This window comes from Moschus berezovskii, chromosome 27 (genome assembly GCF_049115385.1).
Source record: "Moschus berezovskii isolate FMDL1 chromosome 27, NW_MosBer_1.0, whole genome shotgun sequence".
Classification (NCBI taxonomy): domain Eukaryota; kingdom Metazoa; phylum Chordata; class Mammalia; order Artiodactyla; family Moschidae; genus Moschus; species Moschus berezovskii.
The window spans coordinates 5,624,007-5,679,933 of record NC_142486.1 but is presented as its reverse complement, the minus strand read 5'-3'; the positions used below and the strand labels follow the sequence as shown (position 1 = coordinate 5,679,933).

General features: G+C 42.6%; 1 pseudogene across 1 annotated transcript; it reads right to left on the bottom strand.

Moving 5' to 3' along the window:
* Positions 1 to 2,339: 2,339 nt before the first annotated feature.
* On the bottom strand, positions 2,340 to 51,613 carry LOC129545710 (cytochrome P450 3A24-like; annotated as a pseudogene). The gene is made up of 15 exons (XR_016036594.1): positions 51,384 to 51,613; positions 49,169 to 49,322; positions 39,072 to 39,406; positions 35,190 to 35,283; positions 33,294 to 33,346; positions 30,283 to 30,382; positions 26,447 to 26,560; positions 26,108 to 26,196; positions 22,934 to 23,082; positions 14,662 to 14,789; positions 13,527 to 13,593; positions 10,070 to 10,230; positions 7,669 to 7,895; positions 5,254 to 5,416; positions 2,340 to 2,555 (listed from the first exon to the last, which is right to left on the bottom strand). The product of XR_016036594.1 is annotated as a cytochrome P450 3A24-like (transcript).
* Positions 51,614 to 55,927: the final 4,314 nt, after the last annotated feature.

Here is a 55,927-nt window from a genome sequence, read left to right as displayed (position 1 = left end):
TCCACCCCTGATATCCTTCGCACTCTCCTTGGTTCTCCACACCCTATTTAGGCTCTGGATGCCCTGGCCAGGCCACTCTTCTGAGCAGACACTCCTTGCTCCTTGCCTGGATACCCAGCCCGGCTGCTGTTCCTGTGGACACCATCCCCCCTCAATCTCCAACTTGGAGCCACTGAGTCCTCCTTCTTTGCCCATGCCCTGGAGGGTAAGGCTGTCCATCTTTGTGCTCCCCCAGTGGTTTTCAGTTCAGTTCAGTTCAGTCGCTCAGTCGTGTCCGACTCTCCGCGACCCCATGAATCACAGCACGCCAGGCCTCCCTGTCCATCACCAACTCCCGGAGTACACTCAAACTCATGTCCACAGAGTCGGTGATGCCATCCAGCCATCTCATTCTCCGTCGTCCCCTTCTCCTCCCGCCCCCAACCTTTCCCAGCATCAGAGTCTTTTCCAGTGAGTCAACTCGTCGCATGAGGTGGCCAAAGTATTGCAGCTTCAGCTTTAGCATCAGTCCCTCCAATGAACATCTAGGATTGATCTCCTCTAGAATGGACTGGTTGGATCTCTTTGCAGTATAAGGGACTCTCAAGAGTCTTCTCCAACACCACAGTTCAAAAGCATTGATTCTTCGGCGATCAGCTTTCTTCACAGTCCAACTCTCACATCTATACATGACCACGGGAAAAACCATAGCCTTGACTAGACGGACCTTGGTTGGCAAAGTAATGTCTCTGCTTTTTAATATACTATCAAGGTTGGTCATAACTTTCCTTCCAAGGAGCAAGCGTCTTTTAATTTCATGGCTGCAATCAGCATCTGCAGTGATTTTGGAGCCCAAAAAAATAAAGTCTGACACTGTTTCCACTGTTTTTCCATCTATTTCCCATGAAGTGATGGGACCAGATGCCATGATCTTAGTTTTCTGAATGTTGAGCTTCAAGCCAACCTTTTCACTCTCCTCTTTCACTTTCATCAAGAGGCTTTTGAGTTCCTCTTCACTTTCTGCCATAAGGGTAGTGTCATCTGCATATCTGAGGTTATTGATATTTCTCCCAGCAATCTTGATTCCAGCTTGTGCTTCTTCCAGGACTAGACTATTTAGGAAAACCCAGCAAGGGAGGGGTTGTGGATGGAAGGGGCATAAAAAGCAAAGAAAAGGCTGTGTGCAGCTTCTGATATAAACTGAAACTGACCAGTGACTGTAGCCTTTCTCCCCAATCAACTGACCAATCAACCATCTTTTATTCCACATTCACTGTGTTAAGACAGTTGGCAATTGAGGGTGGAAAACAAAGACACTTCAAGAAAACCTGTTTCCTGCCTTCAAGAAATACCAGGATAGATGAGATGAAATTTTTTAACCAAAACTAATAACATAATTTATGTGCATCTGTTGTTATATAAAATATGTGCTCAAAAAAAGTAGATTTAAACCATGAAAGAGAGCTCAGTTAGTAAAGAATCCACCTGCAATGAAGGGAACCCTGGTTTAATTCCTGGGTTGGGAAGATCCTCTCAAGAAGGGATAGGCTACCCATTCCAGTATTCTTGGGCTTCCCTTGTAGCTCAGTTGGTAAAGAATCCGCCTGCAGTGAGGGAGACCTGGGTTATATCCCTAGGTTGGGAAGATCCCCTGGAGAAGGGAAAGGCTACACACTCCAGTATTCTGGCCTGGAGAATTCCATGAACTATATAGTCCATGGGGTCACAAAAAGCTGGACATGACGGAGCAACTTTCATTTTCGTACTTTCTAAGAAATGGACAAAATACTGTGGAATAATTCTTACCTATGTAATATAACAAACAGCAGTTTTGAAAAAGGCCCCACCCACCAGAAATTGTGATGGCCAAGTGTTTAGTCACTGGCTATCTCTGATTCAGCTGTACACATTCCCCCTAAAGTGCAGGATGGTATCCAAACACTTTTGTAAAGAGATGTTTACAGAGTTGCTCAATAGAATATTTGGTTTGAAATATATAAGATAAAACCTGTGATTTATTAAAATATGTCAGAACTTTAGTCACCACAATAATTCTTGTTTTCATTAATTCACTGATAAAACTGTTGAGACATTTTCTTTCTTGATCAGTGCTCTGGAGAAGTAGATGTTACTAACTGGGCGTGGGTGCAGATGGCCCTTTGAGAATCAGATAAGCTGAGTGTATGTATCTGACCCTTATTAGTCACCTCTTTCATGCTCAGTTCAGTTCAGTTCAGTTCAGTCCCTCAGTCGTGTCCGATTCTCCGCGATCCCATGAATCACAGCACGCCAGGCCTCCCTGTCCATCACCACCACACAGACACTGAGAAAGCTAAACAAATGTGCAGATACCCTGGTCATCCAGCAAGTGCAATAGGTGAAGCCCATCTTTATTTCTGAGTTTTATCACAAAATAAATCAAGTCCCCTGAAATTCTGGGACACAGCTCCTTGAAGAACAAAGTCCAGGTCCTTAGGGGAAGTCAAGCTCCACTTATGGTCTCATCTCTGAGCAACCTTCAGAACAATGGGTTTTTCCGGTTTTAAAATTCCTTGACTGGTCAATTTTAAGGGGATCTGCAACGGTTAAGAAAACCAGTGAATGAAGCAACACCAACAGTAGAAGCAAAATAGACAAGATACATTACAGACAATAATGCCTTGTAACAATACACAAGCTACTTTTATCATTGTGTATCTTTGATTTTTTTTTAACCTACCAATTCAATGTGTTTAATTGCCATGTTGGAGAAGACTCTTAAGAGTCCCTTGGCCTGCAAGGAGATCCAACCAGTCCATCTTAAGGGAAATCGGTCCTGGGTGTTCATTGGAAGGACTGATGTTAAAGCGGAAACTCTAGTATTTTGGTCACCTGATGCAAAGAACTGACTCATTTGAAAAGACCCTGATGTTGGGAAAGATTGAAGGCAGGAGGAGAAGGGGACAACGGAGGATGAGATGGTTAGATGGCATCACCAACTCAACAGACATGAGTTTGGGTAAACTCCTGGAGTTGGTGGTGTACAGGGAGGCCTGGCATGCTGCAGTTCATGGGGTCTCAAAGAGTTGGACATGACTGAGCAACTGAACTGACTGAATTCAATGTGTTTAATTGCTATACGGATGGACAGGCTGTCAATGTTTCTTTAATTAGACTTTCAGTTTATGACTAGTTAACTTATGTTATAAAACATATGGGCATAAAGTCAGTTCTAGTACTCACTATTCACTTTTTTAAATTGTTTTATTCTTCTTTTACTGAGATATAAATGATTAGTGGTAAAAACATTTGACTTACATATATGTGAAATTACTACCACAATAAGTTTATTTAACATCCATCAACTCATAAGAGATAGAAAAGGAAAAGATACTGTTTTCTTCTCATGAACACTCTTAGGATCTACTCTCTTCTACTATATAAAAATGTCAACTCTAATCATCATGATTTACATGATAGTCCTAGTACTTATTTATCTATAACCAGAGGTTTGTATCTTTCAATCACTTTCATCCAGTTTCCCCTCTTTATCTTTGATTCCCTGTAATTACTCTATAAGTTCTGTCAAGACTGGATAGTGAAAGCATTCATCCATCATTCTTGCACAAAATATCGACTGAGTACTATGCCTATGAAGCATTGTGCCTGTTTTTTTAAACATCCCCTGGTTCCCAAGTGCAATGAAAATAGTGAACTTCTGATGACCTACAGTGGTTTGTCTGAGATTTTTAGCCCCTTTCTCACCCAGTCACTCCTTCTGGGTTGGGGGAACCAACAGAGTGACCGTCTAACCTCAGTGGACTGAAGGACAAGCAAGGGACTGTGGAAAGAGAAGCCCCAGCCCATAGGGTACTGGGTGGAGCCTGCAGTGGGCATCTGCCCTTCCCAGGTGTTCCCAAGGCCCCCTTTCTCTTGGGCTGAGGCCCCTGTGTGTACACACTTACAGGATGCCCACACAGATGCCTGCAAGTAAAATGGAAATATCTCCATCCTCCTCTTCCCTGAGAAAGCTACTCAAAGGTAGCCACTGCTTATTAAATGTATGACTTCTAGAAATAAGCCTTATTTTAGGGCCATGCTTGACATGAATCAAAGCCAACTGTTTTTTGTGCACCTCAGAGAGACATTCCAGGTCTTGCTATAACTGTAACAAATTGTTATTTTAAGCTTTGAAATGGTGTGCATTTTCCCTGCAGATAGACCCACAGACATGCATTACACAAGCAAGTGCACAAATGACATTTGATAAACTTTTCAAGTTCAAACTCTTCCATATTTGTTTCCAAGAGCACTAATCAACTGCAAGTCACTCCTTAAACATTTGCCCGATGATGTCAAGGCACCACTGGACGTCTATGGAAGGAATAAAATGAGGGGACAGAGTTAAAGACCTTCTTAGGTGCAAAGGAAACAAGAACTAAACTGGCTGGTTCAGGGTCAAAGTATTGTCAGGTGGTAGGACCCATGACGCCAGCCTGCGGTACCTGTAAACACAGCAGAGGGGAGAGTGGGCTCTGGCCTGGATGGGGAGGCTGCATGGAGGGGCTCGGGACTGGACTGGAACTCGAAGCGGGAGAACGGACTGTAGGGTGGACAGGAAGGACACAGTCATTCTGAGAATGCAAAGGGAGCCCAGCTGGATGGCAATAGGATCCCTGGCAGGTGAGGGACTGTGGGAGCCCTTCCCATCTGGCAGAAATGCTTTCACTCAGGGATCACTGTGGCTGCACAGGAAGATCAGTGGGCATGCTTTCAACACCACACTCTGGGGGAATTATTTTAGAGAGCCTGAGATGACCTCGGCATTGGGATATGGCTTCCCAGTAATTTCTTCATACAAATAGTGGCTGAGAGTCACTGTCAGGAGAGCTTCTGTAAGTTCCTGTGGAGAAGGGCATCACTGAAAAGCCATGACATGGTCACCACTGCTCTCACAACTTAGTATGACATTTTCCTTCTTTCCAGTGGACATGAATGCAAATTTTAAAAGTTGCTCAAATTCACTGACTTTGTATAGTCATGTCATGCTAACTGCCTTGACTCTAGATAACCTTTACAGGGTCATAAAGACCTTTTGGCTGTTTATGAAGCCACAGACTTAGCCCTCCAGGGATGAAAGACAGTTAAAGGTCACAGACGGATTCAGACAGATTCTCTTTTCTAGTAAACTAAATTATTATTTGAATAGATTCACAACCTTATAGACACGAGAGATACATCTCAGTTAAAAAATTCTCAATAAAACATTGCTTATGCAGATAGTGAATGGCTAACCTGTGTTTCTTTACAAGGTTTGAAGGAGAAATTCTGCAGGATTCTGACGACAGCAAGTTTCATGTTCATGATGGCAAACCTCATGCCAATGCAACTTCGGGGTCCAATTCCAAAAGGCAGGTAGACGTAAGGATTTATGCTGTCCTTGTTCTTCTTACTGAACCTGGATCCACAACAGCAGATGAAACAAGTGAATGAAACCGAAAAATCACTGGAGCTCCAGGTGTGAGGTTTTAACTTAAACCCTCAACCAGTAGCACAAGGGAGACTCCTGTGGGCGAGTGACTGAATCCTGCTGTCGTGATTTTGCAAGCCCCAGGGCCTTCCCATTCAATGGACCCCACAGGAGCTTTCAGTCCTGGGGAGCTGATGAGATGAAGACTGTTTAAAGAAAATGTATCTTTAAATATGAAATTTACATTCAGGGTGGTGAGATGCTCATGCTCTGAAAGGCAGTTAGGAAATGATACTGATAGAAGGAAGAGTAGGTTCCTGCCTCCGCGAACACTTACATTGGTCATGTGCTCAGAGACGAAGGAAGCAGCAGAAACGTTTCTGAATATTTATTTTGTTTGTTTCTGGATATTTAAATTGTTAGTTTCTATTGTTTTCCCTTTGCTTCCTCTTGTGTGGGTATGTCTCTCTCCCCCACACACAGAGGATGCTGAGGTCAGTAGATTCAAGAGGGCATATGACTCTACTCTGGTTCAATCACTGATTCCTTGTCTATCCGTTCCACAAACCGATCAAGTTCTTGATGGCTAGACCTCTGCTTTATTCAAATTTGACTCCTCAAATTTGGATTTGGAGAAGTGATAATGGCATTGTGGTTGTGTATATTTTAAAGAGTCCCTATTATGCAAAATATTGTGGAAGAATATTCTGGAAGAAGACATTAAACATGATTCATAAAACTTGTGCCTATAGACTATGCTGTGTATATGTCAAAAACTCTTTATAATCAACTTTAACTTTTGGATTTCTCATTCCCTCAACCAGACCCTGACACACACAGGTGAGCACTACCTCACTGCTTGATGGCTGAATGAATCAAAGGGAAGTACAGTGAGTGGTCTCTGGTTTTAGGTTTCCGACACTGCAGGAGGGGAAGTTGCTGAGCTTGAGATGGACACTGAGTTTCCCTGGTCCAGAACCGAGGACTTGGTGGACTCTGACTCTTCTTTCAACAATGCTACGGGTACAGGTTATGCTAGTGCTAGGGACACCAGGGTGAACAGACACAGTCCCTGCCATCAGGGAGCTTATAGTCAGGGGTTCATAAAATGCTAGATCCCAGATAGTGCCTAAAATGTTAAATCCAACTTTTGCTCACCATAAAATAAATGGGAGAGCATCAACCATTTTCAGACCCAATCTGTGCCCAAAGCAGAACCTGACTCTGAATTCCCAGAAGACAATGCTTAACTTCTCCAACGGGGGTGTCTAGATGTCTAGAGAGCAGAGGACTTCTCTTTGGAAGGTCAAAAAACATGGAGGCAAAAGGGAGCTGGCCCAGGTCTACAGCCACAGACAGAACCAGGCCACCTATGTCTCCATCCTCACTGAGGCTGCTGCAACAACCTGGGATGAGACTGCTAGTCCTCAACCTACAGTCCCACATTAACAATAGAGGAAACAGCTACCAGTGTTTAAAGAAATGGAAATGTGGGAACATTCGTGATGAATTCAAAGAGCTAAAGAGAACAGACAGGAAGACTTAAAGGAAATAAAAACTAATACACCTAAAATAATATAGCTGTTAAGTAAAGTATAGCAGGTGTAACAGTCACACATATATATTAAAAACACAGAGTGCCATTTATAGTTTACTGTTAAATGTAGTAAGAAATTGAAAAATAGAACTATATATAATGCCATTCTAAGTTTTAACAATCTGTATATGCATAGAAAAATGTCCATAGGACTTACATTGAACTATTAATGAGGCCTGTCTTAAGCTATTGGACTTCCCTGATGGCTCAGTGGTAAAGAATCCACCTGCCAATGCAGGAGACATGGGTTCGATCTCCCTCGGTCGGGAACATCGCCTGGAGAAGAAAATAGCAACCCACTCCAGTCTTCTTGCCTGGAAAATCCCACGGACAGAGGAGACTGGTGGGCTACAGTTTATGAGGTCACAAAGAGTGGGCAACAACTTAGTGACTAAACAACAACAAAGCTTGAGGTATTAGGAATGTACACAACTAAAATTTTCTGTTTTTATTTTTAAGTTTATGGTTGGTAAAGTTTTTAATCAAATAATATCATTCTTAGTATAAGAAAAGACATTTAACACTAAAAAGATGTAAAATAAAATGACTGTATAGTCACATATTTGTCAACCACAATGAGAGTCATCAGAATACACTCTGAGCAACTGGATCAGAGAGGGTCCCCTTCCCTGGGGTCTTGTACCTTTCAGGACGGAACTCCTCAGGCTCTGGCCAGAACTCTGGGTCTTTGTGAAGCACGGAGATTGGCACTATTGCCGCTGTCCCTTTGGGAATGGACACCCCATGGATTTCGACATCCTTCTTACAGAACCTCTCAAGTCTAATAGCAATTGGAAACATTCTGAGAGTCTCATTCACCACCATGTCAAGATACTCCATCTGTGCCAGGACATCGTAGGTAGGAGGCGCCTAGGGAGAAAAAAATAGATTTTGATAAATTAAGGTATCAGATCAACCTTCAACTCCATCTATGTAGGCCTATTGAAATGTTAGGAGCTCCAGGAATATTTTAAATTGGTAAAGGACCTTAGCATTTATATACATTACTATCGTGTCCTTTTACCTCTCAATGCCCATTGAGATGTACCTCGTGGTGATCAGCAGAGCTGTCCACTCCATCTTCCACTAACAACCCATGTACACGTGGGTTGATGGAAACTTGCTATGAAAGCTCCTGAGAGTCCAGGTTTGTCTGTCACTGAGGCATAAGCTAGCCTCTCCTGACTCATAAAGAATTTTTTGAAAATTAAATGCATTTATAAATAGAAAGTATTTAGAACAGACATATAAAGTAAGAAGAACATATCAGCCAATCAGTTCAGTTCAGTTCAGTCGCTCAGTCATGTCTGACTCTTTGCGACCTCATGAATCACAGCACGCCAGGCCTACCTGTCCATCACCAACTCCCAAAGTTCACTCAAACTCACGTCCATCGAGTCGGTGATGCCATCCAGCCATCTCATTCTCTGTCGTCCCCTTCTCCTCCTGCCCCCAATTCCTCCCAGCATCAGTCTTTTCCAGTGAGTCAACTCGTCGCATGAGGTGGCCAAAGTATTGGAATTTCAGCTTTAGCATCAGTCCTCCCAGTGAACACCCAGGATTGATCTCCTTTAGAATGGACTGGTTGGATCTCCTTGCAGTCCAAGGGACTCTCAAGAGTCTTCTCCAGCACCCCAGTTCAAAAGCATCAGTTCTTCGGCGATCAGCTTTCTTCACAGTCCAACTCTCACATCCATACCTGACCACTGGAAAAACCATAGCCTTGACTAGATGGACCTTTGTTGGCAAAGTAATGTCTCTGCTTTTTAATATGCTCTCTAGGTTGGTCATAACTTTCCTTCCAAGGAGTAAGCGTCTTTTAATTTCATGGCTGCAATCAGCATCTGCAGTGATTTTGGAGCCCCCAAAAATAAAGTCTGACACTGTTTCCACTGTTTCCCCATCTATTTCCCATGAAGTGATAGGACCGGATGCTATGATCTTAGTTTTCTGAATGTTGAGCTTTAAGTCAACTTTTTCACTCTCCTCTTTCACTTTCATTAAGAGGCTTTTTAGTTCCTCTTCACTTTCTGCCATAAGGATGGTGTCATCTGCATATCTGAGGTTGTTGATATTTCTCCCAGCAATCTTGATTCCAGCTTGTAGTACTAGCATTATTAGTATTCTTATAAAAAGGAGAGACTGCAATGCCTTAGCTAGCCTCGATCTATTAGTGACCTTTCCATCTTTTTGTAATCAAAAGAAACCCAATATGGGGTTTACCAGAGAGGAAATGTCATCTCTGATTTATGCAGGCCCTATAAAGTATCTGAAGGACCTAGGATTCTGAAAAGTCCTAAGACTTGTCCAAAACCAGTCAGGTCTCATACTCGTGTCCTCTGTTTCCTACCGTATATCCTTTCTTGTATACAAGGCTTTACCTAGTCTAAAGTTTACACTGGGCAGTAGACTGAATTAATGGTCCTAATTCTCCACCATTTCCTGTGTCCATTCCCTTTGCCATTAACTCTGCAATGCCCTCCCATTCTGACTCAGGTTGGTCAGTTGGCTCACTTTGAACCAGTGGAATATTGGCTATGTGTGATGTTAGCAGAGTTTTGAAAGTCACCCATGGGATTAGGCCTCTTGCTCATGACATCCTCTGTTGAAGTGAGAAGCAGACATGTGGAAACTGAGACACGTGAGGAGCATGTGTGGAGTTGAGTCAGTCTAACCATTTAGCTGAGGCCAGCCTAGATCAGCCAACACCCAGACCATAGCAAGTCCAGCCAACATCAATATATAACTATGCAGACACCATGAACTTGGGCAAACTCTGGGAGATAGTGAGGGACAGGGAGGCCTGGTGTGCTGCAGTCCATGAAGTCATAAAGAGTCCAGAATGACTTAGCGACAGAACAACAACAAATGCAGACACCAGAGAAATAAGTGCTTACTGTTAGTTTGGATTCTTTTCTACTGCGTCACCTGAGAATGGAGGTAAATGATTTGATGCTTATGCTCTGGGCAAAAACCTCCTAAAAAGTGGAGAGAAGACAATCATGCTTCACCTGCCCCCTTTCTCTCTAGGTATTATCACTCACCTTATTGGGGAAGGTTGCATCAATCTCCTCCTGCAGCTTCTGTTGAACATCAGGGTGAGTGGCCAATTCATATATAATGAAGGAAAGAGAAGTGCTAGTGGTCTCATAGCCACCAAAAATAAAGATAATACTTTGGGCCACGAGTTCTTGGTCAGAGAGAGCTAAAAAGAAAGTCAAGACATTTTAGGTAAAGCATGGCAATGTAAAAATCATTTAGATGATGAGACATTCCAGTGTAATTCCCAAACCCCTAGGGGAAATCATGTAAAAGTAATTCAGAATCAAACTGAGAGCGATTTCCACTCTGTGTCTGCCTCACACAGCCAAGAAAAAGCCAAGAATGGTCTTAATTGAGTTTTTCCCAGGTCTATACTATTCTTGGCCCTCTGTTTCTGGCAATTCCACGCCCCCACCAACACAGCTGGGTATTTCAAGAGATAGCACTCCTAACATCCACAGTGTTATCTCCGTGTCCCTTAGAGAACTGTAAAAGAACTTTAGCTCCAAGTAAAATGGAGTAGCATTCCCTTCTAGAATATTTTAAATTATTCCACTTATGGTACAGTTTGATTTTGCTTTTTTGAGATATTTACAGTACTGAGGCTATATGGTAGGGGAAATTAAATTATATTTTATCGAAACTTGTTTCCAGGAATATAAGAGTACAATATTGGGCTACAGTTAAATTCTTGCTACTCAAAGAATAGTCCATGGACCAGCAGCATGAGCAAGATCTAGAAGCCTAAAACAAATTCAGAGTCTCAAATCCCAAAAACCTAGAACTATGGAAACAACCCACGTGAACTTTCATGAGATGTGGCGACGTATGTGCACAATGTAGCCTGAGAAGCATGGATTTTGCCCTTGAGCGGCATCAGGTAATAGGAGACCTGGGGCACAAGTCTTCAAGGGGATGATCGACATATGTATAGAAGCTACAGAAATCAACAAAAAACCTGAAGAGGTGTGATGATCCTAGTCTAAGCATTGGTGTTAAAATAGCAGGAGAAAGAATGTGTGCATATAAGGACATGCTGCTGCTGCTGCTAAGTCACTTCAGTCGTGTCCGACTCTGTGTGACCCCATAGACGGAAGCCCACCAGGCTCCCCCGTCCTGGGATTCTCCAGGCAAGAACACTGGAGTGGGTTGCCATTTCCTTCTCCAATGTGTGAAAGTGAAAAGTGAAAATGAAGTCGCTCAGTCGTGTCCGACCTTTAGCGACCCCACGGACTGCAACCTACCAGGCTCCTCCATCCATGGGATTTTCAAGGCAAGAGTACTGGAGTGACTTGCTATTGCCTTCTCCGATATAAGGACATAGGCCAGTGTAAAATACAGAAAAATTAGGTCCAGGGAGTAGAATTAGCAATGTTGATTCAACTCCGGCCTGAACGTCATCTTCTCAGTATACACCCCCTCTTTCTGCTCTTCTTTATTCTTACCAAACAGCCCTGTGATTATACACTGGTCTCCATTTTTATTTTCTCCCGAGAGACCAAGCATGCTCAGGCTCTCAGCTTACTCGATGTGATACTTACCCCAAACAAGTGACTAGCAATAAAAGCAATATAAAATGAGTGTAATAAATATCTAGAAAGTTCTAATTCCCCAATGATGATATCTGTGATGATATCATGGATAAGTTCAACCACCAAATTCATTTCCCAGTTAGCATAAACTGCATAATACTCAAAGTTTAGAGTTGTGCTAATATATGATTCTTCAAATTTTAACTGACTAAAATTAAATACAACTTATCATTCAGGTTTCAGTAGCATTAGTCACATGTCATGGGACCCCTCTGGTGGCTCAGATCGTAAAGCATCTGCCTACAATGTGGGAAGATCCGGGTTCAATCCCTGGGTTGGGAAGATCTCCCGGAGAAGGAAATGGCAACCCACTCCAGTATTCTTGCTTGGAAAATCCCATGGACAGAGGAGCCTGGTGGGCTACAGTCCATGGGGTTGCAAAGAGTCGGACACGACTGAACGACATCACACTCACTCACTCACTCATGTCAAATCCTCAACAGAAACTTATGTCTAGTGATTACTATATTGAACAGAGCAGATATAGAATATTTCCACCATCACAGAACATTGTATTAAATCATGTACTTAGAAAAATGATAAATAATAATGATAGATAGATATAAGTAGATGTACACACAGGAATAGACATATTGAGAATGGGCTGGAGTCAGTTTATTCCTGCTTTCAAGAACCAATTTTGGAAAATTCATAATTTTGTGAGATGGTTATCAATCCATTGGGAGCTTCAAATTAATCATATAGGAGTATTCATGTAATGGAATAAAAACACACCAGGGTCTTTTTGTTTGAGAGAGAGACAGCCTGTTTATATCAGTGATTTGAGGTAGATATAGAAATCTTTTTAATTTTTACACCTGTGTAAAAATAGTTGATGTTCTGAAAGTTGTCCACTGAGGATCTAGAAGCAAAGAAACACTAGTAGCAATGAGCATTCCTAGAACCCAAATTTTGGGTTCTAAATACCATTTCTCACTAAATGGAACAAGATATTCTTAGAGAAATGGCTTATTTCTGCTAAATTTCTGCTAAAAAATGGTCTATTGATAAAAATTTCTAAGGAGAAAAAAAAGTAAAATATATATAGGAACCAACTTGAAAGGGCGCCAGGGGACAAACCTGAGAGAATTTGAAAATCAAAATGAAGAGTGATATGAGAGAGCAAGTTAGCTATACATGAGATATACTGATATAAATAAATAAATGATTGGGGGAGAATGGAGAGCTCTCCATATGAAATAACATCAGCTCATAAATATAGAAGAATAACGGGTTTAGAAAGGCATCGTGTTGTAATCACCATAGTAACAATGGTTTCAGTCAAAAACCATCCATGAATGATAAAACCAGTGGGTGACAATTCGAAGAGGAACAGAATATTTACAGTCTCAAAGGCTTCTCCCACAAGTTACATGTTAATAACAAAGGGGAAAAAATTACACTTTAACAGTAGAGTAAGCTGGTGAACACAAGTTTAAATGTGTTCCAAGTAAAGGTCAAAGTTCCAAGTTAAGGTCACCAACACTGGGGCAATGTGCCACCTGATGAATGAAGGGATGAAGGCTTGATGCAAATTTCCAGGCAGAGGTTCTAACTTAGTGGGTCTGGAGGAGCCTGAGAACTGATATTGGAACCAAGCTCCCCAGAGGATCATCTGTAAGTAATCCACATCATAACTGACTTCTGGGCATGACATCCTTCTTATACTTGCCCTTCGAACTCTGAACAAAGTTGTGCCTGCAAACTTCTAGGAAGTACCACAGTCTGCTCTTTCTTTCTGCACAAGTGTCTTTCTTCAGTTTGGCCTAAATTCCCGTCTGCCTGGAAAACTTCCTGAACATTTTCAGAACTGCCCCCGACCTCTGTGTCTCCCCACTGTGGGTCCTCTGAAGCTCTCCTTGGTTACCTTTATGATTGTCTGCTTCTTTGGAATTCTGGGAGTTAATCATCAGCTGAAGAAAATCCACACGTGGCTGTAGGCAGAAAGAATTTCTATTAAAAAAAGTTACTTGTGAAGTCATAGACAAATCAGGAGTGTAGTATTTAACCTTTATCCTGAGAGTATGGCCCCTTAAAGAGCAGAAGTCTGACTAGTATTGCCTGAGTCCTCAGTGAACTAACATTCACCTACAGACCTTGGAGAACATGATGTTTCCCAGAGAGAAACCTGCCATCATGTCAATGATTTTTGGTCCTCACTCTTTCTGATCTTTGGTTTCTCTGGCTTTTGAAATAGCTTCCTTGCCCAAGAGTTGCCTGCTGTCTCTCCTGTCACACCTGTTTGTTCAGGAGAAAGTCCATGACTTGGATCCTTTGTTTCCTTCCAAATTTAATTCCTGATGATTACCACACAAATTAATCTCTTCACAGGTGCAAAGTACATTGACAGCTGTTATGGAAGCATCTTCAAGGCCTTGACCCTTTTCAGTGACATCCTGGGTACAAAACCCTCTGTTCCCCTGACCTGCAGACAAGCTTGTGTCTCGGGCCTCATGGAGGCGAAGGTGGGTTAACCAGCTTGCAGCCTCATGGCCCAGAGAAGACCACTGCCCATGCCAGACTAGGAGAGGGCTCCGATTTAACACAGAATTCACTCCATCAGCTGCCTGATGGGGCTTTCCATTACACAATCTATAAAACAGGAGTCTTATAATCAAAGTGGATTCTTTACCAGTAGAACATTGGGGAAATTATAATATCAGTAAAGTCATTGTTAAATAGTAATTGTTATCCTTTAACAGTTTACTGAATGGAAGTGGTAAAGCTTTATCTCAACAATACGTATGCAATGACATACATACATATGTATGTATGCCTACTATGAAATTTAAACATCACTCTCTGGCTCATTTTCTTATTTCTTCCCCAACTTCCACCTTCCTCATCACTCCACAATGATATATTAATAACTACCCAGTTCTAAAAGCTATACTTCTCTACCTATCTTTTAAAAACTGCAGAGAAGTGCACAAATCATATGTGTGGAGGTAAATAAATTTTCAAAAAGTGAGCAGCCTCCTGTAACCACCACCAGATTTTACCTTTTGGTTATCTTTGAGGCGACTTTCTTTTATCCTTTTTATGGATGTTGTCAAAAAATTCAGAGCACTTTTTGAAAACATGCTGATATTTAATGCTTCAAAGACTGGGATGAGGAATGGAAAGAGTGCTGAAAAGATAAAAGAAAAGCACAGTAAAAAATCAAAATTTACACAGCAAGTATAATTTGCTCTATCAGAGAAAGATACCAGGGTTCTCAACCAGAATCACTCCAACTGTGACCTTTGCTCAGACTTCCAAGCCAGTGACTGAGCAAGGCCATGTCCACTTATGGGGCCTTCACTATAGTAGTGAAATCAGTGGTCCCTTCTCCCTTTTGGAATGATCAAAGAAACAGGATAATATTCCTTAACTTCGTAGTTTTTTATCTGTTGGATTAGAGTCTCTTTGGATAAACCACACTACAGTCTGCTACTCTAATTAAACATTTTGTGCAAAAAACAAGATAGAAATAAAATAGTGTATGTCTTCTAACCTTGGGAAACTCACAGATACATGGAAATTAAACAATACACTCCTAAATAACCAGAGTTGTATACTATATCAAAAATGAAACCAGGAATTACTTTGAAATAAAGAAAAATGAAACTAATACTTACCAAAATGAATGGAACATAGGAAAAGCATTGCTCATGGAAAAGTTTAAGGCTATAAATGTCTACTTTTTTTAAAAAATTAATTTATTTTTTATTGGAGGCAAATTATTTTACGATATTATATTGGTTGGTTTTGCCATACATTGACATGAATTCGCCCCGGGTTTACATAAGTTCCCCCTCCTGAACCCCCCTCCCACCTCCCTCCTCCCTTTATCCTCCCTCTGGGTCATCCCCGCATGCCAGCCCCAAGCATCCTATAACATGCATTGACCCTGAGCTAGTGATTCATTTCACATATAAATGTCTACTTTTAAAAAGAACAAAGATCTCAAGTCATGAACCTAACTTTCCACCCTAACTCACTGAAAAAAGAAGAACAAACTCAATCTAAATCTAGACGAAAGAAGAAAGTAATAGACAAGAGCAGAAACTAATGAAATAGAGACAAGAAGAGCAATAGAGAAAATCAATGAAACCGAAAGCTGATTCTTTGAAAAGATCTTTTAAGCTAGTGAAGTGAAAGTTGCTCCGTTTGTCTGACACTTTGAGACCCAATGGACCATATAGTTCATGGAATTCTCTAGGCCAGAGTACTGGAGTGGGTAGCCTTTCCCTTCTCCAAGGGATTTTCCCAACCCAGGGACTGATCCCAAATCTCCCACACTGCAGGCTGATTCTATCAGCTGAGCCACAAGGAAAGCCCAAGAATACTGGACTGGGAAGCCTATCCCTTTCTCCAGTGGACCTTCCTGACTCAGGAATTGAACCTGAGTTCAATTCCTGCATTGCAGGCTGATTCTTTACCAACTGAACTATCAGGGAAGCCCTTTTAAGCTAGATTGACCAAAACAATTAAAAAAGGGAGAGACGAAAAGAACCTCTCAAATATGCAGCATCACAACGAAAGAGGAGAGATTACTGGTGACATTAAAAGTGAGAAGCTCATAAAGGAATACCAGGAACAAGGTGCACCAATAAATTAGAGAACTTAGAGGAAGTGGACAAATTCCTTAAAAGACATGAAGCACAGAAACAAACTCAAAAAGAGACAATCTGAATTTTTCCATTAAAAATTATTAAACAGGAAGGTTGAGTCCTCCACATCCATTCTTCGTTCTCAAGATTGCTTTGGCTATTCAGGGTCTTTTATGTTTCCATAAAAATTGTGAAATTATTTGTTCTAGTTCTGTGAAAAATATTGTTTGTAGTTTGATAGGGATTGCATTGAATCTATATATTGCTTTGGGTAGTATACTCACTTTTACTGCACTGATTCTTCCAATTCAAGACCATGGCATATTTCTCCCTCTATCTGTGTCATCTTGGATTTCTTTCAACAGTGTTTTAGGTTTTCTGTATACAGGTCTTTTGTTTCTTTAGGTAAATTTATTCCTAACTATTTTATTCTTTTTGTTGCAATGAATGGAATTGTTTCCTTAATTTCTCATTGCCAGTATATAGGAATGCAAGTGACTTCTGTGAATTAATTTTATATCCTGAGACTTTACTATATTCATTTCTGGTGGCATCTTTAGGGTTTTGTATGTAGAGGATCATGTCATCTGCAAACAGTGTGAATTTTACTTCTTCTTTTCCAATCTAGATTCCTTTCATTTCTTTTTCTTCTCTGATTGCTGTGGCTAGGACTTCCAAAACTATGTTGAATAGTAGTGGTGAGAGTGGGGACCCTTGTCTTGTTCCTGATTTTAGAGGAAATGTTTTCAAAACTATCTTGAGAAAGAAGAATGGAACTGGAGGAATCAACCTTCCTGACTTCAGACTATACTGAAAGAAGGTGAAAGTGTTAGTTGCTCGGTCCTGTCTGACTTTTTGTGATCCCATGGTGTACAGTTCTGCCGGGCTTCTCTCCATGGGATTCTCCAGGCAAGAATACTGGAGTGGGGTGCCATCTCTTTCTCCAGGGGATTTTCCTGACCCAGGAACTGAACCCAGGTTTCCTGCATTGTATGCAGATTCTTTACTATCTAAGCTACCAGAGAAGACTATACTACAAAGCTACAGCCATCAAGACAGTATGGTACTGGCACAAAGACAGAAATCAATATAGATCAATGGAACAAATTAGAAAGTCCAGAGATAAATCCATGCACCCATGGGTGGCTTATCTTTGACAAGGAGCAAAAATATACAATGGAGAAGAAACAGTCTCTTCAAAAATTGCCTGGTGGGAAAACTGATTCTAATCAGAAACAAACCATAAACAAAAATAAAGTCAAAATGGATGAAAGACCTGAATATAAGACCAGAAACTATATACATAGAGGAAAACAAAGGCAGAACACTCTCTGGCATAAATCAGAGCAAAATCCTCCATGACTGGCCTCCCAGAGTAATGGAAATAAAAACAAAAATAAACAAATAGGACTTAATTAAATTTAAAAAATTTCGCACAATGAAGGAAACTATAAGCAAGGTGAAAAGACAGCCCTCACAATGGGAGAATATAATAGGAACTGAAGCAATTGACAACTAATTAATCTCCAAAATATACAAGCAGCTCATGCAGCTCAATACCAGAAAAATGAACAACCCAATCAAAAACTGGGCAAAAGACCTAAACAGACATTTTCCCAAAGAAGACATACAGATGGCTAATAAAACATGAAAGGATGTTCAACTTCACTCATTATTAGAGAACTGTAAATCAAAAACACAATGAAGCATCATCTCACAATGGTCAGAATGTCCATTATCAAAAAGTCCACAAACAATAAATGCTGGAGAGGGTGTGGAGAGGAAGAAACTCTCTTAAACTATTGGTGGGAATGCAAACTGGTATAGCCACTATGGAGAACAGTGTGGAGATTCCTTTAAAAACTGAAAATAGAATTGCCATCAGTTCAGTTCTGTTCAGTTCAGTCACTCAGTCGTGTCCGACTCTTTGTGACCCCATGAATCACAGCACGCCAGGCCTCCCTGTCCATCACCAACTCCCGGAGTTCACTCAAACTCATGTCCACCGAGCTGGTGATGCCATCCAGCCATCTCATTCTCTGTCGTCCCCATTTCCTCCCACCCCCAATCCCTCCCAGCATCAGAGCCTTTTCCAGTGAGTCAACTCGTCGCATGAGGTGGCCAAAGTATTGGAGTTTCAGCTTTAGCATCAGTCCTTCCAATGAACACCCAGGACTGATCTTCTCTAGAATGCACTGGTTGGATCGCTTTGCAGTCCAAGGGACTCTCAAGAGTCTTCTCCAGCACCACAGTTCAAAAGCATCAATTCTTCGGTGATCAGCTTTCTTCACAGTCCAACTCTCACATCCATACATGACCACTGGAAAAACCATAGCCTTGACTAGATGGACCTTGGTTGGCAAAATAATGTCTCTGCTTTTTAATATGCTCTCTAGGTTGGTCATAACTTTCCTTCCAAGGAGTAAGCGTCTTTTAATTTCATGGCTGCAATCAGCATCCGCAGTGATTTTGGAGCCCCAAAAAATAAAGTCTGACACTGCTTCCACTGTTTCCCCATCTATTTCCCATGAAGTGATGGGACCAGGTGCCATAATCTTTGTTTTCTGAATGTTGAGCTTCAAGCCAACCTTTTCACTCTCCTCTTTCACTTTCATCAAGAGGCTTTTGAGTTCCTCTTCCCTTTCTGCCATAAGGGTGGTGTCATCTGCATATCTGAGGTTGTTGATATTTCTCTCAGCAATCTTGATTCCAGCTTGTGCTTCTTCCAGCCCAGCATTCCTCATGATGTACTCTGCATATAAGTTAAATAAGCAGGGTGACAATATACAACCTTGACGCACTCCTTTTCCTATTTGGAACCAGTCTGTTGTTCCATGTCCAGTTCTAACTGTTGCTTCCTGACCTGCATACAGGTTTCTCAAGAGGCAGGTCAGGTGGTCTGGTATTCCCATCTCTTTCAGAATTTTTCACAGTTTATAGAATTGCCATACCACCCAGCAATCCCACTGCTGGGCATACACCCCAAGCAAACCAGAACTGAAAGAGACACATGCACCCTAATGTTCATGGCAGCACTATTTACAATAGCTCGGACATGGAAGCAACCCTGATGTCGGTTGGCAGATGAATGGATAAGGAAATTATGGTACGTATACACAATGGAATATTACTTACTATCAAAAGGAATGTATTTGAGTCAGTTCTAATGAGGTGGATGAACCTGCAGCCTATTATACAGAGTGAAATAAGTCAGAAAGAGAAAGAAAAATACTGTATATTAACACATATACATGGAATTTAGAAAGAAGGTACTGACAATTCTATATGCAGGGCAGCAAAGGAGACAGATGTAAAGAAGAGACTCTTGGACTCAGTGGGAGAAGGCAAGGGTGGGATGATTTGCGAGAACAGCACTGAAACATGTACATTCAGTTCAGTTCAGTCGCTCAGTCATGACCGAATCTTTGCGACCCCATGAATCACAGCACGCCAGGCCTCCCTGTCCATGACCAACTCCCAGAGTTCACTCAAACTCATGTCCGTCGAGTCGGTGATGCCATCCAGCCATCTCATTCTCTGTCGTCCCCTTCTCCTCCTCCTCAAATACAAGTGCACTTTATCCAAGGAATACAAGGTTGTATAATACGCCATTTCAACAGAGCAATAAACAATGACCATATAATTATCTAATAGATGCATAAGAAGCATGTGACAAAAATCCAATACACACTTGTGATTAAAAAAACTCTCAGCAAACAGGAACAGAAGAGCCTTTCATCAACCTGATCAAAGGAATCTATGAAAAACCCATAGTTAACACTAATACTTAACAGGGAAAAACTGGATGGTTTTCTCTAACATTAAGAATAAGAAAAGGAAGCCTTCTTCACCACTTCTACTCAAAACTGTACCTGACATTCTAACCAGAAGAGGTAGTCAAGAAAATTAAAGTATATCCATATAGGAAATGAAGATTAAACTCTACCATCAGATAATATGATCTTGTACACAGGGAATCCTAAGGAAGCCACTAAAAACCTATTAGAACTAATAAACAAGTTCATTCAGGTTTCAAGATACAAGATCAAAATACAAAATCAATTGTATTTCTATACTTTGAAAAAAATAATCTGAAAGTCACATTGAAAAAACAACTCCATTTATAATAACATCAAAAAGAATAGAATAAGTAGGAATAAAATAAAAGATGTAAACTTTACACTCTGAAGACCACAAAACCTTGTTGAACTAAATTAAAGAAGATGTAAGTAAATGAAAAACATGCCATGTTTGTGAATCAGAACATTTACATTGCCAAGATGGCAAATCGACTGATATAAGGCATTTCCTTTCAGAACTCTAGCTCACCTCTTTGAAGAAACTATCTTAGGTTAAGTTTGTATGAGATTGCAAGGGGCTCATAGAAGATGAAACATTCCTGAAAAAAATAATAAGGTTATAAAGACTCACATTTCCTGATTTTAAGACTTACCATAATGTTACATTAATCAAGGCAAAGCAGTTCTTCCCTAAGGATGGACATATAGATTCATGGAATACAGTTTTGAGTGCAGAAATAAGCCCACATGCCTATGGCCAATTGAACACTGAAAATGTTTCCAAGTCCATTCAACGGAGACAAAACAGTCTTTTCAATAAGTGGTGCTGAGACAACAGGATCAGTCAGCCAGTCAGTTCAGTCACTCAGTCGTGTCCGACTCTTTGTGACCCCATGAATCACAGCACGCCAGGCCTCCCTGTCCATGACCAACTCCCAGAGTTCACTCAAACTCATGTCCGTCGAGTCGGTGATGCCATCCAGCCATCTCATTCTCTGTCGTCCCCTTCTCCTCCTCCTCAAATACAAGTGCACTTTATCCAAGGAATACAAGGTTGTATAATACGCCATTTCAACAGAGCAATAAACAATGACCATATAATTATCTAATAGATGCATAAGAAGCATGTGACAAAAATCCAATACACACTTGTGATTAAAAAAACTCTCAGCAAACAGGAACAGAAGAGCCTTTCATCAACCTGATCAAAGGAATCTATGAAAAACCCATAGTTAACACTAATACTTAACAGGGAAAAACTGGATGGTTTTCTCTAACATTAAGAATAAGAAAAGGAAGCCTTCTTCACCACTTCTACTCAAAACTGTACCTGACATTCTAACCAGAAGAGGTAGTCAAGAAAATTAAAGTATATCCATATAGGAAATGAAGATTAAACTCTACCATCAGATAATATGATCTTGTACACAGGGAATCCTAAGGAAGCCACTAAAAACCTATTAGAACTAATAAACAAGTTCATTCAGGTTTCAAGATACAAGATCAAAATACAAAATCAATTGTATTTCTATACTTTGAAAAAAATAATCTGAAAGTCACATTGAAAAAACAACTCCATTTATAATAACATCAAAAAGAATAGAATAAGTAGGAATAAAATAAAAGATGTAAACTTTACACTCTGAAGACCACAAAACCTTGTTGAACTAAATTAAAGAAGATGTAAGTAAATGAAAAACATGCCATGTTTGTGAATCAGAACATTTACATTGCCAAGATGGCAAATCGACTGATATAAGGCATTTCCTTTCAGAACTCTAGCTCACCTCTTTGAAGAAACTATCTTAGGTTAAGTTTGTATGAGATTGCAAGGGGCTCATAGAAGATGAAACATTCCTGAAAAAAATAATAAGGTTATAAAGACTCACATTTCCTGATTTTAAGACTTACCATAATGTTACATTAATCAAGGCAAAGCAGTTCTTCCCTAAGGATGGACATATAGATTCATGGAATACAGTTTTGAGTGCAGAAATAAGCCCACATGCCTATGGCCAATTGAACACTGAAAATGTTTCCAAGTCCATTCAACGGAGACAAAACAGTCTTTTCAATAAGTGGTGCTGAGACAACAGGATCAGTCAGCCAGTCAGTTCAGTCACTCAGTCGTGTCCGACTCTTTGTGACCCCATGAATCACAGCATGCCAGGCCTCCCTGTCCATCACCAACTCCCGGAGTTCACTCAAACTCATGTCCATTGAGTCGGTGATGCCATCCAGCCATCTCATTCTCTGTCATCCCCTTCTCCTCCCGCCCCCAACCTTTCCCATCATCAGAGTCTTTTCCAGTGAGTCAACTCGTCGCATGAGGAGACAACAGGATAGCTATAAGCAAATTATACCAGGACTATTGATTTAAGGAATAACTGAAATTTGTACCTTTTGACCACCATCATACAATTCTCCTATCTCCCAAACCCTGTCTCTGGAAACCAAAAATCTGACATCATTTTTCTATGAGTTTGGATTTCTTCCTTTGATTCACCATGTACGTATTTGTCTTTCTCTGTCTGACTTATCTCACTGAGCATAATACCCTCCGTTAAGGTCCAGTCACATTGCTGCAAATGGCAGGATTTCCTTCCTTTTCATGGCTGAATCGTATTCTGTTCTCTCTGTGTGTTTATATACACACCACATTTTCCATATCCATTTATCCATCCATGGACACTTAGATTGTAAAAACCATTGAATAGTATATTTTAAATTGGTGAATTGATAGTATGTGAATTATATCTCAAAAAACCTGTGAAAAAGAAGGAAGGAAGGGAGGGAAGGAGGAAAGGGGGAAGAAAGAACAAGAGGGAAGAAGGGATGGAGGGAGAAATACAGAAAAAGAAATGTAGTAGGACACTTACCTACTGAGAGAAGAAGTGGATCAAGGATATTAAATCTTAAGACCTTCTTGGCATTCTCTACAAAGGGATCTTGTGGGTTGCCAATGGAATCAATATTCACTCCAAATGATGTGCTAGTAATCACATCCATGCTGTAGGCCCCAAGGATGCTGAGTAGAGAAAGATAAACACAGACAATTACAGTTGGGATCAGTTGACTGTCCATATCCAACACAGTCCACAAGAAAATCATATATAATCAGATGCCCAGGCAAGACAGGTCAAGAGCCATACTCTCTCAGAACCACCTGCTGGATCGAGGAAGACTGTCTGCTACTATCACTCACTCCTGAGGTGTGTATGAGGTGTGAACGATGCAACTGCCCCTGTGCTGAGGGATGGGGACAGTAAGGCAAGCTAGACCCCCCCCACCGCCAAACTCAAGGAGCTCAGTCACAGAAGGACAGAACCCATAATCAGACAAAGGACAGTAGTGTGCTTGACTGTGGGCAATAAAAGGTGTATAAGGACTGTGTCTGAGCAGAGCAAAGGGAGTAAATTCACTTTTCCTGGGGAGTCAAGAAAGGGGACATTGATCTGGGTCTCACCTCACCACAGAACCTGTACTCAGAGATGATTCCCCTTTAGAGCAAAAGCAGAGTTGATATACAATGTCACATTAGTTCCAGGTGTAGAAGAGCAATTTTAAATACTTCATTTAAAGTTATATTAAATATTAAATACATTCCTTGTTATGTACAGTCTATCCCTGTAGCACAGTTATGTTATACATTGTAATTTGTACCTTTTAATCCTCTATCCTATCTTGCACTTCCCTTCCAACTTCCCACTGGTAACCCCCAGTTTGTTTTCTACATCTGTGAGTCTGTTTCTGTTTTGTTATATTGATATTTATTTGTTTTATTTTTAGATTCTACATATAAATGATAATATGCAACATTTTTCATTCTCTAACTTATTTCACTAAGCACAATACCCTCTAGGTCTATACATGTTGTAAAAGGCACAGTTTCATTCATTTTTACGGTTCAGTAATATTTCTTGTGTGTGTATGTGTGTGTGTGTATACACACGTGGCACATCTTTAAGCATCCATCTACTGACAGATACTTAACGGTGCTTCTGTATCTTGACTACTGTAAATAAAGGTGATATAAACATTGGGGTGCATGCACCTTTTCAAAATTAGTGTATTCAGTTTCACTGGATGTATACCCAGGGTAGAATTGCTGGATCATATGACAGTTCTCAGGCTTCCTGGGTAGCTCAGTGGTAAAGAAACTGCCTGCAAGGCAGGAGATTTGGGTTGGATCCCTGGGTCAGGAAGATCCCCTGCAGAAGGGAATGGCTACCCACTCTGGTATCCTTGCCTGGGAAATCCCATGGACAGAGGAACCTGGAGGACTATAATCTGTGGGGTCACAGAGTTTGGGACATGATGGAACACAGACAATAGTTCGTTTAAGTTTTTGGAGAAACCTTAATACAGTTTCCCACAGTGGTTACATCAATTTACATTCCACCAACCTTGTACCAGGGTTTCCTTTTCTCCACATCCTTGCCCAAACCTACAGGTGTTGGATTATTTTGTGATTTTGATTTGCATTTCTCTGATGATTTGCTATGTTGAACATCTTTTCAACTATATATCTTCCCTTAAAAAATGTCTATTAAGATTTTCTGCCCATTTTTCATTGGGTTGTTTGTTATTTAGATTTTGAGTTGTGTGAGACATTTATATATTTTGGATATTAACCTCTAATCATCATATCATTTGCAAATTATTTCTCCCATCCATTCACCAGGCTGTCTTCATCTTATCAATATTTTACTTCACTGTGTAAAAGATTTTTAAGTTCATTTAGGCAAAAGTAAAAAATTAGGTCATTTGTTTATTTTTGCTCTTGTTTTCTTTGCTTTAAGGGTTAAATCCAAAAACATACTGTTATGATTTATGTCAAAGAGCATTCTGCCTATTGTTTCTTCTATGTTTTTATGGTTTCTAGACTTACATTAAGATCTTTAATCCATTTTGAGTTTGTTTTTGCATAGGGTGTGAGAAAATGTTCTAACTTCATTCTTTTACATGTAGCTGTCCAGTTTCCCCAGCACAGTGACTGAAGAGATTGTCCTTCTCCATTGTATATTCTTGCCTCCTTTACCATAAATTAATTGACTCTAAGTACATGGGTTTATTTTGGGGCTATCAATTTTATTCAATTGATATGTGCCTCTTTTGTGCCAGTACTCTCTAAAATCAGGAACAAGACAAGGATGCCCACTCTTTTCCCTTCTATTCAATATACTATGGGAAGTCCTAGCCATAGGAATCAGACAAGAAAAAGAAATAAAGGTCATCCTAATTGGAAGGAAACATGTAAAACTGCTACTATTTGCAGATGAAACAATACTTTATATAGGCAACCCTGAAGTTCCACCAAAAATCTAGCATAAATGAATTCAGTAAAGTGGCAGGTCCCTGATTAATATGCAGAAATCTGATGCTTTTCAATACAGTAGTAAAGAACTATCGGAAAGAGAAAATAACAAAACAATCCTGTTTAAAATCACATTAAAAAGAATAAGACACCAAGGAATAAACTTAACCAGGGAGGTGAAAGACCTATACTATGAAAACTATAAAAAGATGAAGGAAATTGAAGGTGATACAAACAAATGGAAAGATATTGCATGTACATGGATAGGAACAATTAATATTGCCAAAATGTCCATATTACCCAAAGCAATCTATAGATATAGTGTGATTCCTATCAAAATACCTGTGTTAGTTTTCACATAACTAGAACAAATAATCCTCAAGTTTATATGGAACCATACAAGACCATAAATAGCCACAGCAATCTCGAAAAAACAACAGAGATGGAGGAATCATGCTCCTTGACTTAAGACCAACTGTGCATTTTTGTCTCCCAGAATATCCAAGGTGACAGTTAAGCAGATAAGTTAACCCTGGCTCATGGACACAGAAGATACCTTCTGATATTTTGATGAACCAACATTCATTCTTGGGTGGCCGGCCAGTCGGAATTGTAACACCATACACCTGCTTCTGTTTGGTCACTAGAGTAACTCAACAGTAGGAATTTGGTTCCAAGGCAGGCAACAGAGTGTCTCAGTGGAGCTCAGAGGACCAGCAGCTTCACCCCTACTTACTCTTTCATGTTGACGGACTTGCCTTTCTCTGCTTCCTTCTTCAGGTTCCTTACCAACACATCTCCATACTTCGCAATGATAGGGAACATCTAGACACAAAACACAACAGCACTGTAAGTTAAGTGTGGAGACTTAAGTTTTAGAAGAACCTGGTTTTCAGGGGCATGGAGCCGCCAGTGACATTTTACTCTGAATCTGATGATGTCTCTTTTAGGATGTGAAGATAAAAACCATTTTAAGAAACTCAAATTTGGCATACCACACATTGGACAGGGACTATGAATTTATTTTCTACTTTATTCTTTAAGTTGCTCATGGAAAACCCTCTTCTTTTCTTACCTCCTTGAGCTTCCCACTGGTGAATGTTGGAGATAGCAATGTCCGTATTCTTTTCCATTGTTCATCCTCAGCCACAGTGACGGCATTTTTCATAATTCCCATTGGACCAAAAACCTAGAGTTGAAAGCAAAACACATTTTACCCTACCTAAGTGTTGGAAGTCTCAACGGTTGTGGAAAATTTGTTAATAACTTGGTAACAGTGTATTCAACAAATCTTTAGTGACTACCTACTTAGTACCAGGCCCTATGCTAGATGCACAATAAACATTTATCCTGAATGTCTGCTGCTGCTAAGTCGCTTCAGTCGTGTCCGACTTTGTGCAACCCCGTAGACAGCAGCCCACCAGGCTTCCCCATCCCTGGGATTCTCAAGGCAAGAACACTGGAGTGGGTTGCCATTTCCTTCTCCAATGCATGAAAGTGAAAAGTGAAAGTGAAGTCACTCAGTCGTGTCTGACTCTTAGTGACCCCATGGACTGCAGTCTACCAGGCTCCTCCCTGGGATTTTCCAGGCAAGAGTACTGGAGTGGGGTGCCATTGCCTTCTCCGATCCTGAGTGTCTAGGTTCCTATGAACGTGGAACAGACATTCAGCCACTTGATGTGTTTTCAGCCTTCATATTCCAATCTCCTTTTAAATGCTAATGACCCATGTAGTACAGAAAGCGTTCTTCCAGGGGGATAGAAGGGAATAAGATCTAGTTCATCTTCCTGGGCTATGCGGAGAAGAAAGGGATTGTTGACAGTCAGCCAGATAGCCTTGGCAGACAGCATTTTGCCTCAGATTACTTTGGTCTTTACATATATTTACAGCCTGATCAACTGGAAAAAGGAACGTGCTGACATGGTGGGGATTTTTAAGTAGTACTAACTACGCAAAAGTTTATGAATCTACTTCATATTCTGAAAAAAACTGCACAATGACATGGAAAACATTTTCCCCTACATTTCCCCCCAGGAATAGAAGGGGGAAGAAGACAACCCCATTTATCAGCTTGGGACAGGCGTATGAAGCCAACCTGTTTGAAAATATCCTATCTTTCAAATCTATATTTTGTTTTAAAATATACACCTCCAATGCTCATTCATGATAAAACTCACAAAATAGGAAGACAAAAAATTTCCTCAACTTGATAAAAAGCATCTACAAAAAGACCTATAGCTAATATCACTTTAATGATGAAATAACAAAGTGACATCTCCAAGATAGGAGACTCGTCATCAAAGTAGGAGACTCCAGCCTTTGTTGTCTCACAATTAGAGAGCTCACATTAAATGAAAATAGGTCTAAGAAGCGTCAGCAATAAAACAGAGCACTTGAAAATAGCTCACAAAAAGAGTAAGATGAAGAGTTGCATTTTGTTTGCATCATCCCTTCCACTAGGCCAGCACTGCTCAGCATCAAGAGGAAATTCCCCAGCCTGAGACATTTTCCCTTGCTGGGAAAAAAAACCCAAAAATGTCTAAAAGAGACAACAGGATCAGTAACCAGTTTCTCCAGCCCCTCAGAATGTTGCACAAATGACCTGCTTTGCTTTCACCCCACCCAGAGACGAGCAGAGCCGAGACATCTAGAGACAACTGGGAACAAAGAAGAAGGGCAGGGACTACCAGTGTCAACCATGAAGCAGGAGTTCTCTTCATGGTTCTCTGTATCCTGTTCTGCAGAAAACCCCAGAAACTTTGCTATGATGAAACCAACTGTCAGCATAGTCATTGAAAAACCTCTGAAAATTTTGCTGCTGATCACTCCCCAGGGTTCTACATTAGCAGACTCCAATTGCCTGAGTCCTGTCTTTCCCTCCACCCTCAACAGAGCTGCTGCAGCCAGTCATGCCCTGAAACCCAGGATCTGCACCGGCTGCCAGCCCTGATCTTTTTGGCTGGGCATGTGCAAACCCCATCCCAGACCCCTGCAGCTGCTCAGGTGTCTATACTACATTAGTGGAAAGCAGTAGGTATAATGTGCTTTTGTAGCTACACACATACACACACCCCTATCTGTCTTTATCTGTATCTGTCTGTCATCTGTCTACATCATCTGGCCTGCTATCATCTATCTACATACAAAAGCAAGGATTTACACTGATAATTCAGTTAGTGACTCCACAGGGTTTCGTCTAGTTTCTCAGTCTCTGAACCTGTGACTTCTCCAACGGTGAAAATGTTGGCTTCCATCATCCTTTCTTTATTATTACTTGATCAATCCTCCTTTATGGAGTGAATCCACAATCCACCCATTTCCACTCATGATGCTCTCTCACCCTACAAGCCACCACCACAAGTGAATATTTTGGGTTCCTTTACCAGTGAAAATGAAAGGTGCTTCCCTGATAGTTCAATTGGTAAAGAACCTGCCTGCAATGCAGTAGACCCTGGTTTGATTTCTGGGTCAGGAAGATCCCCTGGAGAAGGGAAAGGCTACCCACTCCAGTATTCTGGCCTGGAGAATTTTATGGACTCTATAGTCCATGGGGTTGCAGAGAGTTGGACACTTTCACTTTCACTTTACCAGTGCCCAGCTGCCATCCCTGAGAATACCCTCCCCTCCCTACTTGGTCTTTGACTTGGAGCCACTGTCCTCCTTTTCTGGCCCCACCCTGATGTGTGAGGTTGCCCACCTTCTGTGGCCCACCTATGGGTTTAGGGATGGAATGTCCAGGAAGAGATGGCAGGCAGGGGAAGGAGAGGGGAGGGAAGGGGCAGGAAAGGGAAAGGAAGAGGCAAGTGCAGCTTCTGACCCCTCTGAAACTGACCAGTGCATGTAGCCTTTCTCCCAATCAACTGATCCATCAGCTACCTTTAATTCAACATTCTTGGTGGTAAGTCAGTTGCATGAGTCCTACCCTACTGCCTCCAACCCCAATAAAGCTGCCCAGCTAGTGCCACTGCTGATGCTTTAAGACCCAGGATCCACACCAGCAGCCAGTCTTTTTGGATGGGCATGTGCAAAACACCATCGAAGGCCCTTGCAGATGCTCAGATGCCTAAAGCCAGTCCTTACTACTGTCACTCGACTGCACTGACACACTGTCTGCAGCTAACCTCTGCAGCCACACACCTGCACACTGCCAGGCTCAAGCCTGAGCACAGCAATGAAGACCCAGGGCAGCAAAAAATAAAATAAATAAATATTAAATAAATAAATTATTTTTAATGGATATTCTTTCCATAAATGTTGCTGGAACAAATCAGACATTTAGATGCAAAAGGAAAAACACTTAACCTCACATGTTACACAGAAACTAACACAAAATGGATTATAGACTTAAAGGTAAAACATAAAATGATTTATTGCTTAGCGACAAAATAGGAGAAAATCAGCAATGCCTAACTCTAGGTCAAGAAGTTTTGGACTTGACAACAAAGTCAAAATCCATAAAAGGGAAAACTGATAAATCACTCATCAAAATTTAAAGAGAAGTGTTTGCTGTGCTAAAGACCCTGATAAGAGGAAAAAACAAGCTACATGCCACAAATATAAAATAGTAAGATGGAGACTTGTAGGGATGGAACAGTTCTATACACTGATTGTCGTGGTAGCTACACAAATCTACATCTAGGACTCATTTTCATAGAGTAAAACATACACAATGAGTGAGCATGAAACTGAAGAAATCACAATAAGCTCTGTGGATAGTATGAATGTCAGTTTTCTGCTTTGAAATTGTATTCTAATTAATCAATGTACTGTCGTTGGAGGAATCAGGACAAAAGGTACATGACATGTAGCTTCTCTGTATTTTTCTCTTTTGACAAGATCCTGTGAATTCATAACATATTTCAAAATGCACATCTAATAAACAAATTTTAAATTAAGAATATGGATGCCTACCCTCCGGTTTGTGAAGACAGAATAACATTCTTTCACTAGTATTGTTTTGATCACGTCTGGATTTGTGATAAGCAACAGAGGCTGTTTACCTTCAAAAATCCTGTGTAGAGAAAACAGAGCTGATTAAACTTAAGGAGCCATTTTCTGCAGCTGGAGCCATACCTGGAAGTCCAGATGTTTATCTTAACATTACATAGTCCATCCTTCTAAAGTTATCATTAAAAATACCATGAAAACACTGCTAATTCTCAGTGGTAGGTATACGGGTATTTGATATATCATTTTCCATAATTTTTACAGGTTAAATATATTTCATTAACAAGAAGGAAGTTAGCTTAATAAATAATTGAAGAAAGCAAATTATCTGACAATTAAAAAATAATTAAGGAGAGTCCATCTACTCAGTCATTTTTGAAGATATACCCAAAGCATGAAAATGCATATAATATTAGATGAAAACTGTAGACACATCTATCATAAATATGTAACAATATATCTGCAAATGGAAGAAGATTTGAAATGCTCTATAAGTGACAGTGGGATTATGAAAGATTTTCTCTTTTGTCCTATTTTCTAAAATTTGCCTATTAGTTTATACTTTTTAAGGATATATTTTAAATAGTGAGATATCCTTGGTCGCATCATGTTTAAGATAATTTGAACAAAAAGAAAAAGAGAATGAAAAAAATCAGAGAAGCATGTATAACTCATCTTTTAAATATTTTCTTTTCATTATGTTAGGTAGTTAGAATAGGGAAAAGGAGTCCAAAATGGCAGTGACTAAAAGACAAGGAAGGGAAAAGATCTCGAAAATAGAACAAAGAAAGGTCAAAGAAAGGTCCGAGGACCAGAGTGAGGACTTCAGGTAGAACAGCACTCCTGGCTGAGCCCAATTTGTGTAGGGCAGATCCAGGAGGAAGAAAACATATAAAAGGAGGAGCCCAGCACTTTCTCTCTCTGTCTCTCCACCCCCCACCTCACCCTGGGCGCACCCTGGCACACTCCTCCACTCTCTTCTCTTCTTCCAGAGTGGATTCTCCTGCTATCTTCTAAATAAATTAGGGCTGTAACACTGATTTGTCTAAGAGCTATGACATGTTTTGTTCAAGACCCGAGAGCTGTGATGCGCTGAGGGCTTTAATGTCCATTGCCCCAAATCATTATCGTGATGAGACAAGAACCGAGAAACATACACTCGCCTGACAATTACATGGGTCCCGTGGGCCTCGGGCTCCATGTAGGTGACATCCATCACCAGCTCGGCAGGCCCACGTTTGACCCACCTATCACATAAAGCTGACTCCTCAGATGTGACACGTCACTGACCTCATCTCCTGACTTGTCAGGATGCCGTTTCATGGGAATGGGCCACTGGCAAGAGGTTTACTCTGAGTTATTTACACTTTGTTCTGATATTTTGCTTTCACTGTCAATCATTTGCAATGGCTAGAACTAACTGGAAGATTTTCTACATGTTCCCTATTCCTACTTTAACTTCACAGAAGAATTTCAAATGGTTTTGTGATTACATGTAAAGATTGTAGAGAAACAATGCACTTACTTCTGCCCATTTTTAAAAGCTGTCCCCAAACTCAGAGGGTGTAAGTGGTTGTCAAGAACATTTAGTGCTGAAGCAGTGACAGGAGGGATTGCTGCTGCTGCTAAGTTGCTTCTGCTAAGTCGACTCTGTGCGACCCCATAGACAGCAGCCCACCAAGCTCCCGAATCCCTGGGGCTGAGGAGGCACTTAATCTGCTCTTCCACCGGACTGACCATATTACTTGGATTCCCTTCTTCCCACCACTGTTTTGCAACAACACTTGGGTGGAGAAGAGATAGTGGTTTGCTTTATATTCATGATGTCACTCCAGCCTTAATAACTTCTCCTCACTAACAGTTACAATTCAGATATTTGAACTCACCACAGATCATAGTGATTCTGTGTACTGAGGAGTGGAGTCAAAGTCTATATTTATATAGACAAGTGGAGTCAAAGTCTATATTTATCTCACAGGTGCTCCTCATACATCCATGCGTGAGAACCACTTTCTAAAGAGAGAACTGGGATCCACCATGAAAAAGGGACTCTAGCAAGAGCTCACAAGTACTAAATGTTGGAGGGGCAGTTGGAGCTGGGCCAGTAGTGTCCCAGAGCTATGTATTCTTTCCACTCAACCAGGTTGACGTTTGGGGCCATGGTAACTCACAAGTTACTATGGTTTCTGAGGGACTCATGAGAGAAGATGAAGAGGCCCAGACAGGTAGAGCCTCTGCCACTTGCTTTTGGCAAAGAAGCACCACATGACACCTTTCCCTCTGTTCTCACCAAACCTCCAACAGCTCCTAAAACTTAACTGACACACTCAGGTTAGAAATATATACCCTATATCTCCTCAAGGTCAGAGAAAAACAGTAGAGGAAACAATCATTAAATACAATTCTATTGGAAAATCTTACCTGAAAATTAAAAAACAAACAAACAACAAACTCCATACATGTAGAGGAATTAAAAAGCTGAGCAGAAATGATTTCCCATTATGTTAACCTATAACCTTCATCTCTTTTTCTAAAAGGACATATTAAATCCAGAATTTAAATAAAGGATATTGGGTTTAAATTAAAAGAGAATCATGTGGGAAGGAATCACAAGATACATTTATGAGCAAATATTAGAATGTTCTGTGATAGCACATTTTATGCAACTAAAGTAACCTAAGGAGAGAAAAATGGAAAAGGGGAGAAGAGTGAGATCCTGGACAGAAAGTGATGCTAGGAGTCCCTGGGCCTCAAAGTCTGGAGAAAAGTGATGACGTGTAACTCTCCAGGCCTGATTCAGACTGCAGACCTGGATATCTGTGGCCTCCAGGATCTGTGGTAGAACAAGCCTGCAAGTTTTACAGCAAATGACTTCATTCCAAGAAGCTCTGGACCGAGACTGCCCTCTACATCACCAAGGGGAGGGCAGGATTATTATAACAAGTGTGTCTGATGGAAGTTTTCAGAATACTCACCCCCACATTTTCCCATACTTCTGAAAACATTCTTCATCAAACCCACAAATACCCTACAAGGAAAAACAGTATTACATTATTAATATACCGTATTGAACCCTACCTCTAATTCACCTAACTACTATTTTTCACTGGCAATTGGAAGGAAGTTCTTATTCACAAATGTCTTAAGGGAAAGGAAAGAAAATAGAGGAGATATTTGTTACTGACAATTTAAAATCACTCTTGAATTTTCTTTGACTATTATAGATACTAAACAGTTACCCCTGTCAGTGAATACTAATTGCTCCTTGTCTTTCTGAAGGCTTTTTGCTTGTGTATGTCTTTTCTAAAATCTCTTAATCTCTAATCCGCCATGGACATGTGAGAAAACTGAAGATGAGGGAAGTAAGAGTTTCCTACACACACTTTCATCCCCTAGTTTAACAACCTTTTCATTTATCTCATGAGCTCTTTCTAGAATTCCAGCAGAATAAGGAAGTTAACGTGCCAGTAATGTCTTCTAATCTCGCAGATTTAAAGTTGTCCAAGGGGTGTGTGTTCAGTGAGAAAGTGAGTGAGTGATTGAACGGATGACAAAGTGGACTCGCCTTCTAGCTTTCCAGCTCAACGTGGAAAAGATGGGGCGATGCCACAAATACATAAAGAACAGTGTGTTTTAAACACCTGGCCTGAGTTTTTACTTCTGTAACTTAAAAAAAAGCCTGTCCCTAAGTCTCTATCATGATATTTAATGCTTTAACAAGTAAATGAAGGTCTCAGAAATGTGGGTGGGGGTGCACCTACTAAGGAGTTCACCTGGGAAAGGTGGAGAGGAAATGACTGCTTCTTCAAATGGAAAATGTTCGGAAGTTCCGAGGCAGTAGTGAGACAGTGAAGAGCTCAGGTGGGAGAATCAGGATCTGAGAAACAAGCCTCATGTCAAGACAGGAAATCTGAGCCAGAGAGCATCCTGCACACAGGGCTCTGCCCCTGCACACTGAGACGCAGCTCACGGCCTTTAGTTCAGGGGCAGGTCCTGGGGGAGGCATCAGAGCTGGGTGAATATCAGAATTCACAGTGCATCTGCCACCTGGTACACTCCTTTCAGTTAAATAAAACTTCTAATAATTTTGTCAAATCATATCCTTTCTAGTGACTTTTGTGTATGTGATTCTGCCTCATTAAAAAAAAACTCCACAACTTATTTAGTGGTTAAATATCTGAAGTAAATAGACAACCTTGCCTCAGTTACACTCATTCCCAGCTCAAACTCACCCATGAATGAGTTTTGCCTGCTTTGAAGGCACAGAAGAAAACCAGAAAGCTTTTGGCCCATTTTTTATGTCCCCAAAATGTCACGCATAGCAAGAGGTAAGGTAGAACATGGAAAAAAACTGCAGGCATTAGCAGTTCTTGAGAGAATCCAAGAATGTGAAAATTACCTGATACATTAGAACTGAACCATCCAAGCAATTCAGGAGAAAGGAGTAAAAACGGTACCCAGAGCTTATGTTACCAACAGGACTCATCTGATTCTAGTGTACACTGCTTATTGAACCACAACGAGGCATCCCTTCATGCTTTTCTCCTGACAATTAGTAGGACTTTGCCTTGCTGGGAATTTGCACCTGGCAGAGAGAAGATCCTCTTCACAAAGCTTACAAGATGGAACTTCAAGTCTTGTGCTGACTCAGCCAAGAGAGCTCGACAGTCTGAGGAGGCAAACCTGAGGCTCCTGACAGCTGACAATAGAGGCCTGGGCTAAAGAGGGCATGTGTGGGTGGGGCCTACAATGCCACTTCTGGGAAATATGAAAACTGACAACTGCCTACTGAGGAGGAGAATTTTTACTATGGAACTCAGCTGGGATTTGCAACCATAAGAAGCAATAAAAGGACATCAAGCAATATGCACCTTTTGGTAGGACAGAATGTTTCCAAAAAGAGGCAGAGGTCTTGGGCCAGGAACCCCCAGCTTCTTAAACAGTCCATGTGAATAAGTTCCATATCTATAAAGTGAAAGAGGAAATCCAGGTCAGGGATTGTGGAATAAGTGCTGGAGCTAGCTACTCACTGACTCAGAACTGGAACCATCAGCTGGAGAGGTAACATGTAGGCAATAAATAATAACAGCAATTCCAAAAGCAATAATTACTTTCATTCATCATCTTCTTTCCCTCCTCCACAGTGAGACCATAAATAGCAGCTGAAATCTTGATGGTTCAAATCCTAGAGTGGATGCACGATACATGTTTACAATTTCAGAGCTCCTGAAAGGTTTAGGCTACAATTCCTCCAAAAAAATGCATTCATATGTATTTAGTAAATTGACTTGTTCATGATTTAGAGGTTCTCATTCTGGATACAAAGGGGAAACTTTCTTTTTCTGTATCAAACATGAGATTTTGGTTAACTGCATCCACCCAATGACAGAGTTACTAGACTCTGCCTTAGCATTGTTCTTAGCCTTTTCCTTTCCACTATGTTGTTTTGTTGTTTAGTCACTTGGTTGTTTCTGACTCTTCGTGACCCTATGGACTGCAATACGCCAGGCTTCCCTGGCCTTCACTATCTCCTGGAGTTTGTTCAAACTCATGTTCATTGAGTCAGTGATGCTATCCAATCATCTCATCCTCTGTACCATGTCATCCTCTGTCACACTCTTCTCCTACCCTCAATCTTTCCCAGTGTCAGGGTCTTTACCAATGAGTAAGCTTTCCCCATAAAGTGGCCAATGCATCAGAACTCCCTCCATGATCTGACCTCAGTTTAAGACCTGATTCTTCTTAACTCTGTCTTCACAAGCAGGCCTTAAAACAACACTGTTGTTCTTATCTGTAGAATGAAAACTGCGTTCAAGGCTTCCATTGCCATCGTAGAAATTGAGCACCTTTCAGCTATACACAGGGCTCTGTCATCAGGCAATTTGGTTGACTTGAACTACAAATAAGTTGCAGTGATTGACCCTTTTGTCCCCTGAAACTGTATACATGAATCAATGACTAAAGGATCCATCTCCAGACCATTCCCCACCTCATGGCGTCAGGTCCTCCAACTGCCTGCTAAGCCCAGTGCCTGAAATACAATCATTTTTCTAAAGATGCTCAATCACAAAGCCTCTGCACTTCAACTATCTTAAAATCAAGGCTGGTGCTCCCTATGGCAAGCCTGCCTGCAGGTTATCCTTCATGTATTATGTGTGCAAGCCCAAACTCTGGGATCTAGATCTTTGCAACCTGCTCACTCTGGTGTTGCTGAGAGATGACAGAGTGCAGCAAAAGAGAGGCTAAAGGAAGAGAGTGCCATCAGTGATTTAAATGTGAACCTTCTAGGCCTCCAAGACTAACTCTGTAGAGGCAAATAAATAAGGTATGGTTGAAAAGCAGGCTGTGTGTAAATGGTTTAACATGCCCTATGGGCACTTTAACAAAGAGATATCAGGGTTCCCAGTCTTCAGTTACCTTTCCGTGTAGAGCAAAAGATACTTTGTGTGACCAAAAATAACTCTAGAATATTAAATTAAGATCTTGTCTCTCCTTCTTTGGAAGTTAGCGTTTAAGGTACCACAGGTTCTAATTTCTGTATAAAGCCAGCAATCTTACAGTATGTGATAAGAGAAATCCAAAAAAATTCATGGAAGGACCGCTGCTGGAAGTGCACACAGAAGTACCTTGGCCAAGCCCAGTTGGCTATATCTCTTTTTCCTCCAGAGCAAGTGGTGGAGGTGTGGGCACCAATCACCACAAAAGGTATGGCCTGGCCTATTCCCACCCCAGTTGATTCCCCTTTGGTTTGTCTTCCTTTCCTGCTTCTCTTCACAAACAGGGCAAGTCAGTTTCTGCTTCTGAACCTTCAGTGTGCTACATGAACTCAAAAGTGATGCCAGGCCTTTGAGTGACCATGTTGGCAACACAGGTCCCACAGAGAGATCTGGTCTAGTGTCTAAATCACATGGTTCCACCAAGGCAGCAGGTGGACTGAGTGAATTCTTTGGCTTCTTTCTAGCCCTTCCCTTTGTGGTGCAGTAATGCTATTTTGGGTAAAAAGCAAAGGGCTAAAGATAAAACCAATCATTTTCACAGTCCTTACACTGTGTCTGCATAATAAGAATATTGCCTGCAATGGTTGATTCGTGGCTGCACCAGCACCTTCTCAGGCTACAGGGATGTTTGCCTGGTGAGGACACTGGCTAGTACCAGCCCCACTGTCAGACGGACCACACACAGTGTGACTGAGATTATGTCTTGTCCCCAGGCTTCAAGCAGATGAGATGCCAACCCTGCTGACCTCCTGTGGGACCAGATCTGAGGAGAATCTCTGGGGGGTCTGCTCTGAGGAATGAGGAATATTCTCCCCTCCATGCCCATCTCCTTCTGGATGCCTCTCATATCATCACTGGCTCCCAGGCATGTATACTCATTTGCCCTGAAGATTAAAATAGCTTACTGGACATGTATATTTAAATAGATATACCACAGGAATATTTTAGTACACTAGATTCATATTCCAGGCATTATTCTAGAGGGTGAATTTATTTACATAACTTTCTAGGTACTGGACAACAGTCCTCTTCCTTCAGGGAAAAAACACATGCTGGAAATACTCATATCAGTTTTTTATTTCTAGTACTAAATAGAGTGAAATTAAACTGTACCAATTAATTTTATAATATCAGACAGAAAATATATTGCTGCAATACCTTAAATTCCTAATGGTTCTTTCAAGTAATTAAAATGAGGTTAATATTACCCACGTACATGTCATCATAATTTCCTACACTTAGTGAAAACGAAATTGACACAGAACCCAAATGTGATTTTAGGGGTATCTCTAATCACTCATTGGAAGTAACTCCTGTCCCAACCTAATGCATGATAACACAATCTCAACACTGAAAGGAATTTTTCTGCTAGAGGGTTTTAATTCAACCTCCTGTGCCATATTTATACAGGGAAAAGTCATTAAAATCCTAATTGGACTCTGGGGCTTGTGCCTCATGTAGGCTTAGCAGATTTCGTATCACAGGGATACAAATATGTACACCAATTCTAACCCTTCCAGAGATTGAAAAAAAAGGTGAAAGAAATGAATATAATTTCAAATTTTCTACAAAGTCTTCTCAGATCTTAAGCTTTCTCATTTGGAAACTAGATAATTCTGCAGAGGACAGGGTGCGGGAATTGAGTCTTAGGAAGGGATGCCCTGAGGAGGGGCACAGAAAAGAGGGAGGGCTGAGTATGAAAAAAAGGCTCCCAACAAAGTCTGGGTGCACCCGGTGCCCTGTGCAAATGACACCTGGAAGGAGGGTCTGGAGCAGGAACTCCTGAGTGACAAAGGGGCCAATCCTTCTTCATGTCTCTTGCAGCAGGTACAGAATCCAGAAGTCAGAGAGAATGAAACAAAACACCCACGTTACTTCTTACCTCCAGGATTCCCAGCCATGGGAAGCAGTGAGGACTATGCTGTACATGGGCCAGTTGTTTTTAATTTGTCCTTAATGGATTCTGGTTGACTAGTCTAGGTCCATGCAAACTGGTAGTCAATCAGAGGGTCATTCACAGGAGCAAAGAATGTCACAAACCCTCCTAACTATGCTAACAGCAACTCGGGAGTAAAGTTACCTCCTTCAACAGATGTGGGTAAGAGCAATAATAACCCATTTGGGGCCCATAGCACCTGATGCTTGAGCAACTTCCCCTCCACTTACTTTGAACTTTAAAAAACTAAGGGAACCCCCTTTCCTGCTTAGCACCTCAAGACCCAGGTTACAGAAAAGATGAGCCTAACGGTTACTCACACATAGAGGAGCACCAGGCCGATAGCCAGGAGAACCCAGGTTTCCACGGAAAAGCTTGGGACGAGCTCCATGGCCACTTTTCTTGGCGACTCCCTCCTCTGAGTTTCCTTTCAGCTGTGTGTGCTGCTCTCTGCCTGCCTTTGAGTGTGCAGCTTCTGTTCACTTCAGGTGGAGATTCAGTGAGGTTGGGAGATTTATGTGCTGAGAAAGGAGGTGGAGCTGGAGCTGCAACCAATAGAAGAGCCACCTGGGCTCCACCTGCAGGAGCCTTCTCTGCCTTGGTAGTTGGCCGAGCACCACACGCACTTCAGTTTGACCTCCCTTGAGTTCATATTCTGTACGAAATCAATAAACAAGTCAATCAGTGTTATCAGTAAGCCCAAAGGTTACAGAAACTCAGATAAAGCCACTGGCTTAAATTCTCCTCTAAACTGCCAGGCCTCTATGGTTGCCTGTGGTCCAAAATGTCTGAAATCCTTCAAACAAGATGGTGGTGGTGGTTTAGTTGCAAAGTCATGCCCCACTCTTTGTAACCAGCGTCTCTTATGACTCTTGCAATGGGAGCTGAGTTCTTAACCACTAGGGCCACCTGGGAAGCCCAGGCCTCCCTCTACCCCTGCTGAATTCCTGATAGGAACAGGGTGAGGGCTGAGCATCAAGAAATTACACTGGCTCATTATCAGTACTTTGAACCACGTCCTGTGTCTGAGAGACGTGAATGACCATGGATTACGTGAAAAACAAAACCTCATAGGTTATTAAAACTTAATAGAAACACAAGACATGTAAGCTGTGTTTGTGCACTTCCTTCTCCCTTTATCCTTTCTCACTTTCACTCCTTCTGCAGAAAGTGATACTCATCTCTTGCTACCTCTGCAGTGAGGTAGGGGGATGTTCTTTCTGACCCACACACATCCCACCATGAGGAAACACACACACATGTCCCTCACTCTGGCCTGAGAGTTCCCTCTCTGTCCCATACTGGACCGAGTGGGTGGAAGTCTCATTAGTAAAATACAGTAAGTCCGAACTATGTCTCCCACACTCTTTTATTTCCCTGGGAGCTTCTCATGGAGCATGAAATTTCTACCATCGGTTTGTCAATTTGGGTTCACTTCTCCCAGGAGGTCTCTGTTAAAATCCACAATTCCAACGAGAATTGAAATGTCTGAACACATTTATCTGTCCATTGCTTCAATCCGAGTGAGTTAATTTGGGTGCCGGTATTGTGCTTGACTGTGGGCTACAAGCCATCAATCTCTTCCCTTGGGAGCAGCCTCCCCGTGGAGGGAGTGAGACACACAACCAAGCTCAGTGTGGGGCACACCTCTGGAATCCTTGGGGAAATGGAGCCCTAGAGAGAGGCAGCAGAGGAGAGAAATGGATGGAGCTTGAGTACCAACGAAGGACAGACCTGGGAAGCTGGAAGAGGATCCTCAGGAAAGTCAGAAACTCCAAAGAATTTTGATACATTTCTGCCCTCTTTTGTTACCTTCTCTGGGTACCTTTGGGGCTTCCCTGGGGGCTCAACTGTAAACAAAATCCCTGCATGCAGGAGACCTAGGTTCGATCCTTGAGTCAGAAGATCCCCTGGAGAAGGGACTGGCTACCCACTCCAGTATTCCTGCCTGGAGAATCCCATGGACAAAGTAACCTGAGTCCATGGTGTTGCAAAGAGTAACATGACAGAACAACAAAGCGCGCACACACACACACTGCGTAGCTTTAAAGAGGGTCATGCTGCAATCTTCCATGTAGAGCTATAGAAAGTGAGGCTCAGTGACTGCAAGTGGCTTCCCAACAGCTATTGATCAAAACATGTTATAAATAATATGAAGAAATATGGCAAGTCTTCTTCTCTGAAATGCCAGTTATTCAACGTTTGCTGTTTCATGATGAGAGTCACTGTGTGAAATAGTGAGGCCCAAGGCTGAAGCAGCACACTGGTTACAATTCTGGCTTCTAGCCCCGTGTGTACTCCTGCCCAGGGGCTCCCCCATGGGTCTCCAGAACCCAGGACTTTATCTCACCTCTCAGGAACAAGGACAGGTGCTTGTCACGAGGACTCACCTGTCTATACTCCGCACTGAGAGGAACACAAAATACATCCCCCATGAAGAGATTATGGTGTCATCTGATAACTACTGACAACTTAATTCACGCAGCTAAACACATAGCCTTCTTATTCTTCTTGAAAACAAAATTTTTGTGGAAGCATACACACTTTCACCTTCCTCCAAAACATATGCCAACATGATGGTTTTCTCACTAAGCCTTACACTCCATCACCTTCCCAATTCACCTCAGGGCCTGGTCCAGCTGGTTGGAATCTATCCTAGTGATGGCCTAGGAAAAATGTGTAGCCAGAGCCATGTCCTAGCAAAGGCAAACGGCCTTGCTCTGCAAGGGGAAATAACAGAAAGCATGATATTTGTGCCCTTCATTCCACAGCCAGACACACCTGACTTAAAATCTCTTGCATACGAAGACCATGAAGGAAGATGTGTGCCTGAAGAGCACCCCACAGGTCACGTCTCTCATCTGGTCATTTGTGTACTGACAGCCTCGGCATGGTCAAAGCTCTATTCCAAGTGCTTCATGTGCAGATGTGATTAAGATCCAGATATTACTCAGGTGGAAGACAGAAATAGTTATAGTAAAACCAAAGTGAACTAATTATACATGTTTTGAAAACACAGTGTCCTCATCAGTGATACACGGCTTATCTTTTCAGACCTTAGCAATCAGTCAGAGATGGAAATCAAAGAACACTCATGGAATTGGGCATTAGGCTCAGATACAAGGAGAGGTGAGCAGGGTGTCAGGGACTCAGTGATGCAAGAGGCCCCATCAGTCTGCTATTCCAGTCCTTCTAGAGGTGACTCCTCTTCTGGGAAGCCTGTCCACTGGCTGAGAGAATTGCTCAGAGAATGGGGAGGCCATGTCCTACGGCCTGGATTGATTTATGCGTTAGATTCCAATTTCACAGATGACGGGTCCGTGACCAGAGCTCTGCCCCAACACAGAGACAAATTGAGGGCCCCTGGCAAGTCAGCCAGTAGGGGCTGGGGTGAGGTTCTGGGATGTTCTTTCTGACCCACACACATCCCACCATGAAGAAACACACACACGTGCCCTGAAGCAGAAGCACTTCCATGGACTTCACAGCAAAGAGAAGAGAAAGACCTCATCATGACTGCTCACTTTCTACTCCATTCCTGAGTTTCTCTTCCTTGATAAATGAATCACTAACATCTCTACCGCACTGTACACCTTTGAAAGTTTTTCAGGAAAAGGAAAGTGAAGTTGCTTTGTTATGTCTGACTCTTTGAGATCCCAAGGACTGTAGCCTGCCAGGCTCTTCCATCCATGGGATTTTCCAGGCAAGAATACTGGAGTGGGTGCCATGTCCTTCTCCAGGGGATCTTCCCAACCCAGGGATCAAACCCGAGTCTCCCGCACTGCAGGCACACTCTTTATGGTCTGAGCCACCAGGGAAGCCAAGAAAGTTTTCTCACATCTCTCTTATTGAATTCCCCGAAAACGCTGAGATAATAGTGTTGGGGTTGTTTGATTCCCACTTTACAGATGTAAAAATGGAAGCTCAGGGTGGGGAAGAATCTTGCCCAAACACTAAACCATGAATGCAGAGCACTGAGCTAGATTTCATAATTCTAAATTGTGCCATAGACATGCTTGCCTGGATTCCAAGAGGCCTCCTGAAATAACCTGGAAGACAGTGTCAACCTCTCACGGGATAAATATGTCCTTCCATACCATCCATCATGCTTCTACTCTTGTCCCAGGTGCTAAAGCTGTTTGTGGCCACAAAAAAGAGAGCACGAGACTAAATTTTACGTATTCATGAACTCATGGTGTCAGTAGATAAAGGATGTTGCAAATAGTTCTGACATGTCACAATCAGAATCATTTGTGTTTACAAGAAAGTAGGAAATAAAAGATAAATGAAACCAAGGAGTGAAAGAGGTATCAGAGGAGGGGGGCAAGTTTCAGAAGACCTTGAGGAAGGGAATTAATGACACAGGAGGTGTGAAATGAGGGAACGGATGAGCATCACAGATTAGCTGCAAAAGAGGAGCAAAGTGTTGGCCATCTCCCCTAATCAGTGTAGTAACCTCCTAAGGAGTTTTATCCGACCCTAGACTGGCCTCTTGCAGGAAATTCCCTACTCTGCCACCAGACAGAGCCTGGTAAAACATGACTCATGCATCATTCCTCTATTACTCAAATCTCTCCCACCACTTCCATCATCCACGGAATTAAACCCAAATGCTGTGGGACAGCAATACAAGACCCATGTTGGACGTGTAGGTCACTTTCATATCTTGGTTATTATACACAGTGCTGCATTGAGCATAGGGGCACATATTCAAAGTAGCCCTTGCTTGAGATAAATGGCAAAGGTAGAACTGCTGGGTTTTATGGTAGCTCTCCATTTGGCTTTTTGAGGAATCTCCATGCTGTCTTCTGCTGTGGCTGTACCGAGTTACATTCCCAGCAACAGTGCAGGAAAGTTCCCTTTTCTCCACATCATCGCCCACATTTGCTGTTTCTTGTCTCCTTGATAATTTGTCATTTGGACGGGTGTGAGGTGGTATCTCATTAAGGGTTTGACTTGCATTTCTTGATAATGAGTGACTCTGAACACATTTTCATGTGCCTATTGCAATCTGTATGCCATCTTTAAAATGTCTATTCAGGTTTTCTGCCCAGTTTTTAATCAAGTGTTTGGTTTTTAAACATGGACCTGGAGAAGACTCTTGAGAGGCTCTTGGACTGCAAGGAGATCCAACGAGTCCATTCTAAAGATCATCAGTCCTGGGTGTTCATTGGAAGGACTGATGCTGAAGCTGAAACTCCAATACTTTGGCCACCTCATGTGAAGAGTTGACTCACTGGAAAAGACTCTGATGCTGGGAGGGATTGGGGGCAGGAGGAGAAGGGGGCGACAGAGAATGAGATGGCTGGATGGCATCACTGACTCGATGGACGTGAATTTGAGTGAACTCTGGGAGTTGGTGATGGACAGGGAGGCTTGGCGTGCTGTGATTAATTCGGTCGCAAAGAGTCGGTCACGACTGAGTGACTGAACTGAACTGAACTGGGGTATTATGCTAAGTGAAATAAGTCAGACATTAAAAAAAAACCAATTGCTGTCTAATTTCATTTACTTGTTGTTTCAAAAGGCCACGAAGAAGTGAATTAATTAAGTTGTTCAGTCGTGTCTGATGCTTTGCAACCCCATGTGCTTCAGCATGCCAGGCTTCCCTGTCCTTCACTATTTCCCAGAGCTTGTCAAACTCATGTCCACTGAGTCAGTGATGCCATCCAACCATCTCATCCTCTGTCATACCCATCTCCTCCTGTCTACAGTCTTTCTCAGGATCAGGGTCTTTTCTAATGAGTCGGCTCATTGAATCAGGTGAACAAACTATTGGAGCTTCAGCTTCAGCATCAACCCTTCTAATAAATATTCACAAATCAAATAGATAAAGAGAATTAAGAGGTACAAATTTCCAAATAGAAAATACATAAGTCACTGGGATATAATGTTCACATAGGGAATATAATGTTCACATAGTCAATAATACAGTGACAAATGTACATGGTGACAGATGCTTGCTGGTCTCACTGAGGTGATGAAATTGTAATGTATTACAATATGGAATCACTATGTTGTATACCTGAAACTAATATAACATGTATGGAAGTCTGTACCTCTTAATTCCCTTCACCTATTTTCTTTGTCCCTCAACCCTCCTCCCCTGTGGCAACCACGTTTGTTTTCTGTATGCCTGAAACAAACACAACATTATATGTTACTAGATGGGGAAACAATGGAAACAGTGATAGACTTTATTTTCTTGGGCTCCAAAATCACTGTTGATGGTGACTGCAGACATGAAATTAAAATATGCGTACTCTTTGGAAGAAGAGCTATGACAAACCTAGAGTGTATTAAAAAGCATAGACAGTACTCTGCCAACAAAAGTCCATATAGTCAAAGCTATGGTTTTCCCAGTAGTCATGTATGGATGTGAGAGTTGGACTGTAAAGAATGTTGAGTGCCAAAGAATTTATCCTTTTGAACTGTGGTGCTAGAGAAGACTCCTGAGAGTCCCCTGGACTGCAAGGAGATCAAACCAATCAATAATAAAGGAAATCAACCCTCAGTATCCAATGGAAGGACTGACACTGAAATTGAAGCTCCAATGCTTTGGCCACCTGATGCGAAGAGCTGACTTATCAGAAAAGACCCTGATGCTGGGAAAGATTGAAGGCGGGAGGAGAAGGGGAGGACAGAGGGTGAGATGGTTGGATGGCATCACCGACTCAATGGACATGAGTTTGAGCAAGCTCTGGGAGTTGTTGAAGGACAGGGAAGCCTGGCATTTGGCAGTCCATGAGATTGCAGAGCTGGACATGACTGAGCGACTGAACAGAAACAATGTTTATAACAACTAATTTTCTTCTTCTTTTTTTTTTGGCTGCCCTGTGCACCTGGTGGGATCTTCGTTCCCTGACCAGGGATTGAACTCATGCCTCCTGCAGTGGGAGGGCAGAGTCCTAACCGTGGGACCACCAGGGAATTGCCTCATTTTCTTAAACTATTTAAAAATCAATAGATAAATAAATAGTGAAAAATGACCCGTGTACATCTGGCCAACAGCTGACTTCTTCAGCCTTGAGTCAGTCCACTTCCAGTGTAAACATGATATTTTAAGAAAATAACATGATGTACCTGCAATACTTTGGCCACCTCATGCGATGAGTTGACTCACTGGAAAAGACTCTGATGCTGGGAAAGGTTGGGGGCGGGAGGAGAAGGGGACGACGGAGAATGAGATGGCTGGATGGCATCACTGACTCTGTGGACATGAGTTTGAGTGTACTCTGGGAGTTGGTGATGGACAGGGAGGCCTGGCGTGCTGTGATTCATGGGGTCGCGGAGAGTCGGACACAACTGAGCGACTGAACTGAACTGAACTGAACCATCCCTAAGCTCCTCAGACGACTGGGTCTTCTTGTGTCTGCACAACCGTTCTTCCATCTGAAATGGGTTCAAACCATTTTCCATCTGGTGAATTCCTAGACTTCCACTGGGAGTCAGCCAGGGCACCATCTTCCCCACTGACACTTGTCCTCAACATGTAGGTAGTGGGGAGGGTCTCACTTCTGCATGATCCCAGTTCTCACGTAGAAACATAGTGACACTCAGAACGTAACTTTCATGATCATTCAAGTGCAGGGAGAACGTTAAAAACTACATATGCCCAGGCCCACCTGAATATCTGAAATTGATAGGTTGAAGTAAAACTCAAGAAAAATCTTATCTATTAATTCAGTTGTTGCTAAGAATTGTGAAAAACATTTGTTGAAACATTAAAAGCAACAGGCTGGCTCCTAGGGAAACAAAATCGACCAACACCAGCCAAACAAGAAATATAAAGTTAAATAGCCCCAAAACTCCTTTAAAAATAAGTGGAAGTTAAAATCTTCCCACAAAGAAAAATTACATTAAGAGAGTTTTACCGTAGCCTTCAAGAAACACATATGTTTTAGCCTGCTTTCTCAAGAAAGGAGAGCCTGAAATACAGGCTTTCATGCTACTATCTTCTGGGGAATTTGATCCAGGGGAGGAAGAGTGAAGGAAAATAGGAACAAAGCATGGACAGAGAATTTGTACCAGATTAATTAAAAAACCTGGTCAACACTTGGTATCAAAAACAACCAGCTCTTTGACAAGCTGACCATCCTCTGAGAGGCCATACTCAGAAGATGCAGCCCATCCAAGAGAAGAAAGGGGGAAGAGGATATTCACTGGTTTCCCTCTCCCTTTGCAAAAGTGTTCCTCCCACATGGAAGTAATTCTCTAAAACTTCTGTATTACAGAAGAATACCTAGGTTGAGAGGCCCAGTCCGGCTTCACTGCACAAATTCAGTTGGAATCTGTGCAAAGATGGTCCCTGAAGTGTGGCAGGATCAGAGACCAGGGCATGTACACTAGTTCTCTGTGCTGTCTAGCAGATTATCCCCAAATATAACCCCTTGAAACAAGCATTTGCTGTATCACCGCTCCTTGGGCTGGGAGTCCAGGTGTGGCTTACCTGGGGGCTCTGGCTCAAGCTTTCCATGAGGTGACAGTCCTGCTGTCAGGCTGGGCTGCCTCTCATCCAAAGTCTCACCGGGGAAGGACCCACTTTCAGGTCCTCCAGGTGGTCTGGCAGGGTTCAGATCCTCACAAGCTCGAGGATTCAGTTCCTCACTGGCTGTGGCCCAGAAGCCCCTCAGTCTCTGCCACCGGGGTCTCTCCACAGAGCAGCTCACAACATGGCAGTCGCTTCCCCCAGAGAGAGGGAGTGAGAGCGGGCACCCAGTTAATATTCTACTTGTTAGAAGCAAGTCACCTATCCCAGGCTCACCCGTGGGAGGGGGTTAAATGGGGCATAAGTGCTAGGAGGCAGAGCCATTGGCAGCCAACTGACAGGATGCCATTGCAGAGGTGAAGCTAAGATTCTGAGTTGTCACATAAAATCACTCAAATCATGCCCAGCTCACTCTATGAGGACAGTATGAACTTGATCCAAATAAGACAAAAATGGGACAAGAAAGAAAGAAAGACTGCATTTCAGTCTCATTCATGGGCTTCAACACAAAAATCCTGAGCAAAATAAAGCCAGTTAAATCCAGCAACAATGATACACCATGACCAAGTTGGATTTTACCCTGGAACTCAAGGGTTGTTAACAAAGAATTAATATAAATATTAGTTATCAGGTTCATTGATTAAAAGAAGAAAGTCTTATCATCCCAGTAGCTTTAGAAAATGCATTTGTTAATATTCAATATATCATTTATGATAGAAGAAGAATGCAAACTACTAATAGCAAGGAATTTCCTTAATGCGATAAAAGTATCTACCAAAATTACCTAACAAAACCTCATTCATAGTATAAAAGCATTATCTGCTTATGCCACATTACCACATGTACATACAGCCTTTTCAAAATTTGTAACACTCTTTAAGTACGTAAAGTCCCGTCAGTTAATTTTATGCTGGAAATAAAAAGAATGTCATTACTTGTTTTTGTCAGAAACCCAACTGTGGATACCAGGCAAACAATTCAAAAAATCATTGAATAAATTAAATATTTTTGAAAGCTTTGGTACATATACACAATGGAGTATTTTTCAGCCATCAAAAAGAATGCATTTGAATCAGTTCTAATGAGGTGGATGAAATTGGAGCCTATTATACAGAGTGAAGTAAGCCAGAAAGAAAAACATCAATACAGTATACTAACGCATATATATGGAATTTAGAAAGATGGTAACCTTAACCCTGTATACGAGACAGCGAAAGAGACATAGGTGTATAGAACAGTCTTTGGGACTTTGTGGGAGAGGGTGAAGGTGGGAAGATTTGGGAGAATGGCATTGCGACGCGTGATACAGGATGCTTGGAGCTGGTGCACGGGGATGACCTGGAGGGAGGATATGGGGAAGAGGGAGGTGGGAGGGGGGTTCAAGAAGGGGAACACATGTACACCTGGGGCGGATTTGTGTCAATGTATGGCAAAACCAACCAATATATTAATGTAAAGTAATTTGCCTCCAATAAAAATAAATAAATAATTTTGACCATTTGAGTCTGTTTGAACTGACCAACATGTGTTCATTCAGTGGGTTCATTCAACTGAGATCAACTAAGTTCAAATGCTGAGTTCTTCACCTTTAGTTACAACATCAGCTCCTGTGATAATCAGATGGAAAAAATTAAACCAAATCCCCAGAAAATAAACAAATCCTCATTAGTGCACGCAGTTTCGAGAGATTTCTAAGTAGACATGTCACCATGTGCCTGCCAAGTCAAGTGACTTTTTCCCGGGGCCCGACCCAGCCAATTCAAGCCCACACCTGGACTCCAACACAAGATACCCTATTCTGACTGGACACACAGTTATCTGCATGGTCATATGCCCTGTGTATCAGTCTGAGCTGGTCTTCACTGTGTCCGGAGCTATGGTGCACCATGAGGATAAAGTGTGAACAAGACTGTCACAACGGGCACTTACCTAAGCGGGGTGCTCCATGCACACAGACACCTCCAAAGGCATCGGGAGGATGGGAAAGGCGGAGGTGAGTGGGATCCAGAGCCTCTGTAGGGATGGGTGGGCTACCCAGAGGAGGTGACACTGCTTGCAGTACCAGGGACTGAGCAGAATTTGTCTAAGGAGAGGAGAGAGGGCATTCTATGCTGTGAGAATGGTCCATATTATCATTATCATTGCTGAGCATGTTTATTTCTTGGTTACAAAACACAGTGTCTAAATCAACCAATTTTTATTACTGCTAATAAGGAAGTGATCAGATCACAGGCTAAGTTAGGGATCTTGTAATTCTAGGACCAAGGTTCCACCCTGGACAGCTCAGCAGGGACCTGAAGGCTGCGCAGGACACATGGCAAAAGCCACATACTTTCTGGTATTACAGTGACCTGTCTTGAATTTGTTAGGGTACAGTTCTGAGATTAAAAACAGATACCAACGTGACACTGACACGACATAACATCAACCATTCAGGGCTGTTTAGCACATTCACAGTGTCGTGCCACCACCTCCTCTCACTCCAGCACACTCCCATTCCACCAGAGTGCACTCTTGAGCCAATAAGCAGCTCCTCCCCACTCTCTCCTCTCCCAGCCCCTGGCCAGCACTCATGTACATTCTGATTTCACGGATTTACCTCTTCCAAATTTTTCATATAAATGGAATCATGTAATGTGTGGTCTCTTTTGTGTGAATTCTTTCATTTATGCATTTTTAAAGTTAATCTCTCTTGTACCATGTATTAGTATTTCACATCTTTGATGACTAAAGAAATAACTACTGAATGGATACAGCACAGTCTGTTTATCCATTCATCCACTGATTTGCCTTGTTTCTGCCCTTTAGCTATCGTGGAGAGTGGTGTTATAAACATGCAAGTTTACGTCTTTGTTTGAGAAATTGTGTTCAGTTCGCTTAGGCATCTACCCAATAGGGCTGCTGCTGCTGCTGCATCACTTCAGTTGTGTCCGACTCTGCGTGACCCCATAGACAGAAGCCCACCAGGGTCCCCCGTCCCTGGGATTCTCCAGGCAAGAACACTGGAGTGGGTTGCCATTTCCTTCTCCAATGTGTGAAAGTGAAAAGTGAAAGTGAAGTCAAGGGCTGCTGCTGAGCTGATGAGTCACTTCAGTCGTGTCCGACTCTGTGTGACCCCTTAGACGGAAGCCCACCAGGCTCCCCCGTCCTGGGATTCTCCAGGCAAGAACACTGGAGTGGGTTGCCATTTCCTTCTCCAATGTGTGAAAGTGAAAAGTGAAAGTGAAGTCGCTCAGTCCTGTCCGACCCTTAGCGATCCCACGGACTGTAGCCTACCAGGCTCCTCCATCCATGGGATTTTCTAGGCAAGAGTACTGGAGTGGCCTGCCATTGCCTTCTCCGTTGCACTTACTACTACTCAATAAAACGTGTTTAGATGGGTTTACCTACCTAAAACTGATAGAAACAATGATATCTTCAGATGCCTTATGAAACAAGATAGCTTCAGAAAATTACTTCAACCCAGCTTTAGAAACAGGAAAATTCAGGCACAAGAGAACATCCTATTTTAGAGCTGAAAATTCAGTAGTATCAATATAAATAAATGGAATGACATGTGAAGGGAAAAAAACATTTTGAAGGTACTACCACCTACTGGTGATATAGCACTACTACACAGATGTATCAGACAAACCTTAAAAGTTAACCGCAAATTCAATAGAACATATTCGGCTTTAAGAACACCGTACTGATTCTACTTGAGACAGCGGAAAACTGCAGATTATACCGTCTATAGGAAAAACCGCATTTAAATAAAACTGCATACATCTGTTCATAATGAAATTTTCGGGATAAAATTATTTTTGCAAACATAAGCAAACATACTTTGCTATGATAAAACAAATACATCACAAACGAGGCCAGTTTGGCGAAGATGCTTGCCAAATTTATGCTGAATTAAGCCTCAGAAACGAAAAGGATCCCGATGACTATTATTAGCCCACTATGCCTCAAAAGTTGACAAAACTAGTCCTTGACATCTACAATAATAATTGAAAGATCAAGCGGGATGCTCCATGGCGAAGCGGACGCTCTGAAATACCATGCTTAGTTTTGTGATACAGGAGGAAATAGAAGAGAACGTTTTCTCGGTTTGAACGTCTGTCCAATTGGTAAACAGACGAGTTCTGTCACTCCACACTACCTTCCCATGACTGCTTCGTGTATGATTATTCTACCGTATGTCTCCCCACTCGACTGGAAGCTGCCGGATGATAAGGGTTGGCTCTGCCCCGACAGCGAGCGGTCCGGGCCCCGCACCCCGAGGGCGCCGGGCACGCTCTACGGTCTTCGGAGAAAATAACCGGTCTCTGGCGGCGCTCGGCGGACGACGCGCGGAGGCCAAGGCCATGCCGCCCTCCCCACGGCTCCCGTCCCAACCCCGAGACCTTCGACAGAGGGCTCTCGCCTTGGGCCGCGGAGGCGGCTTCAGAGGCGAAAACCGCCCCGCGGCGGGAGGTCTTCGTTTTAACTTTCATTGGGGGACAGCAGGCGGGAGGGCGGGAGGAAGACACCGCCGACTGAAGGGGTGCAGCAGGCCGGGCAGCGAGAACCGGAAGCGCGCCCCGCCGGGGGAGGGCGAGCAGCCCCTCCCCCTTCCGCCGAGCGCCCTCCGCACCCCTCCCCCACCGCGGCGCCCCGCGCGCCCCCCACCAGACGCGCGCCCCGCCGCGGCGTCCCCGTCCCCGCGCCCTCCTGCTGCCCGGGGACGCGGGAGCACGTCCCCACCCCGCCCCCCCCCGCCCCCTGCTTACCTGTGGCTGCCGCCTCGCCGCTGTCCGGGGCGGGGAACTTCCACTCCCCCCTCCCAGGTGGATCCGAACTCACTACCCACTTCCCCACCCCCTCACGCGGCGGGGGACGTGCCTCTTTCTCAGGGGTCAGGCGGGGCGGGGAGAATCAGTGTCACTTAACAGCCAACTGTCCTAAGCTACCGTTTCCTCGGCAGTCAGGGCCGCCACTGGCGGCATGATCTACGCCAGGCCGGGGGCGGGGGAGTGAAGGGGGGCAAAACTGAGTAACAGAGCGTGGGGGGAGAGGTTAGGGCGGTCCTTCCGTGAGGGCGCCGTCCTACGTCACCGCGTTAAATTGCTGGTAATTCGATGCTCCACGACCTGAGGAGCTGCCAAACTGCTCCACACAGTGGCTGTACTTATACATTCTCACCAGCAACAGCTGAGGTTTCCACATTTCCTCTACATCCTCACCAACACTTTTGTTTTCCCTTTTTAAAAAATAACCATCCCAGTGGTTGTGATGTAGTAAAATTTCTGGGATTTTGACTTTGTGCTACCAATGTTAGTTAATAATCTGTGAGAATTTGTCAGAGGCAGAGAGGGCAAGCGAAGGGTATGGTTGGGAACCTGGTCCACCAGGTCCCTGGGGCTTCTCTGGGCTCCCGGGACACCTATTCTCTCTACTGTGTACACAGCTGCCTAGAAGGCGTCCTTGAATCTGACTGATGTGTGGGTCCTGGGTGGGTTATTTAAACCTGCTCAGCCTCAGTTGCCTGATCTGTAGAATGAGGGTTGATAACTATGTCTTTCACTTCCTATAGGAGCCCAGATCAGACCAGACCCTGATCCGTGTCGTGAAGGGCTTGGGGCCTGAACCTGCAGGTCAGAGTCCTGGTGTCACATGTCAGAATATGTGGCCTTGCCCATCACACACCTGATCCTTAGCAAACCCTCTAGAAATGTTCACTCACAAGAGCTCATATGAGTTTAAGTGGTAGCCAAAAAAAGGACAAGCATTATAGAGTAAGCATAAGAGAGCAGTCCTAAGATGGCAGAGGAATAGGACGGGGAGACCACTTTCTCCCCCACAAATTCATCGAAAGATCTTTTGAACACTGAGCAAATTCCACAAAACAACTTCTGAACTCTGGCAGAGGACACCAGACACTCAAAAAAGCAGCCTATTCTCTTCAGGAGGAGGTAGAACAAAATTAAAAAAAGATAAAAAGAGAGACAAAAGAGTTAGCGATGGAGACCCATCCCAGGGAGTGAGTCGTGAAGAAGTTTCCAAACACCAGGAAACCCTCTCACCAGCAGGTCTGTGGGGAATTTTGGAATCTCAGAGGGCTACATAACTGGGAGGAAAAAAAAAACCCACAGATTATGTGTCTAACTGCAATTCCCATTGGAGAAGTATCCCAGACACTCCTATCTGCCACCAGCAAGCGGGAGATGAACAGGGAGGAGCGGGCTCCTTTGCTTAGGGTAAGGACTGGGCCTGAATGCCCTGAGGACAATCTGAGGAAGCTAATATGAGATAGCAACACAAACGTTGGGATAGCCAGAGATAGAGAGAAAAAAAAAGAGAGAGAAAGAGAACTTTCCCGTGAAAAGCTCTAACCTAAGGCAGCTGGGAAAGGTTGGGGGCGGGAGGAGAAGGGGATGACCGAGAAAGAGATGGCTGCATGGCATCACCGACTCTGTGGACATGAGTTTGAGTGAACTCCGGGAGTTGGTGATGGACAGGGAGGCCTGGCGTGCTGTGATTCATGGGGTCGTGGAGAGTCGGACACGACTGAGCGACTGAACTGAACTGAACTGAAGGCACTGCCAGGCCCACTCACAGAACAAAGGACTGAGCAAATACCAGAGGAGAGATACTAGCTGCAGACCGGCCCGTTCCCCGCCAGAGGCAGAGAGGCAGGCGGGCAATAGCCAGAGCCGGAAGGCGAGAGGCAATCTCGGCCCCAGAGATGGCATCCTCTACCAAACTGCAAGCAGGGTCTCAGTTGCTAAACAAGTCTTAATGGGACCCTGAATGGTTGACATCCACCAGGAAGGCCGCAGCCAGAGATCAGCTCCCCAGAGGAGACGCACGGCACACCTGAGACGGCACTCTGGCTGAGCACCCAGGAAACCGAATGGCTGGGACTGGGGAGGTGATAAGACACACCGCCCACCTGGGGAAAGTGCGCTCACCAAGCACCTGGTCGCCTGAGCTGCTCAGACCTGGGAAGGACACAAAACTCAGGACCAACAGAGTCTGCCTTTGGGAAGTACCTGAGAACCTGAAGCTGAGCAGCCTAGACCTGGGAAGTGCATGAAAACCAGGGCCCACTTTAGACAGTTCTCCTGCAGAGCAACCTGGAGCCTGAGCAGTGTAGACCAGGAAAACACACATGCCATGAGTGGGGGCAAACCCAGTGTGGCCCAGACACCACGAGCACCCTCCCACACGTTCCAGTAATATTTGTTTGCCGTGTTGCTCCCTCCCCACAGCACAACTGAACAAGTGATTCTAAATAAGTGACCACCTTCGCCCCCTTGTGTCATGGCAGAAATAAGACACTGAAGAGACTTGCAAACAGAGGAAGCCAAAATAAACAAAGAAGAGGGAACCGTCTTGGAAGTGAAAGGTGCAACAGATGAAAACCCAGTAGTTAGCATTGACTACATTGGAAGGGACCTATAGACCTTGAGAAGAAGTATAAGCTGGAACAAGGAAATATCTGAAACTGAACTGACCCCATGGAAAAGAAATGCAAAAGAGCGAAATGGCTGTCTGAGGAGGCCTTACAAATAGCTGTGAAAAGAAGAGAGGCGAAAGCAAAGGAGGAAAGGAAAGATATAAGCATCTGAATGCAGAGTTCCAAAGAATAGCAAGGAGAGATAAGAAAGACTTCCTCAGTGATCAATGCAAAGAAATAGAGGAAAACAACAGAATAGGAAAAACAAGAGACCTCTTCAAGAAAATTAGAGATTCCAAGGGAACATTTCATGCAAAGATGGGCTCGATAAAGGACAGAAATGGTATGGACCTATCAGAAGCAGAAGATATTAAGAAGAGGTGGCAGGAATACACAGAAGAACTGTACAAAAAAGATCTTCACGACCAAGATAGTCACGATAACGTGATCACTGACCTAGAGCCAGACATCTTGGAATGTGAAGTCAAGTGGGGCTTAGAAAGCATCACTACTAACAAAGCTAGTGGAGGTGATGGAATTCCAGTTGAGCTATTTCAAGTCTTGAAAGATGATGTTGTGAAAGTGCTGCACTCAATATGCCAGCAGATTTGGAAAACTCAGCAGTGGCCACAGGACTGGAAGAGGTCAGTCTTCATTCCAATCCCAAAGAAAGGCAATGTCAAAGAATGCTCAAACTACCGCACAATTGCCCTCATCTCACACGCTAGTAAAGTCATGCTCAAAATTCTCCAACCAGGCTTCAGCAGTATGTAAACCGTGAACTCCCAGATGTTCAAGCAGGTTTTACAAAAGGCAGAGGCACCAGAGATCAAATTGCCAACATCCGCTGGATCATGGAGAAAGCAAGAGAGTTTCAGAAAAACATCTATTTCTGCTTCATTGACTATGCCAAAGCCTTTGACTGTGTGGATCACAATAAACTGTGGAAAATTCTGAAAGAGATGGGAATCCCAGACCACCTGACCTGCCTCTTGAGAAACCTGTATGCAGGTCAGGAAGCAACAGTTAGAACTGGACATGGAACAACAGACTGGTTCCAAATAGGAAAAGGTGTACGTCAAGGTTGTATATTGTCACCTTGCTTATTTAACTTCTATGCAGAGTACATCATGAGGAATGCTGGGCTGGAAGAAGCACAAGCTGGAATCAAGATTGCTGGGAGAAATATAAATAACCTCAGATATGCAGATGACACTACCCTTATGGCAGAAAGTGAAGAGGAACTCAAAAGCCTCTTGATGAAA